Here is a 56,284-nt window from a genome sequence, read left to right on the forward strand (position 1 = left end):
ACAGAATTTATATACCCCGTTTGTTTGTTCGCTGCTGTTTGCTGCTCTTTATGTGAGTTCCTCCTCCGTCCTGATGGAGTGGTGCAATCAGGGCTGCAACTCATGATTCTTTTGTATTATTGATTAAGCTGTCAGAAAATAGAGAATAAATGCATGTTTTGAAATTTGAAAGTTTGCCCATCTTTTGTCAAGTGTCAACAGGAAGAATATCACTCTGCTGCATTTTAGCGTGCGTCTCAGTTGACATCTGAAGACGTATAAGTTTGGATCGAGCAGTGCACGAATCTATATAATCCTTCAGTCTATCCGCTTCAAAAGATGTTACATGAGCTTCAAGTGATTATGAGAAAATGGAGTCGCCTGATGTCGAGGCTGAGGAATGAAGATGGAGTCAACGCCTCCGGTGATCGGTGGGAATCAGTTATTTCCTGTGGCAGCTTTGTCATGCAAGACAGAAGATCTTAACCACTTGCAAGACAACGTGACTGATTCACAGAATGTCTACATCTCAATATATCACCCGTTTTTTTTTGTTTTTTTTTACAAGGGGCTGCGAGGAGAGCAACAACAGCGGATTAAAATTTACGACAGTTGAGTGAATGAGACACGAGGGTCTCCGCCGTTCCTCACAGTCTGACATTTTTCATTTTCAACAAAAAAACAACACCTGGCCTTCAAATATTTTCTAGTATTTTCCACCGAAGAATGCAAACAATTGACCAGTGATGAGCTGACTATACAGTCCAATACATTACTTTACACAATTTATACAATTTCAGTGGGAAATACTGAACTGAAACTTAATAAAACTCATACTTGATACTTGATAGAAGTTCTCTGTGGATTCATCAGTCTCTTTCACACAAAAGTCCTTTCTAAGTGCTGTGATCCACTGTTAATGAACAGATACTGAACAGCGCTGAAGGTAAAGGGTGTGAATATTTCTGCCACCAGTGGTCGGCTGAAAACACACTGAATTGGACTTGAAGCTTGAGTATTATTCAGGTTCTCTATTTCAAAAAATGTCCTCTACAGTAAAACAGAAGGCGGTGTAATGGATAGGCTGTGGCTGCAGTAAAAGCTCTGCCCCAGAGATATTCTTTGTCTTTTTCGATTTCTTGGCACTTCCCGCTTTTTCTTTTTCCCCACTTCAGTTCATGAAATATGTATTAAGTTTGTAACAACAAGCGAACATTATACTTGAGATAAGCACATTGAAAATGGCCGAGTTAGGAAGCTAGAATAAGAGGACTGAATGTACTGTACCGGATGTCTGCATGCATTTAGCGCAGTTTAACAACCCTTGAGGAAATTGAAAAGTCACCACAGCGGCTCAAATTGTAAGTGGAACTGCACTGTGAAGACATTTTACCCCATATCACACAACAAAGGCAACAAATGTCACTGGAAAACCAAAATGCATCACAGCTGTATCAATGTGAAAGCTCATATCCGTAGATGTGCGTCTGTTCTATGCTCACTGAAAGCAACTTGCAGCACCAATGTCCGAAACTGTCAATAACAACATCTCTATTACTTTTAAAGCCAAAAGTCAAACCTCACCAGTCCATTTCCTGTCTGAGCTGTATTTAATTTAACAACCTAGAGCTTAAAGTGAAGCCTCCTGCTGTGAAGATGAAAACACACGGGCCCTCAGGCGACACTAATCCACTGCTTGTATCAGGGTCCACTTTCATTTTGCTGATCCATTCATTCCAGGATGACATGTAGATATATTCCTACCTATGAGGACAGAATTGCGTCATGTTCGGGTTTGGTTAGAACTGAATTACATCTAAGAGCCCGTCTTTATGGTCTGACTTGCAGATTGGAGGCATGCTTTTTTTTTTTTTTTTCCTCTATATCTTGATGTATTGCTCTCCTGATGGTGTGGTCACTTTGGGTCTTCCGGATTGTAACTTGGATACAAACTGATCCAGTTACTCTAACACTGGCCTCTTAGAAACTTTAGATCTAGTCATGATTTGATGCAAAGATCCCCCAACACTTTTCATTTACATTCTGAATCCTCGAAAATGTAAAATGATTACTTCCGGGTTTAACTGAGTGTTAAAATCTCAAACACGGGACTCAGAAGCAGCTGCAATTTCAAGGGTAGATTCATTGACTTATTGTCCAAAAACTGTTTCAGTGGGTGAGGGGAACGGAAGAGAGAGAAATCGAGGCTGGGGAAGGCACGAGAGTTTTGGGTGGAAAAAAAAAAGGCAGGCAAGGAGACTGAGAATGAATCCAAGGCTCAAAAAAACAACAGTTAGAAAGCAGAGCACACAGATTAGTCATCACAAGAGCAATTAACAATCTGGCGAGGACAGAGTGAAGAACCAGAGTAGATATACTGCAGAGGTGATTGCTGGATGGTTTGCAGGTGAGCTGCATGAAGCAGGTGTGTAGATTACTGAGGGAGCAGGGAGAGGGTGAGGCCACGGCCACCACACACACACACACACACACACACACACACACACACACACACACACACACACACACACACACACACACACACACGATAGTGTCAGAGGGGGAATAACACTGACAGCTTTAAAGATTGTCAATGTGGTCTCACACATTTGTAAATCTGATATCTTAATGACATTGTCGGCCCTCAGCAACAGCAGATGTACTGCATGTGCTGCTGTAACTGCACTGGGTCAATAAAACATGCAGCGTGATCCGACCACAGCTTGAAACTACAGTAGGGTGGAAAACATTTGCATGATGAACGTCTGGAAGCCTGTCTGGGAGTGTAGAGACGCAGTGAAAAATTGATGCTGGCATGCATATTGTATCTGCAGGAGACTACAGTAACCCTTAAAAGGAAAACACTCCATAAGGCTCACCTTAACTCAACAGAAGTCAGCACTGCACATAAATATGGTTTGACTAAAATCATCTCTTCTTGTAAACACTATGATATTGTGCCTCTTGCTGGAGTCATTTCCAGTGTGTGTGTGTCTTCATGAGTGTGTGTGAGCATCAGCGTGTGTGTGCTGTGTTTACCCCACACCCCCGACAGGAAATTAACTGACTGCTGATCAGTGGACATCCAGGAGAGAAAGAGATGACTGTCTTATTAAAAATGTGTCAGATGCTGCAGGCGGCTGGATTCAGGAACAAGTCGGAGTGATATGAAGCGACAGCAAGGTTCGCGTCTCTGCCATCATCACCTTTTTCGGTCTCATTAGGCACATTGTTTTTTTCCTTTTCTGTATGTAGAGGTGTTTGTGTCTAAAAGACGATGTGAATTACCAAGCAGAGCAGAAACGACATCGGCTGCTGAGGGAGAGGAAGGGAGCTCTGCAGCTCCACTTCACTGCTCCTCTCGAGTCGGAGGCGAAAGTTGGATTCTGTTGTCAAATGGAAAAATTACTTTCTCTTAAAGTTTTAATCAGCAGCCTCTGAAATTCTCGACACTTCTTTGCGCTCTCTTTGTATTTTTTTTTTTTGTTGTTGTTGCCCACAGCACTGTGGCACAAATTCTTCCACACAGCAGATGCAACCTCTATTACTTTTTGTGTTCAGTGAAAGCAACTACAGCTCTACCAAATCTATAATAACTATCTCACTCAACACAAACAATTCTCCTGCGTTTTTTTTTTTTTTTATCTAACTCTATTACACAGAGTTGATTCCCGTCTACAGTACATGCTGTAAATTAGTCCCCCTGTGAGACAATCCCGGATGGTTCCCAAGGAAAAGCTCAGGGAAGCTTCTCTGTGCTGCTCTTTAATGGGCGAGGGGGAGGAAAGTCAACCAGATGTACAAAAGTGACCGGATAGTCGTCATCTTTCGAAGTTCCCCTCTAGACACGTATGAAGGTGTTGGACCTCGACGCTGGCTGAAGAAGAGTTTCTCCTTCACCAACCTTCACCTGCGGTCATTAGGTCCAGGTAGTGACTGAGAGAACGAGACCATCTAGAGCCAGAAATTAGTTTTCCTCTCGCGGATCCTTGGAACGAGATGCTGGGACTCTCACCACTCCCCCTTCACGTCATAAGACGTCAGTGGAGGTGCTCTGGGAGCCTGATGCTTCGCTGCTGAGGCATTCCAGGCATGTTCAATGGGAAGAAGGCTGAAGGGTAGACTCCAACACAAGATGGAGGGATTAAGTAGCCCATCTTGACTGGGAACGCCTCAGGAGCCCCTCAGGAGGAGCTGGAGGACGTGACTGGAGTGAAGGACGTTAGGATCAGCCTGCTCAGCATGCCGAGACTGCGACCTGGACAAGAGGCAGAGAAAAAGATGCAGTGGTGACAGAATCAAGTAGATAAGCTTTGTAGGTTGATTGCATGTCCAAATGCACCATTGATGAACATGATCGTTTTTATTTCACTTATCAGTACAGAAGAAATGTTAACTCTTAATCTCTCAACATTGATTTATCAACATTTTATCACTTTCCCAGAAGCTGCAGACTCTGAAATATGACTTTTTTATCATTATTGTAGAGCATGCTACTTGCTTCTCTCTCAGCTTTCTGCGCAGTTTTTGAAGATGACGCTTTTATTTTTTTCATCGCAGAGGAAGGCATGGGAAATACCTCTAAAAGATTTAAGCGCACGGCGATTAAATCACTGGAATATTCATGTTGCGTGTCTGCACTTTTCCTCTCTCCCCGTCCCAAACCCCAGAGCTGCCCTCGGCCTGAACCTTTGATCAAGGGCCGCTGATAGTTGGATAAAACTCGCTGCAGTTAACCTTGAAAACTGTGGACAGAGAGGAGAGACAGAAGAAGTTGGGGAACTTCAAATCAAATCTTCAAAAGTCAAATGACTTTCTTTAAATGTTAGTTACGAGAGTTACCGAATGTGACTAATGACTCTGCACAAAGTTACTCTTGGCGTTCTCTTCTATAATTTCCTGCTTTTCACAGCAGACGGCTCTCTGCAGGACATTATTTGTTTCGTTGCGGTGCCTCAAACAAGAGCAACAGTGATAACCTCAGTCAACAGTTTTCTGTAGTGCTCTGATTAATTAATAACCAAGCCAGAGGATGAGGAATCTGACTCAAGAAATAAATGCCCAGAGACGATCAAGTGAGTCGACTCCACATTACATGTCCACAGAACGCGAAGCGCATCTCCTACGTGATCAACTTGAATCAAGCACGAACAAGATGTTTGATACGATTAATGCCAACTTCATCCGCTTGGTTATCAGTAACCTCAAAGCCCTGCCAATCAGTTCCCTGCTCTGGAAACGGCAAGACGTTTCAGTGGGTGAGGAAGACGGTTATGTAACAGCTGGATACGGTCCCCGCAAAGGTGAACGTAGGCTGCTCCCGCTTCCCACACTCCTCATCCACCTGATTACTCGGCCATCGGGATGACTCAAGGCTGGTTGTATGGCGACTTGGCACGCTGTCACGCCCACGCCGCTGTCAGATGAAGGCTTTGTCCTCTGTTATCGAACTGTAAACTTCTGAGGGAATTCAGAGAAACCGAGAAGAAAAAAAACAAAAAAAAAAACAGTCGTCAACCTCATTTGAGTCAGATCGCCTACAACAGCGTTTGGCATTTTGAAGCCAGACCTCGGCCGCTTTGAAGGCCGAGATGAGGCTGATGCAATCTGTGAAACTCAAGCGCTCTCCCCGCTCTGCTCCCTTCACACGTACAATCAAGACATCTTGTTACATTCACCTTAATCAGATGTTTTAAGGAGTGAGGCCTCCACCGCCAACGGGGGCTGGTTTGCTTCCAAAAAAATAACACGATGGCAGACTTATCCCTTCAGGCTCAGGGCTTTAGGAAGTAATGGCACCTTAACCCCCCTCACATTGATCAGCCAGATTAATCAGGCGAAGGATCAGCAGGAGATCAGCCCTAGAAATGGCCTTTTCTTGACTACGTCGTTGAAGATCAGGAGGTATCTGGTTTCACGACATCTTGAGGTAATATATGGAGAGCAGGAATCTGATGAGACTCAAGCAGGATGTTCACACATGAGGTAATGTTTTAAAGTTTTAATTCTAGTCTCGCTCCTATCCCTGAAGTAGCAACTTTACACTGAGTAAACTTGTGGATTTCTATGGGTTTGGAAATTATTGGAGACATTGTGGAAAATGTAAGTGCACAGCTCATGTTATATAACCAAGGTCAATTATTTCTTTGACATTTGAATGCAGAATTAATACATATTTTTACTTTAAAGGCACTTTCTAAAGATTTTCAGTTGATTGAAATTTGTCAGTAATTATTACGTGAACTCTTTCTCGTGTTGCTGCAATCTCCAAATTTCTGGAAACATTGTTGAGGACATGACCTCACCGTCCTCACCTCCTCTATGCCACTTTGCCCGCTGGGTATCTTCAAACGCCGGCCATTTACAGGTTTTAAACCCTATAAACGTATGATTGTTATAACCGTTCTCCGTTCATAACTCTCCCTCTTTGTTATCTATGATGTTGCTTATTTGCATTTCATCTGCAACTCATTAGGAGTCAAACTTTGTTCTGAATATCCCATGTGGGCCGGTGCAGCACAGAATGACCGCTCACCAAATGAATGATTCATTTTATCCGTCCGTCCACGTGACTTTATGATCACAACTTGGTTTGTTTGTCGAAAGTCTGAACAGTAAAGAGTCTGAACCACAGTTGAAGATGTCTGATTGGATGTGTGCATTTGTGTGCTTGTGTGAAGTTCCATTATTTTACACTGACAACAACCATTTAGCATCATTCCGAAGGCTGACAAACCTTCAGGATCGTTACGGCAAAAAGAAAGGAAGGGAAAAGAAACAGATGCATCCGGCGATCATGCATTACAACACAAGAGAAATTGCAGCGACATATTGAGAAGCCCGTGGTGCACGGATGCCACAGCGCGTCTATTTTACAACCATATAAAGACACACTCTGCGTTTCAAAGAGCTCGCAGAGGCAACGTCTGTAAAAGGTTAGGCACGCTCACATAAAAAGACGCAAAATCACAGACTGATTTGTCTCGCAAAGACAAATATGGCAATTACAAACGTAGAAAATGCACCGTGGAAAATGAGCAGATCCGCTGTCATAATTTGAAAAAAATAATGTTCCAAAAACAACACAGCCAGTACAAAGCTCTGTTGGATAGACTGCCGGAGCCTCAGTGAATCGGAATCAGTTCTCTTATTGTTTGAACTTGCGAGCATCGGAAAATGTCCCGCGGGTGTTGGAAAGCTCAGTCAGAAAATCTCAGAAGTATTCAGCGTTTTGCATTTTCTCCTCTCGCGTCTGCTCTTTTCCACCCACCTGTTGCCACTGACGCATCAAATTTAGATGAAAATCAGGAGGTACTAGTAATAAAGGAGTGAATTACTCGCAAAACTGGAGCCGTGAAGATGTCTGCACCAGTGTGCTGCGTTGTTCTGATCGTGTTAATATTATGTCGTCTTGCTTGACTTGCGAGGTTATAAAACCCGCCCAGCCGCCTCACGCTGCAGGTGTGGTTGCCACCTTCGCTCGTAATTTCTCTCACAGTCACACGTCTCAAGCAAGGCTGGTGTGAAAAATACCTGAGGGCTCAGACATGACGAGCGATTGAGCCTACCGCGTGACACGCTTGTAACCAAGTCTCATTAAAGGTGCAATATGAAAAAATCAGCCACCTGTTAAATTCACACTCCAAACAATTTAGGAGCAGCATGTCACCAGATAATTGGGGTGTTGTTCCTCTTTCTTGTTTTATTTCTTTCAACAAACAGCTCACTTGTCAAAGATTTTGACACTGCCTATAACGTTACACAGTTAGTTTCCTTTATGAGCTTTGGCTAAGAAGCAAGCGTTGATATTTAGTTGTCAGTTTCTCGCTGTGAATGGGTGGTTAGAATACGCCCCTGGAGCAACGCTGCTTCTTCATCTCGCTGGGCCGAGAGAAGACTTGGCACCAGCTTCTCGAGTGGAGTTTGGTTTAATAGCCCCTCTACTCGACAGCCCGCCAGGAGCAGTTTTAACCTTAAAACTTCATACAGATTGAGCTGACCTGCCTTCTGATAATGAATATTGTAAACACCGTAAAGTTGCGTCGGAAACTGAATCATCAAGTCAAGTCGAACCAAATCGTGGATTTGGAGAATCCTGACACCCCTCTTGGTTCTCCATACACACTGAAAACAAAGCCTGTCACTCAAATGTAGAAACACGTCTAATCTCAACCTCCCGCTGTATTCCAATGTCATTCCCTGCCGCCTGTTTCCAGTCGCGTCTCCTCTTTCATGGTGCGGAAACAGATTTCTCTCCCTTTCGTGCGCCGAGAGCGCGATTTGCATTTTAAGACGTGCTCATTTCATGATATTTCACGAGGCTGCAGACTGTCAGGAGCCTGGCACAGAGGAAGACTCTCAGCCGTGGAGGCTAATTGGGTGGACGGCCAGTCATAGACTTTCTGCTGGTGGAGTTTAAGAAAGTTGGAGCTGCTTGCCACGCTTTTCTGCAATTTTCTTGGCTTTTTCATGTGCACCAAAGTTATAGAAGTGATCTTCACACGTCGTTAGAGCGGCATACCTCTATGACGAAAAAGATTTTTAAATAGATGTTTTCCACTTTGTATTTTTAGATATCTTAAGTTCTGACTCTTTACATGTTAAAAACTGTGTATACAGAAAAAGAATCGATGGATGTGGGTAAAATTCAACGTCCAGGACACTTTTTCCTTCGGCACTGTTGGTACAGACAGCTGAATTACTTTGCCCCGGCGACCATTATTTGAATTGTCAGATGCGATACGACTACATCATTGCTGCAGTTGTGTTCCTCGCAAGACAAGCCACTGCTCGGGATGGTCAGTGTAAAGTGATCCACAGTGGGTGTCCATGCATCATACAGACTGTATGCTCCTGTATCTTATTTGTCAACAATGGTTATAAGGTAATCTGTTAAACGTGTGGTATTGCTATCGCAGTCTCTCTGCTACAGGCACATTTTGAGCTCTTAACCTTTCCTCTTATCTGCTTTAGTGGTGTTTCAAAACACACTTCCCTCTCAGTAACCGAAGCAGTGGCAGGTCGAGAAGTTATGTCTCCACCATGACTGCGGAGAAGAATTTTAATGCTGTACTTTTCAGGATCTCTGTTTTTTTTAATGCCTCTTGGCACCCAAGGTTCAGATACAAACCACCTAAACCAGAGTCCAGACTCCTGATGCAACTGCAGTCGTGGCATCACTTCGGGGGGGAGCTGACTGCTGAAGGCAGGCTGGCACAAAATCACGGTCAATCAAGATGGCTCGGAGAAAGAAAATGTAGTGTTAATTTTCATAACTCTTGCAGTCCAGTGTGTTTATAATCATGTAATAATCACCCAACATCTACACTGTGATTTGCCACATCATCAGCTCATTTATTCTCTCATTTTGACGAGTTCCCTGCACCCCAAGACACAGGAGCGTATCTGCAACTTGTGAGGAACAGTCCTCGCCCGATCATTGCGCTGCCACCGCTTGTGATCAGCGTGTAAGCAGATCTGGCGAATAGCTTCCGTCAAACAGCTCCCTAGAGTTTGATTGCCGCCCATTAAACTGTCTGAGGCTTGTGACCAGGGAAGCTAATGCGAGTGACGTTATTCAAGGTCACCCACATGTTGATAGTTAGTTCCTCGTGCTTACAAATGTATTTACGCTGCTCTTTGCGCTCGGCGCTCCAGGCTCACCAGCTGCAACGAAAAAAAAAAAAAACCTGCCTTTTCTCATCCGACCTGATGAGTTCTTGTTGCCTCAGTTTCGATAAAAGCAATTCAGCTCACACGCTGTTTTCCTAACATGCTCTCAAGCCTTGATTTTTACTCTGCCTTGTAAAATCGCTGTGTTTAATCTCACGCCCGGCCTCGTCTTGCTCCAGGGTATGCCGTGTGTCGTTCAAAACTATCAGCGCCTTTTTTTCCTTGTTAACAGCTACTGCAGTTTCAGTACTCGAGTCATCACACGTCGATGTGGATGACATTCAAAGCCCTGCCAGGCGGTTGCAATTACTTTTTTATAACTGCTGCATTATTGATGGTGATTTATTGTATTTTGCAGGAGAGCGCTTTTTGCCCCCCCCCCCCCCCCGGAAAAAACACACAATCCCGCTCACCGTTGCCGCCGCTTTTCAAAAATCAAGTCACATACGGAGGAATGAGAGATGGACAGACGAGAGAGAGAGACAGAGAGAGAGAGAGAGAGCGGCGCTAATGAGAATGTCAGAGGCAACAAAGCAATTTGAGATGTTCGCATTGCGGGACCACAATCAGCTGTCATGATTAATGGTCTGAATTTGTTGGGTTTTTTTTTTTCTTCTCACCTCATCACACTTCCCCCTTAACCGCTTTCTCATCTCGTCTGCGGCTCAAATAAATAAGAGCACCGCGGCGTATTAGCTTGTCCAGCCGGAGAAGAGGACAAGGAGAAAGTCAACAACTCTGCAAAACACCAGGAGAGAGACACGGTAACTCAGATTCTCTGTATGATACTGAATAAAACATTGTCTATTCAGTTTTTTTTCCCCACAATCTGCACCACCTGCATGCTCTCCTTCACCCGCCCCGCTCCTCCCTTTGCCTTCAAATAACACAAATGTACACAAAATGCCTGCGGTGTGCGCACCACAGTCAGAACCTCTGAAACTTCTCTCAAACTGCATGGTCAAAACGCTCTTACATATGCAGCCTTTTCCTATTACAGTAGCGGCTCAAATACAGCATAACGATTAAAAGATGAGGGGGCAGTCTGTGGCGGCATGTTGGTCAGGAATTTTACCGTTGATCAAAGAGGTCGCACCGACAATCGAGAGGCTGACAAGCACAAAATAATGGCATGCTTCACGCCGGATCGGCGATTTATCCCGCATTCCCTCCCTAAGGATGACAAATGCTGCTCCAGCGTATTTGTGATTGTTTAAAAGTCCCAGAATGCAAGAAAAGCTCTGAAGGTGGGACCCCACGAACATCCAGATTTTGGCTGCATAATCCTCAATAATTCTGAGCTTTCCTCTCTTCCTCACCCCTGCCTCTTCAGGCCAGGGGGTGAGAGCAAAGTCAACACCGGCAAAGGTGGGAACGTTGCATCACTCACCTCCTTCTCTTCCATCACTACACCTTGCAGCTGTCTCTTTGTCAGACAGAATAAAAGACCATTGTTGTTGTTTTGTTTTTTTTTTCGCCATGAAGGTTTTTTTTTTCCCCTCTTTGAAACTGACAATGGATCACACGTTAAAACGGTAGCCCGTCTCCCTCAAAGCGCTGCCGAGGAACACAGCCGAGGGAGGGGAGCTGAACCCTCGAACTGAGTGTTCATTACATTTCAGGATTTATTCAGGAGTGAGTGATAGAGACGTCAGGGGGAATTTGCATGCGTAAGTCGGCGCAAGGTTGAACTCGTCAGCGCTGTGTGGGAACAAACAAAATATGACATCTCACTCTGCTTCTCTTTACGAGCGCTGTGCGCAAGGTTTGTAGCCATCAGTCATCGCCTCTGCTCTCCATGCACAGTAAGTGATTTTTTCAGGGGGCATATATATATATATATATATATATATATATATATATATATATATATATATATATATATATATATATAGAGAGAGAGAGAGAGAGAGAGAGAGAGAGATGGATGGTGAAAGAAAAACCATAAAAGACAGCGTGATTACCTGACCCTGTCGTCATATTCTTGTTTCCTTACTCCCCGGACCCACCAGAGGCGAACAATGGATCCATTCAAGGCCCTCCCTGAATTCCTCACCTCGCAAGCTGCTGATTAAAGTCTCCTCTCCGAACACAATATCACCCAAGATTTATCTCTCACTTCCTCTTCTTCTTCTTCTTCTTCTTCTTCTTCTTCTTCTTCTTCTTCTTCTTCTTCTTCTTCTTCTTCTTCTTCTTCTTCCTCTTCATGTTTCACCAGAGTATTTCATGTCTTTTGGGGAGGGCTTTTGAAACTGACCTGGAGAGAAAAAAAAAGGAACAGATGAACATCAGTCGCTCCCGGGGTGGAAGTGAGAAGAGGAAACGACCTGAGGTTCGGTTTGGAGTTAAAGCATAAGGAGGTGATTTCGATACTGTGCCTCCAGAGTTCACCCTGACTCACCGCGAAGTTTCAGGAGGTGATTCATTCATGACAAGACTTCTGTGTCTGCTGCTGCTGCTGCTGCTGCTGGTTATTCGTGGGAAGTTTTTTCAAAGTTGAGTTGTTGGCTTGCATCACTGAAACTCCCGCAGGTCGGGTCTGGCTCTCAGCGCATGTAGACGCTGCCTAGTCAGCATTTTCCTCCTTGCATAGCGATGAACGCTTGAGAGGCAAATGTAAATAGAGGAAATATTAAATATAGTATCCATACAGCCCCAGCACCCATGAGGTTTCCATCCACATTCCCTCCCTGTGCTCCCGTCCCTCTGAGGACAGCATACCCTTAGTTATTGTTGATCTCGGCCAGGTTTTCTATTCTCGTACAGTACTCATGCAGTTAACAGGGATAACTGCCGGATTTACAGGCAGGAAGGCTCATTAACTTTTGAAACAACAGGTCCTCGATATCAGACAGCGGTGGACAACAGCAGGCTACTCTAATGACCTGGATACTGCAGCGCCACAGATACCACTTCTCCACTGATCAAAACTCCCACTTAAACCTGCTAAGATCAGGCTTATTGGTGCAATGGGAATGTGTAAACTCTGCATTTACACCCGATTTTGATTTGACCCTGCAGTAGACGTGGGTTTTTATCACCTCGGCTCAGCCTGGCTTTGAACACAATGTTAGCATTGCTACCCTAGAATGTAAACTATAATCTAGATATGCTAATGTTTGCAGATTGCATTAGTGCCGAAACACAACGTCCATTCCGTAGATCGTCGTTGTGTTAGAAAGGCAATAAGAAAGACATGTTTCAACCTCTAAGATATCTCTCTCTATATAAGCATGTCAGGAAATCCAAAGCTCAACAATCGATGATTGCACAGTGGCTGTTCAGTTACTTGCATGCTGCACCTGACTTACCCGGTGACTCAGTGGGCTGACGTGCTCTTATATTTCGCTCCTGCTCGTCTTTTTCAAGGCTGCACAAGCTGTCACGCTTTCTTTTTCTGACCTCAGGCGCCGTCGGCCTACAGGGAGCTTCAGGCTGGCACACTGTTCCTGCCTTTGTGCTTGTTAGAGTCGGGTGTGATAGTCTCGGAGGAAAACCATACAGTAAAGGCAGGCAGCACAGAAGGAAGAAGCCGCTGATATATGACATAATGCATGAGGGAGATGCGCAAAACAGGTAAATCTGAATAAGTGAGACGTGGAAAAAAGACAGAACTTAATTGTGCGTTTGGGTGCACAAGCAGCCCGCTGTGTCTGAGTTTGAGAGAGACATGGAGTTTTTGAGCATACAAATGCGTTTTCCCATTTCGCAATAAATATGCATTCTCGTGGGCGCGCACATTTAAGCATGTATTTTCCGGCATCTCACATTCTCACCTTTCCCAGGGGGGGGGTTCCCAAGATTTTAAAGCTCCACGTTTCATGTCATTAGACTCTGGCAGATTCGACCTACACGCCGACTGACACTCAACAGGAACTCGATACAGAGAACAGAGTGGATTTGAGACACGGGAATGGAAAAGACACTGAGAATTTTAAGTATCAGAGTGATAGCAGGTCACATGTTGACACACATCCTGATTATCTGCTGCTCTCTCTACCCTGGAAACCTGCACTATCTCTTTATTTCTGTCTGTCTGTCACCTTCAATCTGTGTTTGAATAACCACCCAAACTCCATGTCGCTTTACTGTAATTGGGTCCGACGCAGGCCGGGACAGCTTAGGAAGTCACGCAGATGGTTTCTCCCCGACCTAATGATGCATTTCTGATTCCTCATAATTGGTTTTTGGAGATGTACCACTTGGGGAGAGAGGGGGGCTTAACCCGAGTCAGCCATACACCCCTGAACCCTGCTCCTCCCCAGATGGAGTCACTGAAAAGGTTTTTCAGCTTGTAAAGGTCCCCTTTGTTCCTAAAGGCTATGTGCCCCAATCAGAAAGACTTAATAGCAGTAGGACACTCTGATCAGGACTCAGTGGTGGAATGAAACCAATGTTGTTTCAAATAGTTAAAGATGTAATATGTAACTTTTCTGAATTAGAAAAAAAACAAATAGCTCTAGATACTTGTTGTATACTTTGTTGGGTTGTGTACTCACAAACCCAGAGAAATCCTTCACCACATTTAACACGAGGTAACGTCTCTACCACACATACAATGGTGGGCGTGCAGTGTTGGGAAAAAAAAAAAAAAAAACTCCTGTGAATTGTCCTGTCTACACTTAATTTTTGTCCAGCTTATACAAACAAAATATAATGTGTTACTTGTTAAGCTTTACAGGAGTTGGTTGGTGGATACTCCTACTGTTATTCTCTTACCAGAATGTTTTACGTGAGAGAGAAGTAACCCAGCATCTACCTGCTAATGCAACACTGAACCTTTGAGTGTGATAACTAATTCCACCTACGAGGGCAATGAGTTCCCTGGTTTTCTCTCTCCTGCCCTTTTGCCTCTCTCCCTCGCTCTCTTTCTTTCTTGGTAGGCTGAGAGAAAACTCCTGAGAAATGAGGGAAGTGGCGGGGCAGGGGGGGCAGGGGCCAGAGGTTTCTGTAAAAGAAGTGATTTATTCCCAGGCATTTCCAGGGGAACATCATGAATAAATTCCGAGTTAGGTAAGCATTCACACATGGATCTCTGATTATTTCATCTTGTCCCCGCGGAGAAAGTGAGGGGGGGGTGTTGCTGTTCGCAGTGTGTGCATGTTTTATTCCTGAGGCCTCTGAGAGAGATATTCAGTTTGTACTTTACAGTATGTATGACATAAAATTACACTATTACAATTGTATGTTGGTCATGAAGGTTTTGTTTTGATTATTTTGATAAGCTTGATGCGAGGAAGTTGGCAGCGCAGTGCAATGATGGTCCAAAACTGTTCAACGGTTTGATCAGAGGGGCGAGATTCAATTTAATCGATCATTAGATAGTCAAAATGGAAGGAACTCAAAAGTGCAAACTTACAAAGTACAAGGAATCACCCAGAGTTATGACTTCAGATGCTCAGCTCTGTCTCAGTGAAATAGCAAGTGGCTCAATTACCATCTGGTTAGGTATAGGCACAAAAACAACTTGGACAGGGTTAGGAAAATATCATGTTTGGGGTTGAGACCTGCTTCTTTTCAGAAAAACCTCTGCTGAATGTCCCAATGTGGTCACTCTGGTTGGTTTATGAGTTAATGTCTATAGTCAGCTTATCTGAATGTGTGAAATGCAGACTGTTATCCCAGCTTATCAGATGAATTAAAAGTATTGTCCTGTTTCATTAACTGCAGTTTAAAACTTCAGCTCATGAAAAGACAAATGGTGATGATGAGATTAGAAGAGGACAAACACAGATTTTCATTCAAATTGTATTTTCTAAAGGAGATCCAAGATAAAAAAATAAAAAAATAAATAAATAACAGGGTCAACAGATGTCGGCAGTAGGTGGAACACATGGCCAACAACCTTTACAGACTGTTAAGTGGGCAGATGATACATTCACACTGAGCAGAACTTTACTTCACTAAGTTCAACTCAAAATGAATTAAAGCTGTTTTCATCCATTTATTTATTTATTTATTCATTTTGCCAACCAAAAGAGCACAAACAGTAAAAAAAGGGTTACGTGGGGTCATGGAAATAACATAAAACTGTTTTTCTCTGCAACTTTTGAGAGCACACAAGCTCGACTAATGAGGTTGATTCGACAGAGGAGCTCTGATGTTCCTGAGGAAGTCTTTCTGCCGCGGCTGTCAGCGGGAGCGAGATATATATAAGAAATGATCTCTTCTTCTCCTCTGTGAGGATAATGCAGCTTTATTCTCAGCTTTGAGATTCACTGGCAGCACAGTTGCCCTGAACCTCCTTTAACCCTTCTAAGGTTCATTGTACGGTGGCCCTAAGAGTTCAGAACACAATGACGTTTGCTTTACTGTAGTTTTAACATTCTGACCGCGTTATTCTGATACTATTGCAGATATTTGTGATAAACTCTTCATTTGTATGTTTTATCTTTTTGCATGTGTTCAGTTTAACTTGCAGTGTGTTCGGCTCTCAGGTTGTATCGAGGATATGCTCCAGTTAGTTTGAGCAAAAATTAAAAGGAAAAAAATACATCTGCACTGGCCGGCAAAAGAAATCTGAATGTATGAAAGTTTCATTGTATCGTCTGATAAACCTGGAGCCGCATAGATAAAGGGTCCAGAGAACACCTTTGTTCTCAGAAAATCCACTGAACATTTTTTGTTGATGATAAAAGTGAAAATTCCGTGTTTCCACCAGAGAGAAGGCAAACTGTTTCATTGATGTGGGGAGGTAATTGGCTTCCTGAATAAATAACCTACGCGGCATAACATATAAGCTCTAAAATCAATGATTTGTTTCCCAAAATATCCGTCATAGCTGCGCTCACTGCTTCCCATGAATATGGTGCACATTGGTTTAAAGAGGGCTGGTCTGCAGTGCAGCGTCCCCGAGGCTGTTTAGGGTTCGGTGTTTTGCTTCAGAGCATTTTTGCACTGATGGTGTTCACTGCAGATGAAATACCACCCACAGAGTAGACCTGGCTGCCAGCGACAGAATTTGTCGGTTTTCAGTACTTTTGGAAAATAGTGTTGAATACAAAGTAAGAGACGATCATTAAAAACAGAGGTTTTGAGAAGGAGCATCTTTAACAGAGAACTGGGTGCGCAAAGGCCATTGTGTGGTCAATAAATCATTTTACTGTTTGTTGACCTAAAGTTTAATAACTTTTAAATGTACCATTTATTAATGATGGTTATAACAAAGTGTTGCCAAAAAAATCATTTATTATCCATGAATTAAAGCCATTTGTTCCAACCTGTAAACTTGTATTGAATGGTTCCTTGTCTGTTCCTTGTTTGGTTGGTTTGTCAGCAGGAAACTGTTGCTGTGGCAGAGGTATGCACTCTTCTGAGTACCATCAGAGTTTGAAAATGCATCAAAACCAACTATTTCATGGCTGGACAGCAGCAGCATGATGTGTAAACATGCATTCTAGGTGTGAGCGGACAGAATCGTTCATTAAAGGACAGCCTGCGATGTTCTTTGTGTTAAAAACAAGGACAAAGTTTCAGTCCGGAGTGGACCCACCTTAGGTCCATGTAAATGCCCACGCTGTCCTGGCTTTAACAGCAAATGATCAAAAGAGGAGTTTTACCATGGGGGTTTGCTTCAAAGGGAGATTACACCCTATGTGGAATGATACAAGGCTACACAACTTTTCTCTCAAAGTTTAATCATTAAAAAGAAGTAAAAGTGAATAAGAATGCTATAACAGTTAAAGAAAAGCAGCAGAAAAAATGAGGGCACAGGCTACAAAAGAGAACTGAACTAAGGGGGATGGTTGTAGGTCTTGAAGGCAGTTGCGAGACAAGCCCTGTGCTTATTGGAGAATTGATTAATGGCGCTACGGCGAGAACATGGATAAAGCAGGTCCCTTGCGACTGCACTGGCGATAGAGACACTTCTTGTTTGCTCATACAGCCATCAGTGATTGTCAAAGAGAGGCTTAAATATGACTGGGGACGACTCCACGCGCCGTGTTACAGGAGAGAAAATCAATACCAAATGCACGACCCGCCGAGTTTCATCACTGCTTATCATGATCAATTTACGGTTCCCGGGAGCGCTCCCCTGCTCTGCCTTATCTGTTCTTATGGATATCACATTCCCACTTGTTATAAATGGGGAAAAACTACGCTTGGAAAACACACACTTAAACCTCGTTGTTCGAGGCTTGCATATGTGGGAGTGCAGCATCTCGCTCCAAGTACAAGGATACACTGCTGCTCTCAAACGCACCGGTTTGAAAGCCTCATTAGAGATGTTCATCACTGTGTGGGTTTTCTGTATGCAAACGTCTCCCTCTCTCTCTCTATCTATCTCTATCTCTATCTCTCTCTCTCTGCCTCTGTATGTGTCATCTAAGATTCCCTGACAAGCTCTGCCCGGTGCACAGAAATAAAACTCAGTTTGTCCGCAGCTTGAAAATCAGTTAAATGCTCCTCATTATACTGCGAAAAGCCCTGAAAAAGCTCTCGCTGCTTTATTTGGTTTGTTAATGAAATGGGGTATCTGTATCTTTTCCTCCGGTGTCTCGGCATCTGCTCTAATGAAAACCCTGTACAGGTTTTGAATGCAGATGCGTTTTTGTTTTGGGGGTTATTCTTAACCCCGCACGGTGAAACTGCACTTCTTCAGTTATTTCACATATTTCTGCGGGAGAAGTGAAGTCGTGACGTCATGTTCGGTGCCAGCTTCTGTAACTACCCGCTGTAACCCTGACCCCACCCTGACCCTGAGGACTGGAGCTCGATGTGGGGCAACTTCAGTGACTCTTGATTAAAGGGTTGACTGCTGGAGATGAAGAGAGAGTAGAAGAGAGTGCTTTTAAAGTAGACAGCTTACAGATGATTGACCAGAGGACAACGTGGCAGGCTGTGATTGGATGAGGAGCAGAACGGGGCTGGAGGAGGTTAGGGTCGCGACACCAGCCCAGTCCCCACGGACGCCGGATCTCTTGGCCATCGCCGTAAACAGGCACGTGCGTGCCGATTGATAATCTGCAGCCAGGAGCCTTCACACAAGTAATGCAGATTACACGCTTCAAATGGTGCTCAGATTTCCAGCAACCCGAGCGTCATTTAACCCCAGCTTTCAAAAGTATCTAACTCTTGATAATCAAGCCAGCCGGACGCAGATATGCACCACTCAAGCAGAAAACAGATGGCAGGAAGTTACAAGGAAGATCATTATATTTTCTGTGGCCTATGATGACCTCAGTGAGGGGGAAGCGTGTATAAAGAGGAGGCGGAAGAGATTGTCTGCTCTCCAGCATGCACGCCCAGGGGGATCCTCGCGTAGTTGACAGATTTCTTTAGAGCACTTCCATTTCTTTGCTCACAGCGTTTTATTCCCACATGTATGTGCACGTATGTGGAGTAGCCGCGAAGTGAGGAGCACATGAACGCATATCTGTGCTTGTTGTTTGTCTCATTAAGTGCTCGGGACTGTTAACGCGGGCCCACACACACACGAACACGTATCAGCTTTATTTCTGACCGTCCTCACCTCGGTGGTTTCTCTGTGAGGACATGACGCTCCGTGTCCGTCTCATTACAGGTAATTTCACACCAGCAAAACAGACGCTTCAAAAGCTGCGACAACAGAAAACTAATTTCTGATTTTACAGTTCACATGGCAGGGCTCAGATTGATTCATTAGAGATGAAATTTGCTCTGGACGAGCTCCATCAGTTGGGGTGGTTCGCTCGCGTGTGTGTGTGCTCAGAGATAGATGCATCTGAAGCATTAATGGCTTACGTGCTGTGCTGCTGAGAGGTCTGCTGTGCACCTGGATAGCCGCGCGCTGGAGTGCTAGACTGAAAAAGGCGTCAGGAAAGCCTTCCAGGTGCCTCGGGCAGAAGCATTAACTCCATTTGTTTCCCATAGCTCCGAAGTCAATGCCTTCTCATCCGAAAACCGATCATTTAAGGTGCTGTGTTACTGCACATAGAGGGACATTTATTTGAGGGAGCCGATTGAATGTGCAAGTTCTATTACATATCATATCAAATATCTCGCCTCTGTGATCACAGCTATATGCCGAACCCTGTAAATACCCGAGCAAGAGTCGATACACAGCAAAATGTTTATAGTTCCAAAGGGCGCCGCATTGAAAATATCTCCTGTCTGTCAGCTTTAATAATCCTGCACAGTAACTGCTCTTCACCCTCCTGTGCAAAGACAAGGCGCATAATCTGTGGAGCTACAGAGCAACTTCTAAGTGCAAAAAATAAAATCGAAGATGAGGAAAGAATGCAGAAACTTTTCCGAGTGTTCCTCCCTTTCCTTGCTCGCAGTGACGGTGCCGAGCTGACAAGGACCTGACCTCATTAATTTACCTCTCATTAATGATCCCGTCTCGTCTCTCCTCTCTTCCTCGGTCCTCTCGAAGCTTTCAATAAAAATAAAAAAATAAAAAAAATAAAAAACGAGGCGCGTTGCTAAGAGTTTCGTCGTCTTTGGCTGAACCTTCTGGGTCACTTGTCGGCCATTTGTGTCTTTTTCCTTCCAAGCTTCTTTGGCACACATATAGACGTTATACTGCTTTTGCATTCCCTTCCTTCTAAATACAAAAGGTTAAAGCTGCCCACGAGGCTGATATATGATATAGCTGATGAGCAGCATGCCATCAGGCTTACATTTGCTACCTGTAGCTCAGGAGGCAGAGCGGGTCGTCTAGCAAATCGCTGGTTCTGAACCCCAAACTGCTCCCGACGTGCTGGCCAGCACCTTGCATGGCAGCCACCATCATCGGTGAATGTATGTTTGAATAACTGTAAATCGCTTTGGATAAAAGTGTCTACTAAATGTATTTGTTAATGTTACCTGGCACCGAACACAAACTAAAGAGAATGTCATTAGTTTGGCAGGTCATAAATCCAAGTAATGGGCCAAATTTGACCTGATGGTTAAAGCTCTTTATCTTTTAATACGTTTCTCAAAGCCAACCTTTTAGACCTAAAATAAATGTGGTTCCATTGCAGGGTGATATCAGAGGCTTGAAAACTTTAACTGCTCAAAGAGGGATCAGCTCCTCTGCGTACAGACCGAAAAATGTAGCAAGTTTTCCTTCAGGAGTGAATAAGAATAATAAAAATGTCATCCAAGCTGTGCGCCCTGACATGCTCCTCTTTGCTAATCTGATTTTAAAGCTATCTTTGGTTCAATAATGACTCAACAGCACAAGCTTAAGACAGAGTCAGTAGAAATTAGACCTTGCTGAAACATCAAATAAAAGCTTTAAAAAAAACTAATCAGCTCATGCTGGCGTGTGGGAAAGCCTTTTTTGTCGTCCTCATTACTCACACGCTGTGTGCTCTGAATGCACACTGTGGTAAAACATCCACTGCTTCCAGTGACTGTGGGATAATCCTCCAGGTGTGTCACTCCCCCGGCACCGGCCTATTAGATGTCAGCACAGCTCCTTTGATAAGAAGCGAGTTTTTTTTTTTTTTTTTAGCTGTGTCTAGCTCTGTAGCGTATTTTCTTGGTCCAACTTGTGATACCAAACAGAACAAATTGGAATTTAATTGACTTCTCTGTCAGGATAGTGCTCTCCAATTTGTGTGAACTTTTGGAATTGGTACCGTTGGCTGTGTTTTGGGCACTAATTAGGGTTCATAATATGACTTCAGGTGCATTTGACATACAGGCAGTTGCCAGCTTGGGGCACACTGTTTTCCATTATTTGGTAACACAGTGCATCAGTAAAATAAACGGATTAAAAAAAAGGTTCAGGGGTCACTTTTCAACTTCACGTTTCAAACGAAGAGTAACATCAGTTATAATCAGTGTTAATGTTAGCAAGTAGGCTAAGTAGCTTGCATTTGCGGAGTGGATTAGAGGCCCATCAAACCGAGACACGCCACTAGCAACGTGTCACTAGCAAAACCATTGTCTTCCTATTGTCTGGCCTGCCTGGTGTCACTTCTCTCTTGCCAGCCCAACTGCAAGAATGAATGCTGGCAAAGTGCAATTCTGCAAAACAGCAGATAAGTCACAGCTTAACGTTTTCTTTGTGTCGCAACTTTATATGCGTTTCGGTTCAGCTGCAAATTTTCCTCCTGTCACAAAGCTGTGCTTAAACTCTGGCTAGGTATGGCCACAAAAAAAGCATTTGGTTACGCTGAAATGCAGGCAAACACCGAAACGTGACTCGAGCCAGCCAGGTCACTTGCTTTGCAGCCGTGACCAGGCTGCTCTTGCAACATGCATCACAGTTTTCAAACTGTTCTTAGGAATTGAATTCATTTCAACTTTCCAGTGCAAGGTGGGGTGGCACTGCTTTTTCCATTTATTATATTGAATACAAAGTACATGGAACTCAAATTTCAGCTTGATCTTAAGTCTTATCCATGCACAGGACTCCATGTCATGGCTCTCGCACACAGACGAGCGCTCCCTTCCTGAAACTGAACACCAAACACTGCTCAATCAAGGAGGCGAAAGAGGAGCAGGAGGAGGATCGCTATAATTGCTGGAGCCCATAATAGGCTGGGCCTGCAGGAGCCATCTCACACAATCATGGTCTTTTCAGTCCGTCTCACATGGTGTGATGAGAGAGTGATGTACTGCAGGCAGCATCATCCAAAAATCTCATTTTTAGAGCCGTCACAGTGATTTCTCCATCTGTTTACCAGAGACACGACATCCCTCTTTAACCAGGTAGACAGGCCTCAGATTGGCCTGAGGCCTGATGCTTGGTGAGCTTTGCTTTTAAGAGAGGCATGTGTGTTCATAAAATATATTTCTGGGATAGACAGGAAAAGAGACAAACATAGAAAGCATGGGATGTCTTGCCAGCTTTTGGGAACACAAGAGATTCTCCATACACCATATGCTTTAATCAGAGAGATAACCAACGTGTTGCCTCGATTGGATTCACTCAGAATTAGAAACGCCATACGACACGAACACAATGCCCCCACACAGGCGCGACTAATCACCTTAAGATATCGCAAGATGCTGGGAGGAAGTGCCGAGGCAGATGCGTGGAGATGTTTTTGAAGGATGTTGCTTCAGCATTCATCGCAGACTCCATGTTCAGCAACAGAGGCTACATGCTGGTGGCTCTGAAACTGTCATGTTCTTGTATATTCAAAATAAAAAATCCACACCACTCGTTTTATCAACAACCGAAGGATGTAAATAACATCCTTTTCCCACTGCTGATGCTCGATAACGTTCCTCAGAGGCTTTTACAGAGCTTTTTTTTCCGCCAGTCATCTCCTGCCACCTCCCTTTGACCGACTAAATGGCAAAAGCTCTTATCTAGGTTGGGGTTTCAAAAATTTGACAATAACGCAAGTAAAAAAAAAAAAAAAGAGGGTTTCAATCTGTCCTACTTCAAGTGAAGGAGGTAACAGAAAACTGAGCAAAAGCGCAGTGAGGGCATTCACTCCCAGGGGACTCAGATGTTTCTCTACAGAAGTTCTGCTGAATTACTGATTATTCCAAGCTGCCAGTGACAAATCAGACTTCAACAATGGTTATGATTAAATCATAAAAAGTTAAGAGTGAGAGTTAGTTGGATTTAGATGTATTTTCAAATATTTCATTGTATTTTTAGCTAAACACAGCTTGCAGTTTGTTAGGATTGTGCTCTATAATTATTATTTTACTCATATTACATTTAATTCCCTCTGAATCTTCGAAGACTAAATACTATTAATACATTATTCCTGTTGGACTGTTTAGACCAGGTCTAAGGACTGGGGTTCACCTATCATATTTAAAGTATTCAAAAAGATCACACTTTTAAGAAGGAAAGGAAGGCATGTAAAAACTGCATCATTATCTTTATTACAACTCTTTGGCCATTTAACACCGAGATAATTGTCCATTTTTTCGCTAGAGTGCCAAAGTCAAGGACAACACTGCTCTCTGCTGATAGAAAGGCTGAACTGCAATTAACTTGACACCAAGCTGTCATTGTTCTTGCATCTTTTCTGTCTTGTATACCATCACAAAAAAACTGCATTTGTCTCATTACTATTATAAGAGGCACATATTGTCATGTTATATTGAACTAATTCCTGTTATGTTGATCTTCAGATGCTGAAAAATATAACTGGATCAGGAAATATTCAAAGCATTACTTTTGTCAGCCAAATTACTCAGTTGGTCCTTTTGAAAATTTCCATATAGCACAGGGCCCCCACTCCATGGATAATAAAATAAATTGTCTCGTGCCTGAAACTTTATTCATGCTTTTGCTCCTTCCACACTTCGTTTCAGTGAGGCACCTGAGGGGAAATGTTCAGGTGTACATTACAAATCATGCTTGCGAGTAGAGCAGGAATACAATAGTTAAGTAGTTTTTGCAAATTCACATTTGTCCCATAATGTCTTTAGTCTAGTTTTCATAACTCAGATAAATTCATGTTACAACTTAATATAACTTTACTGTCTGAGGTTACATTTGAATTGCAGATTAAGTGTCCCTATACCTTAGTCTGATTCATAGAACATGCCTATATTCATCTCAACTACCAGTATAAATACCACTGTACTTCATCTCAACCCAAGTGCTATTTTCAGACACGAGAAAGAAAAGTCAAACACTTTCTATAAACATTTATTTATCTTTATTAGCCAGTTAACCAGCTCAGACGAGGACTCCATATTGTTTCAGAACGTCTGTGTACTTTGAAATCTTGGCCTCAACGTTCTTTTCTGCCACCTTGGTCAGCTTGTTCACTGTCTTTTTCTTGGCGTAGCGGAGCTTGGCCTTCTCCTTTCTCTTCTCCTCCAGGGTGGCTGTGATGGCCTGGTACTTCCAGCCGACCTCGTGAGCCAGACGCCCAAGAAGAGCGAACTTAAAGGGGAGAAAAAAAAAAAAACCAAGGTCAGTATGTTTCATGGGGCAGCAATGATTAACTGAATCTTATGCCCAACATTTTTATACCACTGACAAAAACAGAATCTTCAATTTACTACACCAGATATGTCTTAAACTTGAGAATGTTTTCAGACTAAAAAACACTTTAAATGTGTTATGTCATAATAGTATTAAAAACACTTCAACTTTGAGCACAACTTGTCTGACTCAACTCAGCAATCAGATCCGAAAAGTTTGTCTCATCAATGGATGATCAGTTTCGGGATAAAGAGTTCATCACTGTTAAGTAAGAACAGTTGTGGCAGGTACACTAAAGATATTTTGATTTGAGTTTCTCAATGTCTGTTAAATTTAAAGCCAGGTAAGCTAATTTTGGTCAGCTCTATTGAATATCAGGGGCTCACCTTGCGAGTGGGCTTCAGACGCACAATCTTAAGAGCAGCTGGAACAACCATGCGCTTCCTCTGTGGAATAAAAACCAAAATCAGATACAGATGCAAACAACACATCTTAACAATGATAGGACAGCATGTCTCAGATATTTCTTTGTTTTCAAGGTTTTATCTCAAACAAGGTAGTAAGGGTAATTGATGACATCACAGACAGAGCTGAAACCACATGAAGGGGCCAAACAATGAATACATGACCCTCGGTCGTCAAGTGACGTTCATCACCTTGTCATAGGGTGGAGGGATACCGTCAAACACCTTCAGCCTCTCCAGAGCAGCCTGTCCCCTCTTGGTTTTGTGGGGCAGCATGCCTGTTCAGAAACAAGAAATTGTAAAGTTATATATATTTTAAGTAGCAACTATTGTAGCTGTATCAAATGCTTCTTTGTCTAAGCACGAACGTTCATCCCCACTAAACTCAGCAATCAGATCCGAAAAGTTTGTCTCATCAATGGATGATCAGTTTCGGGATAAAGAGTTCATCACCGTTAAGCAAGGGAAAACGTGTGCCAGGTCAAATTAACACAATCACACTAATTTGTCATTTCCGCAGATGTGTCATACTATTGAGACAGTCATTCCTATGCTGGATCAATATTAGGGTCATATGATTAGGGCTATCAAGTAAACAAATAAGGCAGCTGAACATTTAAGAGCACTTTCCTAGCATGTTCTACAAGATGCCTACATTTAAAGAGCACATTTACTCTTTTGAACTGATCAGTAGGTATCAGTTTTAGTGATGTCAGTTTCTTATTTATACTCTATATAGATTGCTATCACTGTATCCATTCTTTGTGATATTCTGTGTAAGAATCATTCCTCAGCAGTGAAAGAAATGTTCATGTTATGTTGAAGGAGGTTTCCATGTGCCACATTCTCACCCCTGACAGTCCTCCAGAAGATCCTGCTGGGAGCTCTGAAGTGGTAGGGTCCACGAGAAGGGTTGGTGTTCATCCTCTTACGCAGGAAAGCCAGGTACTTCACTGATCATAATGGACACGAATTACAAATACTTTAAGCCACTAAGCAGTGCCAACAATTACTTTTATATGCAATGCTGTTGTCTCAGATGGTAGTGCATGTAAGCTCTTCTCATGGTCAATGAAACTCGAACTTTATAGTGATTAAACATCACTGACAAACATATCAATAAATCATTAACATTTTAAACAGACATAACCTTACTTACGCTTGTTGCGGTAGAAGTTGCCGGAGATGTTGATGCCTTCGCATCTTACCACCACCACTTTGTGTCCTAAACAGGAAAAAAAAGGCAGCTTTTAACATTTAGGCACTGCAAGAAGCCTTTCAGGTAAATGATCGTTTCAGTCTTGTCTCAGATGGTAGTGCATGTGAGTTTTATCATGGTCGTTAAACTCAAATTAAATGATAATGCTCATCACTGACAGACCAGCTATACAGCAACTTCTCAGTAATCTGTTAATGTAGTGTTCAGAAGGGTTGAACCAACAATATTAAAACCTTAAATCTTTGTCCAAAACTTACCCAGCAGAACCTGTTTAGCTACAAGGGCAGCGAGCCGGCCCAGTAGATGGCCCCTGCCATCAAGCAGCAGAACCTGCAGGATTAAAAGAAAATCAAATGCGTTACTAAATGAAAAAGTGTGTGTGTTAGCCTAACGACCTGCATATCATTTTAAGCAATTCAGACAGATGTTTCACAGGGTAGTCAATACCGGATGACTGCTAGTCACGTTTCATTGATAACTACAATTGCTCATTAACGACAAGAACTGCATGTTTAAGACAACTGACTCCAGACAAGCGTGCACTAGGGAACACTGGTTGTTTCCTCCATGAACTGATAACTGGCACATGGACGCTGGTAATATGCCACATAAGACTTGTTAGCTTAGCATCGACATCAAAGCACGCTAACGCGAACTAAATGCGTTTTTTTTTTTGTTTAAGTGGATATAGTAAAATTATTCAAACACGTAAAATAAATTAGATGCATCTACATAACTGTGGTACGTTTCCAGTGAGTTATCCAGCCTTACACATGATGACACACGTTAGTTAGCATGCTAACAGCGTTGATTCGTAAGGGAAGCTGCCATGATGAAGGCATGTCCAGTCAGCGACAGCTAACGGCTTCAAACATGCTTTAAAATAAAGTTTTAAAAAGACACCAGACTAACAACGACTACACCAACGTGTCACACAGTTCTCTCCCGAAGTTTCACTGCACAAAACAAGATTCAAACTCCACTTATCGACATAAAAAAGACAATATGACGCCGCAGCAGTTTCCCACCTTATTGAACCGGTCCGCCATGATGTGCGAAAAGAAAGACGCACGGGGCTGCTCGTGGTAAAAGGCAGGGGCAGGCGGAAGTGACGACACTTATAGGGCTCACTCGTGGGAAGTGTGTGCAAATGCTCCATCGCCACAGTCTGTATGGAGGGAGAAGTTTTGTTTACTTGTGATCAATGTCATGCTATTTTTATATTCATGTAACCTAAAGCTACCTTGATCTAAATTTGCGTGTTGTCGACTTTTCGTCTCCATAAATGATATTGTCACATTTAAAACTGATTACTTAATCCCCAAAATAATTGAACTAAAAATCTAAGTTAGGTTGCTCCATAACATCCATAAATAAGACTGTATTTATATTGTTTCATGTATACAGAGATAATGTACATTGGAATTGGGATTCTCTCTATTTTGTTTTGCTTGTATAACCAATGCTTGGTCCTCTCTTCAAGATTGGATTACCAACTGAAAATGAGCAACTGACCCCATATTCATTGCTGGCTTGTGGATTTTGTTTAGACGAAATGATGCAGGCCTGGAAGAGCACAATCTAATGTTCAGAAAATGCATTTAAACCCAGGGCTTTGTGTAAGAATTTACAGGCCTCATAATCCTAAATATTGTACATTGTCAGTGGTTATATTTCTTTACAATACCTCATGTGACTTTTATTCAATAAAAATGACCTTCTTTTTACATTTTCATGTTAAAGACATCAGTTACTCAGCACTAATGGATAGAACTACCAGCTCCACTTATATTATACTTTTATTTACACATCACACAAGAAGGTACGTTGATATTTTCATATGAAGCTTAAAAAGATATTTTAAATTTTCTACTTTGGCTTTTTGCCTGCAACACACAGCACACTAACAAAATAAAAGGGAAAGGGCTTAAAGCAAAAACTTGTGTCACAGCATGCCATTGGAAATAATGATCATTTCATGACCAGTTTTAATAACTTTCAAGCATTTACAGAACATTCACCCATACATTCAACACTGGCACATTGACACAGTGCATGCAGAAATCTGACTAGAGTAGTAGTGTCTTGCTGGATCGGTGAGAAAACTGGAACTTTGTTTTTCAGGATGGTTTCACTCAGTCATCGTGCTTCAGCTTCCTGATCTTTCCCTTGTGGCGGTCGATCTCACGCTGCAGACGTTCAATTTCTTTCTTGTGGTGGTCGATTTCCTCCTGGTGGTGCTGCTTCAGTGCAGCCAGCTGCTCCTGCTCCTTACGCCTTGTATGCGGATGTGTGACAACACAGGAGTTAAAAGGATAAACAATGAGAAAAGAGAGGGAGGGGACAAAGAATTGTAAGAGTCACAGCCACGAAATGAGAAATAAGGGCAGTGGTCATAATAAAAATGGTGACTTATAAGTTTAGAGTCCATGATTAATAAAGAACCACTAGAGCTAAAATAAAGAAATACATACTTGAAGTACATCTCCTCCTCAGCAGCCTGCTTCTTCCCCATGGCTCCACCTGCTTCTCTGATGGACCCTCCACCGCCACCACCTTTACCTGCACCTTTACCCAGCTCACCCAGCTGAAACAGGGCGAGGGAGCGATCAAAAGGAAAATATTAAGCAGAGATTTTTAGAGGCTAATAAGAGCCTTTTTTCAGAGTGTTTCTATCTGTAGACATTTCCTTAAGGGAAACAGCTTTGTTATCAAGGCTTGTCTGTGGTATATCAAGGTATTCAGTTGAGACCCTGTGAAAATGAAGGTCATGATTTAGTTGAGCAAAGAGCTGTTTTGTTTGCCAAGTGACAATAGAGGTAATCGGAACAGACCAGAAACTGTTTGTGTGACAACAATACAAACAATCAAAGGTTAGACAGTCAAACAATTCACACACCGCTGTTTTTTCCTGAAAAGATGGTTTAACAGGCAGTTATGGATATTCAACCAAGACAAAGTTCTTCTTTTTTTTTTTTTTATTTCTGCTACTTTATCATTTTATCATAATTATGTCCCACTGATTGATGTCATTAATCTGCATTAGAACATAGATCCTTCTTACCTATAATCATGCCACCAACAGAATCTTAATGCAGCTTACATGTTATTTATTAGGCCAATTCATTTAAAATGATTCACATACACACGCCCACGCATGCACTCACACACACAGCAGAATAACGCCAAGTCAACGCGGTTATGTAATAAGTGTTGTGTTCCAGGGACATATTTTACCTGGTCGGATGACATTCTCAGCTGTGAGGTGACAAAGCTCCTGATGTTAGGCCTCAAAAACCTCGCCATGTTTGATTCCCACACGTGAAAACAACTCTGACAGAGACAGGCGGACTTGCCCTTGTCCTCAAAACTACGCCACAGGACGGCGCCATTATTGCCCAGACAGGGGGTGACGACACGAGCATCATCATGCTGGTCTACTGAGAAACCGAGGCGAACAGCAATTCAAATACTGATTTATTGTTGTAGCGCGCTACAAAATTTGGTTTTAAATACGTAACAGCTGATTAAATATGGTGTAAGGAGGAAAAAAAACCATCACGTTTTTCGTGATGGTATGGTCTCAAAAGAAAGGACAGCGTGACAGTGCACGTAATTTACGCACCTGTGACCGCATGTTGATGAGTGGTTGATGTCAGACAGGTCATTTTTATTTATTTATTTATTTATTTATTTATTTATTTATTTATTTATACCAAGGAGATTTTACCATATAATACCATAGTCACAGATACACGTTTTCTTTTCTTAGATGAATTCCTAGACTCTATTACAGCTTAATAATTATCTGTTAATAAAAAAAACTGTAACTGTAACACTTAAATGTTCCTTTAATTTGTGTATTTTAACCATAAACTGCCTTATTATGTCAGTGTTTTGTCATGGATAGTTTAGTTAGTTTGTTGCTATTGTTTTCCTACTTGTTTTGTGTTTTTCAAAAAAGGTACAACATGTAAGAATCAGCCACCTGTAAAATTAATAACAAATAGGGGGCAGCATATCATCGCAGTGACTGTGGCAGCTGCCCTTGACTAGTTAGCTGTTAAATGTTGGATAGTAATTCAAGTTACATGTGCATGTAGAACATTCATTCAACAAAACCGACTATTCCATATTGCACAATTAAACTAAGAATCATCCATCACTAAAAAGTAATATGCTGTCATGCTTAGGAACAAAAACCAAACCTTTTTTACAAATATTTTTAAATAATAAAACAACCAACTACCATAAGGAATGCTTTGAAGGATTTTATTCAATACTGCAAAGAAATTATACAGTCCCCTCGCTGAACAAACCAAGCACTGGCTTATGTGGTGAAAGGAACCTCGCAGACTTCCTCCCCCAAGTCTCCTATAAATATTTTGCTTGCCAGGCAACTCTGGGCTCACTCCAGCCCAAAACCAAGAGAAGAAACTAAGAAACACAGTATCAACTTGAAATTTCAAACCACATTCAACATTTTTTTTCACTATTCACATCATACGCAATTACTCTACTCGTCAAAGTTACATATGTACAGGTATGGTTGGAACCTTGTCGGCAAGCAAGTGCTTTAGAAAAAGTAAAACAGGTCCCCCCAAAAGCAAGTAAAAAGGAAAATCACATAAATTCAAATGAAATTTTCTGGACTGCTCTGCTCATAATGAGTCCATTATCGGAACACAAAACAGAGATAATTAGAGGCCCGCACATGTTTTTTTTTTGTTTTTTTTCACTGTGACAAAGCATTTACATAGTTCCTCTTGCAAAACTGACAATTTGAGTTGATGACTAGATCAGTGTTTTTACTCTTGAGCTTGGCTGGAGGTTTTTCTAAAGAAGCAACAATTGCACTTGAAGGACAAATCAAATTCTGGCCTGTGTATCTGGCAAAAGTGCTGTCATGAGTACATATGAAGTTGTATGAAAAAGACCGTTTGCCCACATGTCACTTTTTGGTTGTTTTTGAAATCCACAATAAATGAAAATCAGTTTACTGTAGGATTAATCCCTTTCAGTGTCAAAAAAATACTTAAACAGCTGGATGTCGTGTGTATTATATCATGAACAGGGCTCCACACTAACTTTTTGAGCTAGTTGGGTGTACCATCACATCGTTTAGGTGCACCCAATAAAATGTTTAATGTAGTTTCTCAACAAATTATGTAAATGATTGTTAATGGATATGGAGCTGCAGATAAATGATTTACTTCATTTAAATCACAGCACATGTGAAAACAAACTTCAGTAACAAAAATATTTTTGTAATGTTCTTTTTTTAAACCAACTTGATGATTATCAGGCACACCAGCGCAACTAATTAAAAAGTTAAGTTTCATTTGACAGATTTAGGGTTGCATGAGTGGCCAAAAAATGTTGCACCCTAGAGCCCTGAGAGAAAGCTCTGCAATAAAATTTAAGTTTTTGAAAGGATGCACTGTTCGATAAAAGAAAAGTAATGAGGATAAAGCTGTATTTCAAAAACTAAACCTTCAGGTCAGTCTGCTGAGTGTGACCAGTGCTCTGACAATAGCTTTTGCTCAACACACATTGCCCAGACATGTTGCTCTCTGCAAGTGTATATCAGGTGTCTCTCGGGAAAGAGCGGCGTTTTCAATTCAGGCATTTTCTAGGCTGGCTTGTGCTGATATGTTTTGGTTTTGTTGAAAACAAAGTTTCAAAAGGGAACAAAATAGAAAGTTTGGCAAGAAGAGAAAAGACTAAAACAAGATAAAACAAGAAGGGGGGGGGTGAATAGGTAGAAAAAGACCAGGGTGCATCACAGGGCCAGGAGTGGTCTGCGAAGGCCCTTTGGAGGAGGCAGCGGTCGCCGCCCCTCCGTCCAGCCCCGTCAGTCCTGCTTGACGCTTCCCAGTGCTCTGAGGCGCTCCAGGAGGGGAGGGTGGGAGTAGTGCCACATGGAGAACAACCAGTCAGCCACAGGGAACCCAAGGTTGTCCTTGTTGAGCTTAATGAGGGCAGAGTAGAGCTCGGAGGCTTTGCCCATGCCGCGTGCGAAGGCATCTGCCTGGAACTCAAACCTGCGACTCAGGACTGTCAGACAGAATGACAGAAGCTGCAGAGACAAAATATACAGAAAAAAAAACGTCAGATCAAGCGCTCATAAACCGGCTGCAATGATATTATCGCTACCATACTCACCTCATTGTACGGGGAGAAGATGAACTGGAAGATAATCATCAAGCCTATTAATGTGGGCTGGCTGTCATTGAAGCCAAAAGCCACAAACAGCTCCTTACGTCCAATCAGAACAGCAAACAGGGAGAAACACAAGAAGGAATTCATCTGTAGAAAAAAAAGACAGTCAGCTTATGTTATGTGCATTTCAACTTACATCTGAATAAAAACAATTAAAAAAAAATCAGGAGAACAATTAATCACCTGACTGATGATGATATTCTTGACTGTATGGCCGAGCTTCCAGTGGCCAAGCTCATGACCGAGGACTGCAAGGATCTCTGGGTTGTTGCATCCTTGCTTCTTGTTCTGTAAAGGTTTTTTGTAAGAGATCAACACTGTTGGATTACACAGATAGTTAACACAAGAACATGTAACCATTTTTCTGGCTGAACCTGATCACGGCCGACAGAGTAGTGACAGCGTCTGAACTTAACAGCCAGTCTGTTTTTTGACATCCAAACCTGACCGGAGCTCATCCAGCTGAATTATATTATTCACCGAGGCATGGACTACAAAACCCAGCACTTAAGAGGACAAATGGCCCCAACACAGAAAATAGGTGGGTAGGTAGGAAGACTTAGCAAATGTTTTTTCTTTTACAGAGTAACCCTAAATTAAAACAAATGCTGTCCACTCATTTCATCCATTTTAGATAATGACAAAGAGATTTTTACAACAGCTAGCTCTCGGGCTATAGCCAGCTCAACTCACCCGTCAGCTCAGGCAGTGGTTGCAAATCAAACAGAGGTTTAACAGTAGAACTTTGGCACACCTCAGTGACATGTATGCCATTTTTCTACTCTGTTAATAAACTGTGTTCAGATTTAGAAACAGTGGCCCTACAGTGAAAACTTGGCATTGAAAAGATCTTATCCCTCATCAAGACATCATGTGACACTTCTTTGACGTTGAAGACTTGCTTGTTGTTAATTACTGAAAGTGTTTGTTTCTTTCTCAAAGTCTGAAACTTTTTATTGTTTCAGTAAAATGAGAACTTTTCTTAACATTTGTGGCTATTTCACCTTGGGCTTGGCTTTTGATTCGCTGGATGACGTATCATCGGTTTCTGGCTGCTCGGGTTGTGGCTCTCCAGACTTGTTGAGAGGCGAGTAGTCTTCCAGCAGAGTGTCGAACAGCACAATGCGTTTGTTCTTGAAGAACCCATAGAAGTATGCATTGCTGTGTGACGAACGCTTGGAACCTGGAAATATGGAAAACATAGAAATCAATTAAAGAGTATCATAAAAGGATGTGTAATATTCATAATAATGTCAAGATGTCAAACAAGGACAAGCAACTTAAATTAGTATATGTGAGCACTGATTTACCTTCAACTACATAAACCTTAGTGAGGGGGAAGCTTATACTCTTGGCCATAGTCTCAATATCTGTCTTCAGCTCTCCTTCAGGCAGAGGAGTGAACTTGTCAAACAGCGGAGCGATGTAGTCCGCGTAGATTGTCACCAGCACCTGAGAACCAGGAGAACAGGAGAGGCAGCATGATGAACTGTCAGTGACAAAAAAAAAGCCAAAGTGTAATTAAAGAGTGACCTCTGTAATACTTTTGAGTCACCGAACAAACTACATGTTTGCTTATTACATAATGACGCCTTTTTCTAGAGGTTCACTTATTGTTTAACAACATGAATGCAGCAGCACTAACCAGAGAAACAGCCAGGGTGAAAAGCCACGCATAGATGAAAAAGTAGTCCCCGCCAATCTTGATGATGTACAGGAGCAGTGAGGTGACGGGCAGCAGGATACACTGGGTCACCAAAAACTTCTTAACAGCATCCTTAAGGAAGAACCCTAGCGTCTGACAGGAAGACAAGACATTAGTGGACACAATAGTGGATGACAGAAAAAGAGAAGGATCTGCAGGGTGTGCGTGTGTGTGTGTGTGTGATTAAGCTGGTGATCTCTCAAGTATCAAATAAAAACTCAAGACTTCTGGTGTGGCTGTAAAAAGTTGGTAGCTTTTTAGGTTGCCGTGGTCAGTTACAGTAGGTAGTTAATCTTTTGCTGTCCCAGCCCATCATGTTTATGATAATCACACTACTTCTTCTGTAGCTTTGGAGCCAGTAAAGAGGCTGATAGTAGGACATATCCTTCAATTCACGTTGTTACATCCATGTTGGTTGCAATTCACTGTAACCGTCATGATGGTCCTCTCCCTGAGGAAGGACACCACATAAACTAAAAGAGCCAGATTTCAGGCCCACAGAGGCTGAGTACTGATCAGTCAGTGTACCTGCTGGTTAAAGCCGTGCTTCTCCTCAATCACAAATGTGTTGTACAAACTCCAGGGAAGTCCAGTGAAGGCACTGAACAGAGTGGCCAGGGTCAGAAACACGAGCGACTGGGTGATCTCGTACTCTGCACCAAATCCAAAGCGAGTTGTCACAGAACCAGCGACGGCCCACAGAAATGGGATTCCACCCAGGAGCAGGATCAACTTAAAGAAGCATAACATAAGCCCTTTACTTTAGACAAGTTAAACATGTAGTATAAACCTAAATATAAATAAATCTGCTGGTTGTCTTACCGTCCCTTCGGTCTCAGAATAGAGTCCAGACCAAAAGCTGAAGTTGCTCTTATCCAGCTGATAAAGACGTGACTTCTCAAATGTTTCTGAATCCATGATCTTCCCTAGTTCCTGTGGCACATGTGTAGTTGATCTGTATATCCTCCTCTGTGGAGAGGAAAGAGTTCAGCACCAATGTTAGCTAGATCTCAGTTATACCAGTAGCCCTCTTTCAAATTTAAGTTATGTTGCATATTTAGTTTTCAATTCAAACAGCATGTGGAGAAAAAAAAAAATTAAATCACGACAAAGATCTGATTATATGCATCTTTCTTTATGCTCAAAAAGCTCACAATGTTATTATTATTAACACGGTGACCAGCACATACAGTCACATTTTGAGCTACTTAGATTCTTCAATGAGTTTATTTGATTTGAGTGTATTAACCAAGTAGCATCAGTGGAAATACACCCAACTTAACCATAAAAATAACCATAAAAGATGCATTCTGACTTTATAAAACTGTATCTAGTTCTGCTTTGCCGGTCACATGATCAACTAAAACTTGATGCCTCACTAACTCTGACTTGTTATTCAGCCTGTATTATGTGGTGTCTCAATGTCCTGTTTCAATGAGGAACACATCAAACCGCTCTGGGAAGCCATGACAGTGTGACTTCGTCACACTTCCTATAAGAAGATGCAAATTGTAGGATTCTGAGAAAATAAGGCCTAAGCTATCATTCATTTAATTTTTCAATTTACTGAATGAGAAACATCTGGCTGTCCACTGCATCCAAACACTGAAAGTTACCATAAACTCTGGGGGGAAATAATCAAACACATTCATCCAGAACTTTGTAAAGAGTTATTGTTATTGCTTTCATGTTTTAATAAAGTGAAAGAGCTTTGCGATACATTACTGAACATTTCTAGCAACTGTGTACATGTATCTCGATTTATACATGGTGTAGATTCATGAGTAAACACAGTAAAAATACTGTCAACCTTGTCGCTTAAAAATTACATTTCCATATGTTGTGTTATGTTATGTTAAATTAACTTATTAATTATGGACCATATTTGCAAGATATCACACGTTTTAAATTAATTTACATTAGCTCTTGTAACTTGTTAATTTAATCTGGGGTCTCTTTCCCCCACCTCTAATACAGAAACTTTGGTGTGACACTGACAAATTATTGACTTACCTGTCTGTAAGAAAGGTATGCCTCCCATAAATACACCGTCCACGAAAACCCCAAAACAGCATAAAATATCTGCTTTTCCACCGGGAGGTCAAATATCGATTCAACCATCTTTGCTCTGTTTTTGGTCTATGTTGATGGAGCCCTGATGACGAGCTAGCAGGCTGATGCTAGCTGATGTTAGCGTTCGCTAGCCTGACTGGTAGTTTTAGGCTAGCAGCTATTTAGCTTGAGCTCTGCAGACACACAAAAACAAACAGGCAACAGTTTAAAGTTGAATAAAGAGGAACCGTCCACACGTTAAATAGATCGATACGGACTAAAATTGTTATCTAGGAAATCTTTGCATCCAGTTTCCATTCCTGTGTCTAGGCTGTTACAGCTAATATCATTCCATTCATGCTAGATGCGAGCGAGTCTGAGGTGTAGCAACAAATTCCGTCCCTACAGAAACAACGTTATAATGTTGCTTCCGCAGCTCATTTATGAGGAAGTTACTGAAATCAGACACAATGGAATAATAATGTATGTTGTTTTAGTTGCAGACATGTCTGACTTTTATACCTGTTCGTCCTAAGCGTACCGTTTGAAGACTGGATACTTCGCTACATTATTGCGAATGTACGGAAGATACAAAGCCGAAATTAAGAGAAAAACAGTCATAATTATGAGATATAAGGCAAAAATCATGATAAAAGGTCAGAATTATATAATTATGTCATAATTATGACATCAAACGTCATTATTTTTGTATTTAGACAAAATAACACGAGTTTTAATTACAAGATAAACACAAACAGATAAACTAATTTTTACTGTCTACCTGTCAAAGTAATTAAGTGCCCTTGTGTGAAACAGCATATCCATTCCAATATCAATACATTAGTAATAGATCTCATGTCTGCAAATTGGCAGTTAATGATACGAACCACTGCAGATGATGTGAAGTAGTACAGCAATTAGTCATGGTCAGACTGACATGTTTGGCAAAAAAATAGCTACTGGGTCCTGACTGATTCAACACTTTGTGTATTCATTTATTTAACAGAATATCCACCATGTACTCATGATTCATTTACAATAATTGCAATTATGAATGTCCCTGAAGAACATTTCTGTGTCAGCTGATATTGTTTTTATTATTTTTTGTTGAGCATTTTCGCAATCATAATTACAATTGATTACATTTCCACAAAGTAATTGCTACACGGCTTCTGGAGTCTAGGCCCTGAAGCAGTTTGGCAGCTTTGCCTGGTTAGTAATCCAGCCCATTAACAAAATTAAAGCCCCAGAGCAGAACTATTCAATTGGCAGTCTCTGAGTCAAAAGTAGCTATTTAAAAACCCCCTTCCAGCCCTTTCATTAGTTAAGTATGTTGCTTAGCATAAAATAATCTTACTCCATTAAAATATTAATAAAAACTTAATTTACTAATCTGACAAGTCTGGCATCATGTTGTTCCTGTACCATCATATGTTTCTGTTTCACTCTTGAAAACCAACAAAGCAGAGAAACATTGTCACTTTTGGTCCTAAATAAAAATGTTACCTGTACATCCATAATAATAACCACTTGAAATTGTCACAAGGAAACATTTCCTCCCCCCCAATAGTACCTCATAACAGGTGATTTTAAGATTATGCATTGGTGTATGTTTCAATTTAGCAAATGGCTAGTAAAGATGCCAGTTCACTCTGACTATTCCACACGACCAAAAAGAGGTTACTTGTTTGCAAAGAGGGGAGCTTTTAATTTGTTTCCACATTTATTTTTATTAGAAAGTGTTACATACATGTCAGTCAACACCTTTCCACTGCATCCCAACACTGATTTTTAATATAAACCGAGGTGAAAAATAACCAAACATTCCTCAAGAACTCTGTAGTAGGGAAATGTTTTTCAGTCACATTTTCACACAACTGAAAAGGCCTTGCAATACGCTACTGACCATTTCTAACAATCTGAAAATCTGTACATTTATCTTTGAGAACTACATTATATACACTTCAAGAGTTAACATAACAGGTGTTACATGATTGCTTTTGTAATAGATGTCTAAGAAAAACAATCCACTTGGGTCTCAAGTGCACCGTTTGAGCTTGATTTCATCTTAACGCTAAATCCTTTAACGCTTGAGTTTGGCAAATTAAAATACAAACAAAGAAATGTAATACTATAATTTGGGGAGAAAGAAAAATACTGGTACACAGCTCATGAAAATACAAAGTAATTTGACATAGCTATGTTAAAAAGGTGTTCAGTTAAACTAACTTCCAAGAAGCAGTTTGCTGTTCTTGGTGTCTGATGGGAAGAGGTCCGGCGGGGCGGGGGTGGACACGGGTCTACCCAGAACCACCACAGGTCTGAGGTACTGAAGCTGCTTAATGGCCAGGTCCCCGCACCCAGCCAGGGCTTTGTCCAAGATGGACTTCAAGTTTTGGACTGATGTGAAATCTCCAGTCATCGCGTGGGGCTTCAGCATTGGGGAATGAGTGCGTCTGCTGCGGGTGTGAGTGATTCCCAGCTGGTTGTTTTCCTTAACAGAACAACTGCGCCTGAAAGAGTCTCGCCGTTTCACCGGCGCTGTGTTTTTTTCTTTCGGGGTTGTCTCTTGTATGAACCTCAGGAATGAGGACTCAAAGCCGATAGGCTTATAGGCAGCAATGTCAAAAGGCCGTGGAGAAGGGCTACGAGACTTACTATCTTTCAAGTTTGACGGCTGTTCGGACAGTTCATTTTTCCGTTTTAGTGGCTGGCGAACGGGAGGAGAGGGAGCTGACCCGTTCACCATTTTACCACCATCCCTGGTGCCTGAAACATCTTGGAAGCCCTCCTCAGTAGAAAAGCGCAGTGAGCATGGTGGTGAGAGGTCAACAGTGACAGGACGAAGAAGAGGTTTGATTTTATCCCAGCTTAATCTTTCCTCCTGTTTCTGAGTGTTAGGTGTTGGTGCTGCAGCAGACTCCTCAGTCTGCCCGCCGGTGCTCGGTTCACCATAAAGCACCTCGTCTGCACCAACAAGGACGCCGTTTCTTTCAACAGGTGGTGGTGGCTGCTCCACTTCCTCCTCTGGGAATCCCAGTGAATCATGTTTATCCTCCTCCTGTGCCTCTGTCTTTATTGAGTGTAAGCTCATGGGTGCAGGCTGCCCCTCTGTGTTTTCTGGCTCTGCCTGATACTCCATTTTGTGAACCCCATTAGGGACACATGCTTCTGCAACTTCCACTACTGTTGGTGTGGCCGACTTCCTCTGAATCAGTTCTTCGAGCTGCTCAGCAGTAAAAACAAGCATATCGTCATTCTTAACAAGATCATCTCGACGCATGTGGTGTACCTTCAGATAGTGCCGGTGCAGGCTTCCCATGTAAGTGACGACAGAATCACAGTCCTGAACCATGCATGGGTAGGCCACACGCAAACAGCGGTCCTGGCACATCTGCAGTGCTTCTTCATGTGATCGGAAGACAAAGCGGCTGAAACAATTCCTCCTGGGTTTACTTTCTCTTGGCAATGTCTTCTCCTCAACAGCCTCCTTAATTATTTCCTCTGGCTGGGTGGCCACTTCAGGCTCTGACTCGACGGGGCTCGGACTCGATATTTCAGCCTGTGAGGTGGTTGATGCAGGCTCTTCTTTCTGAGGACTCTGCGGTGCAACAATGAGCTTCTTTTGGCATCCAGTAATTGACTTTTTGTGAGTGCTCTGTAGACGAACCACCAATGAATCGTAGTACTCACAGTGACTATAAAGTGTATGTTTTTTAAGTGCATCATCATGGCTGAACACTCTGGTACAGCCCTCATACTTGCACCCTATCAGCTCTGGTGGTTGTGAGTGGAAATCACGAGTGTGACGTACTAGGCTGCTCTTAAGGTGGTAGGAAGCGCTACAGTTGGCAAAGTGACATTTGTATTGGGGCTGAGGTTCATCAGAGTTTGGAAGAGGCCTTTTTTTGGCTGGCTCTTTCCTGACTTCTGGACTGTGAGATGCATCAAAGTCTTTTTCCAACAAGAGCTGAGAGCGATTGTAATGATGTACCAACTGTAGGTGACGCACAAGACCTCCCTGTGTGGAAAATGCTGCATCACAGTTTTTTGCTACACAATGAAAGGGTTTACTGAATTTATCTAATATGTAGCAGAGATTAGATTTGGCTACCAGGCGCCTTGTAGTTCTGACCTGCTGTGTGGCCGCATCCTCGCCTTCTCCCTTCTGCTCACCGTCTTCCTCTCTACTCTCTGGTTCATCCTCTCCATCCTCTTCAGATGGAGAATGATTGTCAAAGTTTTGTGCATTTTCAGCATCCTCTGTTGAGTGTGTTTTCTCGAGTTGGCTTTGCAACTCAGGGATTTCTGTCTTCCTCACTTTGAGATCATGGTTCGTTGAGTGCTGAGATGTATGATTTGAAGGGTCTATGCTGCCCTCGTATCGTATAGATGCATAGCTTATTTTATCCACCAAAGTCTCACTCATGTTATGTACTTGGATATAGTGGGCCCTCAACACATGTTTTTCTCTGTGACTCTTGGAACAAAGGTGGCAGACGTAAGGCTTAAAAGATGTTGTTTTCAAAGAAGTTAACCTTTTGGCCTGTTCAACAGTATGCCCATGTTTGGTGTTATAGTGTCGCAGTAAGCTGTAACTCTGAGCAGTCCGAAAGCCACACCCTTTCATCCCACATGTGTATGGCTTTGCCGTGGCTAATGATTCACCATTGCCTTCGTCATCGGCTGTTGATGCTGCTTCTTCAGTTTTAACCATTTCTTCAGGCAGATGTGGAGTTCTCTTATGAAGCATTACGACAGGGGGCTTGGCCATGATTGCCTCATGAAGAGATACTTGTGATGCATTGGGCTCTGAGGGGGGCTGTGGGGCCTCACTTGACACACTGTGAGGTGATGAAGAATTCAGGTCCAGTTTACTGAGCCCAATCAGAATTTCTCTGAGAGCATCATTTTTTGTTTGAAGACTTGACGAGTCTGTGTCACTGTTTTTGGGTTGAGTGGATGCTTTTCTTTCTTTGCCAGACTTCGTGGGTTGAGAGGGAGTTGAGAGCTCACCGTTTCCCTTGTCCTCATTGTCTGGCTCAGGTTCAGGCTTTATCCCTTTGGACTTTGAGCCTCGCTCTTTGTCATGCTTATGCTCTTTGTTCTCCAGTTTAAGGTGTTCTGGGTGCGCACATTTCAGATGGCGCTGGACATCTCTGGCTCTGGAGAAAGTCATGCCACACTTCTCAAAACCACAGGTGAACTTACTTCCATCAAAACACACAGCCACCAAGGTCATAGTTGCTTTGGGCTCCTTGGTATCGGATATTTCTAAAGAGGAGGCACAACTTACTGAGGCAGAGTTTACAACATCTTCATTTACAATCTCTTCATTATCAACTGACTTATTCTGGTGGGTTGTCACTTCAGGAACAGCCTTAAGAAGTTTCCGTTTTGCCTTCCTCTGTGCCTCAAAGTCTTCCTCTGAGAAGGTGATGTTGTGTGTGGATAAATGCTTTATGAATTCCTTTTTGGATAAGTAGTATTTTCTACATTCAGCGCTAGAGCAAGTAAATGCTGCATCTCTGAAATGCTGTGCTTCATGGTGATAGATTTGTCCCAAGTCAGAGTAAGTGATGTAGCAGCCTTTAAGCTCACACTGGTAGTTGAGCTGATAGCCATGGGTCTGTTTGTGTGAGACAAGTTCATTGGAGGTACTAAACTGAGCGCCACAACCTATAACTGCACATGCGTAAGGCCGATCACCATAATGAACTCTTCGATGTTTTCGATGATGGTAAGCAGAGACAAAATGGCGTCTACAAAAAACACACTTCTCTCGCTTGTCTCTCATCTGATGAAAATATTTCACATTTTCATCACCTTTGTGCTCAGACTTTAAATGGACATACAAGTACTTGGAATGTTTAAATATCCGAGTACACCCGGTTCCTGGACACTGATACTCGTCCCGGTTCTGCAGCTTGAAGTGTTGTTCAATGTACTCAAATGTTACATGCTCGTCATCGTCCACATGCTTCTCTTTCACGGTTTTGGCTTGTTGAACAATGTGGTCCAGCACGTCTGGATCATGTGTGGATTTGTAATACAGCATTAAGGAAGGGTCAATGGTGATCTCTCCTGGTTCAATATCATCATCCTCCTCCATATGTTTCTGCATGTCCTCTGTCTTTACATTGTTTTTCTCAAGATATGTTTCACTCTGAATGTGTTGTTTTATGTGAGGGACAAGATCCTTTCTGCTCTTAAACTTTTCCAAGCACATAGGGCAGGGGTGGCATTTGTCTTCTGCATGTCTTTTGGAGTGGTGAACTATCTGGGTGTCAGTGACTGATCTCTTACAAATCTGACAGCACAGCTTGTGTTTCTTTGTCTCTGACTCTCCTTGGCTTTCTGGTAAGTTAGAAGACTGCTTTTCATCCTGCTGCTCATGACCATCAAGACTCCCATTTATCCGTTGATGCTCAGATTCTACTTTCACTGGGATTCCCTTTGGTTCAGGTTGTTTACCCTTCTCTTGTTTGTCTACCGCCTCCTCCTCCTCTCCTTCTGACTCTGGCATCAACCCTAGAAGGGAGGTGCAGTGATACTTAAGAGTTTTCCAGTCCCAGAACTCTGGGTCAAAAGGCCAATAGGCTTTCAGTGCTAGTAGCAACTCGCAGCGCAGTGAGTTGGGAATAACCTCGTTTTCCTGGTCGTACTTTTGGTCTGGGCGTAAGTATAGCTCTTCAAGGCACCCAAAGACTTCCTGGCTGGGGCCAAGCAGGAACTCTGTGAGCTGACAGGCACGCAACACTTCAAGGTCATCTGGAAGAAGGCAGGACACTGTCTTACAGACAGAGACCCTTGTTTCTGAGTCATCCTGCTTTGGAAGTTGAAGAGCTTTTACACAAAGTTCTACTGAAGCAGGCACCCCAATTTCCTCCGCCTGAAAAAAAGAGACATATAATTAGCATAAATCAATTACACAAAAAACACATTTTCTACCGAACACACATTTCATATTCATCATATGCTGAAATGCTCTTTGTAAAATGCCATTGCTTTTCAAAATGCTAAATTAATCAGTATATTAAAACAGGACTAACTTTCCCATCTTGGGACTCAGAGAAGTGAATTCATCCCATTCAAGAGCAACTGTAAACTTGATTTTGGACAGAGAAAAAGTAGCTGTACATTAGTACACTATAAGTTCCAAGTTACCATACATATCAGGGAAGGACCAATTATCGGCCCTGCCTGAATTTGGGCTTATATTCAGAATTTTTCTGACCATCAGCATGTGATTTGTCCCAACAATATGATTGGCAACACATCACATTAAATAGCCTATAAACACTGAATAAAGTGAATCTGGATGGGAAGCAAAAAGTGAATTCTGAAAACAGAAAATGGTAATACTCTAGTAAAGTAGCTCTCCGAGGAAACAACTAACAACCACGCTACTGGATTGTTTTTGTTTGATGTGTAGTCACAAAGTCTGATTAATCACTCAAATGATTATGGACTGGACTCTGATATTTCTGGTTTGTCAGAATTTTGCAGTTTGAACATTTTCACGACTATAAACAGTAAGTTTATTTTATTTTACATAAGTAGTCATGAGACTGCTGTGATATAAAGCTGAACTTCACTGGAGAACAGATGGACCATACTGCCTGCATTTTCCAACCATCTGGTGCTCCACATCATTCTTTTTTTCCTCTTTGTGTTCATAGCAGAACCACAGAAAACTGCCTCTCTCTGCTATAGCATTTCTTTTTTACTTGTTAGCAGACTACTTTGCTTGATTTTCATAGCTCTTCAGATGGCATGGAAATGCTAACAGGAAACATCTGCTAAGAAAGCTTTAAGTTCCTGAGTTTAGTTCCTAAGGCTCCTTTGTACCTGGAACTAACTGTCGGAATACCCATATAATCAATGCAACAATTCCAGTATAACAAAAATGGACTGTATGGTTGTTGGGCTCACCTCTGTCTGAATGACACGGACTAGGGAAAGTAAATGGTAGACTGTTTTGGCAATGGCACCTAGCTGAAGGCATCTTTCCAGAAGAGACATCAACGAGGGGTCGATCCTCCTCTGAAGCTTACTCCACAACAGAGTCAACTCCCTTTGGAATACAGAAAGGCAAAACAAATTAAGTATTTGTATAACTCTGACCATAATAATAAGATAAACTGAGTTTATTTGATTAGAGATTTTTTAAACATCCAGACTGATTGTTCAATTTACACTTGACTGTAGTCATAAATACATTATGTACAATACATTCAGTTCACTTAACCTCTTGACCCCAAAAAGGAACTACTCACCAGGAGCAGTAAAGGCTCTGCTGCTGAAGCTGCTGTGTCAGGAAAGTTGTGCACAAGATAAAGGCTGTGTTCTCCTCCCCCTCAGTCTCTAGGTTACATGTGATCTCCAGCACATCCTTACAGTCAAGTCTGGAGATCTGTTGAGGGAGTAAGTGCAATGTTGAAAGTTAAGAGAACAGCATGACAGTCTCTCAGACCCAATGAGCCATTATGTGAACATTTCAGTTAGGATGCACCAGTATGACATGGCTGATCAGTCCTGATACTGACCTTATTATTTAGATAAGGTATAGATCATGATGGGACCAACCCTTACTATATACAGTTACCTTCACTCATGTGGGGCTGCTGACCTAGTTGTTAGTGCCACAGAAATCCCTCATCAACCTTACATTAACATGACTCTAATTGGTTCCGCACAGTGAGCTATACAGATATAAAATTTGGGACGAAGAGAGAACCAATGTTTCTTCAGTAGCGAGAGGGAGTTGGATCGAACAGTCACTCTACCCTGTTTCAAGATGCTACAAATGTAAATTAGGGATTAAACATAATTTCATCAACAAAGACCCCATGACCAGTGATCCAGCATTTCACGAAACATACCATGCAACTCTGATGTCCCCAGTTTGATTAGAGACAGAAATATTTAACACATGTCACACTCAGTCAATTCTCTTATGAGGGCAAAACTACCAAAAAGAATCTTAAATACAAATGGACCTGATGAGTTCTGATATAAACTGTGGGAACATATAATAACAGGATAAAGTGAAATTATACAGTACAGGTTATTCAGGATTCTCTTAAATGTTAAGAAGAACAGAAGAATCAAGGTCCTGTATTTTTAGCACTAATGACTCCCAAAATGATTAATACACCTTACAAGTGCTCCAGAGAGAACATGGGAGGAGCAGAAGATCTTGTGGGAATTGTGTGCTTGCTTAGCAGAGCTCAGCAAATCAAGTCAACACACACACACTAAGTTTAAAATAAATACATAACCATAACATAAATGATATATTTGAGATCAGATAAATCTTTATAATGTAACATACTAGCGCAAAACATGCATCATATTAAGTATTTAACTGCTTGTATATGAAGGCAAGAGGCTTTAAATGTTCAATTTGAACTTGCCGCACCCTTTACACGCTCACATTTTCTGCATTCATCGCTGACCTCCTGAACTCTGGTTATCCCCTCCCCCCTGCCATGGCAGAGGACAGCAAGAAAGGAAATGAACCATTAAGATAACAGGAGCCTCCATCAGGGGCAGGGTCGGCTGTACAATAAGCACACAAAAGGTGTGAGTAATCTAGCTATATATTTTGACTGGTATATATAAAATGGGAGCACATTACAAACATCATATGCCTTATCTAATCTGTTAAACATACTACAAAGGAACCTTTAACTGGTTGTGTAGACTCTCACCTTTGATACTGATGACTCTAAGACCTGCATTAGCAAACGAGACCATAAGTGAAAAGATTGGCTATTTCTATGTGGGTATTAAGGTATTCCTAAATGCCTGTCACCAGGTCATAAAATTACGAGCATTTTATTATTTTTATGGCAGAGTGAGGAAGCTTCTCTGTAGTCAAGTGTTAAATTACTAAAGCAAAATTTACTTTGTTTTACACCAGAATCAACAAAAAAATTGTTGTTCCTTATAACAGCTTTTTTAAAACATTTTTTCTTAGCATGGTAAAAATGTTATTTGCAAAATGTCCATGTTTTAAAATACTGAGAGATTACAAAATGACATTAACCTACAAAGGGGTTTGTGACCTTCAATAGCTCTGAAAGCATGATCACATCAAAGTCAACATACAAGATTTTCACTTTTTTCAAAAGGATGGGGAATGGAGACAGTTGTCACAACAGAGGCAGGGTGCAACAATGAGGAAGCATGTCTGAGAGACATGTCTAATGAGGATTTAAGAACGCACACATCATTGCCTGAGTCACTTTTTTTCCTTATCATAAATAGAGAGTGATGGTAAACCATGGAGCATTGCAGATACCTTCACCTCTTTGTTGCACTTTTTCATACATTTGAAAAACGTGGAAAAAATGAATTCACAGTCAGTTTTACTGAATCCCTGAAGATTGAATATTTTCTGAGTCTTCAAACTGAACGCAAGGAAGCTTAATTTGCATGTGAATTTGAGGCTCTATTTTTGGAGACGGTGCAGATAAACCTTATAAATAGACACCATTTTCATATTTATAAAAAAAAGTTTGACTTGCAAATATGTCCATATTTTTATTCATCAGTTCAATAATATCCATCTTATTATGCACAGAGGGAGAGAATTACTGTCATTCAGCTTGCTGTGACCCTTCTTAACACCCTGCCACAACCATATGTCTCTTAATATTGAACAGCATGTTGAGCAGACGTTTTGACCATTTATCCTCTTAGCTAGCTTTTACAAATATTTAGCCAACTATTGAAATGTTTAGTCATGACATCCTTTTACCAATCCAAGCACTCTGCATTTTACTTAAACAATATTAATAAATACATGAAGTAATTTGATGACTTTTACACATCATTGTTGATGTGCAGTCCTTAACAGCAGCAACATAAATGTGTGAGTGCCAAAGCTGTTATGCAACAAGCATTGAAGACCATCTTGCAAGCAAATGAAATTCTAGTGCAGGTATTCCTCTCACCATTATCAAACACAAAGTGTGGTATTACCTCCATTATGGCTTCTTCATTGGGAAGCAGGTGACAAAGCAGGGAGACATAAGTTTGTCGAAAGGTAGCTTGGTTGGAGATGGAGCTGCATTCAGTGCAAGCTTTGGCCAGCACCACCGCTTTGGCCACTTCCCCCATCTTCTCCAGGTGCTTCACCCGCATCTCCATGAAGCCCTCGCCTTCCAAGGTGATGTACTCGTCAACTAACGACAGAATTCAAAGACAATATGATAAGCAAACTACCATGAAGAGGACTATGCAAATATAACCACTAAAATATCAAGTCTGCGTCACCATGTCCTAATGAAATGACTTGGATTATGTTAGTTAACTAGATTCCAACCTTCTTCTGTGTTGGTGGGCTGGCCTGTGAGGAGGGAGGTAAGAACATGGTTGCTCCACGCTCCTCCCTCTCCTGTGATCTGGAGTAAAGCTTGGAGGTCTGTGCTGCCATACTGTAACAATGTATCATGGGCAAGCTGCAATAAATGCAAAGGATGTTAAATCTAAATGCAATAAACATTTGTTCAGCACTTTATTAGAAATCACATCAGATAACCAGGACTTTCTTCTCGTTTCTTCCTTCCTCCCACACTCCTGTCACACAGGGTGTGCAGTGATTTAATCAAAACATTTTCTTATTTGAAATTACATCATACATACAACTATGTAATTCTACTGACGACTGCAGTCAAATATAACACACTGTTTTATTTCTTACAGTGATTCAGCAGAGCACGATCTGACAGCGAAGAAAAATATAATACTTTTAAAAATCTATATTCGACTGTGTATTAGACTGTTTCAGTGATGTAATGAGTTCCCCTGACTCTTCGTGCACCAGTTTTATTCATCTTGAATCAATGGTCATAGCAGAATGTACTGCAAACCCTTTAGTGCAAATCTGGAAGGACAAGACTTGAAGTCTGCTGTATATCTACACTTGCTGTCCCATGATATTGAAATTCTCTTTACCTATAAGCAAATTGCAAAATGGGATTCAAATTATTTGAAGAATACGTTGCTAATTTTAGAACCTTAAATCCTTTGAGGAAAAAGACTATTTCAAGCATATGTTATAGCATTGTGTCATATCGGGGGAAACACATGACAACCAATGATGAGTTAGTCGTTATAAACACTGGTGGTTTAGACTCAACAAGAGCAGATAAAGACAAAAAAAAACACCGTCAACACCAGCTTGGGGCATTTGGTTTCCAATAAGAAGATATTTTGGTAACACCCAACTGAGGCACAAATAATCAAGTTTCTAAATTCTTTCCAACACAACAAAAATACATTTTTGTTTAAGTCATCAGGATAGGATTTAAATCTGCAACCCATCAGCAAAGAATGTAGATAAACTCAATGCTCTCTACCTGAACAGAGTGGTGAAATTGAACCCAGGCTTCATATGGGATTTCATTCTCAGGCACTGACAGCAGCAATTCAAAACAGCTCCTACAAAAAAGAAAGAAACACGATTGTAATGATTTCTGTGAGTTATAATAATTCTGGACAGCTCTATTCTTGACAATAAGAAAAAGAAGAACTACAAAACAGAAGCAGTGCAAATACAAAGTCTGCAGACATTAATCTCAACTACACACATTTTTCTCCCCAGTCTGCGACACTGCTTATACTTCAGCCAGTATTACCAAGTACTACAAAGCTCTAGCTCAGTATTAATGTTAAAGAGAAGTGAGCTTTACATATTCATACATTAAACATGTCAAAAATACAGTGGATAGTGGTGACATGTTTTTCTCATCTGCTCCGAATCTATTTAAAGATCCTTTTTATTCAGCTGAAACGACTGAAGCAAGTTCTGTCCCTCATATGAGAACAACTGCAAATGGAAGGAGTGCCAGTGGAGCCGTGGTGTGTGGCAAGACATTATGAATCCCTAATTGACCTAATTTAAGCTGTATCAGTTAATGTTCAGTCATTTGCAGCATGAAAGCTTTAAGTGTAATAGCAAAAAGTATCGTTTGCATTTAACCACAATATTGTTACTTTGCATTACTTTGCACTTTTTAATTTCACGTATTGGCCTATAACCTTATGGTTTATGACACATTTTAGCGCTGTGAATTATGACCTGGCCTGAGCAGGAACTGATTGACTTACTTTTATACAGTGACCTTGCTGATTGTGTGGTATTGTTTGTTCAAACTGTGCTCCCCAGATGCATGACGGGTGTTGTGGGTACATCCAAGGCCGTCTGATTAGCTGGATATTGTTTGGGGAAAATCTCCCTTTTTCAAGGTATCTCTGAGTGTGTTAATAACTGTAACTTTGTCTCTGCCAGGGTTTGCTTGGTGGATGAGGCTGTCCTTTCAGCTGAAATTGGTTAACTCTATTTGTTGTTTGCTCTTACCGCTTTATTAAATCACACAAAGACAACCTTGTGTGAATCATCTATCATTTGATCACTTCTGAATAAGAATTTCCACCACGGTAATTACAACAAGAATCACATCTAATCCAAAGTAACAACCACTCAGTGTCAGTCAGCGTGTGCTCATATCATTTATGTAGTTCGTTGATATCAGAGTTAGGGGAGTTTGAATTCTTACCGTTACTTAAAATGCTAATTTGACAGAATTTATTACATGACCAGTAACACATCCATATCTTATATAACAAGTGTTCAGCCAAGAAACAAAAAGGACAACACAAATGAGTTTATGAAACAAGTAGGTAGGTTTTACATGCTGCATGTCTACTTACCCCTGAGTGAAGCCATAGTTTCACTATTCACATCTACTTATAAGAGTATATTTACTTTTGTTCCTATTTTAGCAATAATGTAACGATAACTTGACAATCACATTTATAGAATAAATGTTACTCAGAGTTATTAATGCAGGATGTTTGCTGAAGGTACAATCAATTAATATGCAGCTCATATGGAAAACTGAGAATCCTGTGTGCATGCAAGTCCATTACCATAACACTGTCGGTTATTGTTAGAGCTAAAATAAGCAATTAAGCACAGTGCTGATTTCAGCGGTTATCTTGCAGCCCTTGTGTGGACTTTAAGACCAAGAAATTAATAGAAAGACAATTATACAGTATCTTTTAATGTGAAATGCAAATTGACACCTTTATGGGAACATTCTCACTAAGTCAGACTACAATGTAAAATTTGAGAAGATTCAAGGCTGGAAAAAAAAAATCACAATCAAGTAATTGAGCTGTCAAACACACTCCCAGGAAACTGAATGCAAGTTGCTGTCTGTTGAGCCTCCCAAACCGGGTAAAAGCTAGAAAAAAAAGCTAGAAATATTAAGGATGAGTAAGTACTTCATTTTTGTCCCTTAAATGTATGGAGAAACTCAATCTGGTTGATAGTATAGGAGAAATCTGACATTTTCGGAACAGCCACTCTGTTTTGGACATTTGAAAATCTGGTACAAACACCCAGCTGTGCATTCATCTGGTTATGTATATGCAGGGTGAATACTTGTATATAAATGAAGATTTGTCATCTATAGTACAAACGCAAATTGAGACTACATTGAGCAGACTAGAAATTGCAGGCTTGTGTTTCCAGGTTTTTGAGGACCTCATAAAAAATTGAAGAAGCTGATCTTTTCACCTCATATACATTAAAAAGGTGCTCTACAACAAAGACTGATAATGTGTACACCAAACTCAGTACTTACAATGCTAGTCTCTTCAAAACAAGGGCCACTCTGTCGGACTCTGCAGTGAGGTGAGATCGAGCTGCAGCGAAACAGTTTATGGACAGACAGTATACCTCGAGAAGAGGCAGACCATGCTCCATGGAGTTCCTGCTCCCAGCATAGTGCATCAGCGCCTATAAACACACAGACACAGATATTACAAGATGTAAACAATAAAGTAAAGAGTTATGGAAAAACGCTGTTGATAATTGATCCGAAGAGGGGATGAGTTGAGAGACAGTTGTGTGAATGAACGGGGGGTTTCCACCTGGGAAGACACCGGTCTGATCCCAACTGACACTGTGAGGTGTGAGATGCTCCTGATTGGGTCAGAGGGGATTTGATTACACAGCGTATGACAACCCTGAACCTTCAATAGTGAAACACCTGACCCAAGGAGGGACACATGTAATGTGATATTTTTGGGTTTTTTTTTTTTAAACCTTTCCATAATTTCTCTTTTAATATTTTACTGCCAAGAGGACGTTTGGTCAAAACATGTTCTTGTAACAAAAGCAAGCTAAATTCCCTTCCTTCATACAAGACGTTTTTAATGTATAAATGGAATTTCTCTAAATTACACCTTGAAAATCAAACAAATGTTACAGATGCAGAAACCCGGTCTCTTTCTCATTCTTTGCTTTTTGGAGAGAGCAGGGTGTTTTTTGTGGTGAATATTGTCTTTGCTCTCAACTGTCCCTAGGCACAGAGGAGTCATCATGAGTGCGCCTAAACCAGCGTGTCACCCGTGTGCAGCGGCACACATTAAATCGTCATCACTATCAACATCCCAGGAGTTTCATTTACCAGACAGCAGGAAACTTGCTGGTTGGCACTCAGGTCTACAGAGGCACCAAACTAATTCCCCTCAGTCTAAATATACAGTCCCATCTCATAGGGAGCCAAGAATAAGGTCTCAGCCCTGGAGACCTATATCAGCGTGCTAATTACATGCAGACTACCTCCAATTCATGAAGAAAAAATAAATGCAACTAACTTTAAGACTGAGTATTGTGAGCCTAAAAGATATTAAAATGTACCCAAAGCAGATATGAAAGGTGAGAGTGTTCGTTTCGGACAAAAGTTTTCAGAAGCGTATCCTTCAACTGCAGCTGCCATCCAAAATGCAGGAGTGCTGTCAGAGTGAGCTGGCTAATGAATTACTCTTCTCTACATTCAAGTTTGGCAGGTAACCAACTTTCACTTGAGGCTCCTCTCTAATTGAATGACATGTACTTTGGCTGGAGCACTAAAAAGAAAAGTGTCAACCGGTTAGGGTTTTTTTTTTTGTTTCCAATCAGGGACGCAAATGGGAATATAATATAGTTCCTAAATTTGGTCCCTGATAAAGAGTGTGAGGGCAATCCAAAGAAGAGTGCACCTGCGTTGTTGATGAGAGAATAATTACAACATGGTGGGGTCCACAGCACTGGCAGCCCATTTGAACGCACACACAACAAAAGTGCTTGGCTGTACAGGATTTGGCTCTTTGACAAAAAGCTGAAGGGTGCAAAAATGCGACAGGTAAACAGTGGCCCAACTCCTTCAAATGGCCAAAAAATGCCATTTCAGAGTGGTTTGACGCCCCAACTATGTAGGACATTTGGATAAACACACCGCGACGCCGCCCCGCCCCGCACACATGCATTAACGCATGATGTGCACATTCTGGTCCATGTCATGTGCATCCAAGCATCTGTTAGGTTTCCTGTTGTGTCGTTATGATTTGAAATAAGAAGCAGCTGTCTTGTAGGAGTAACATCTATGGAAGTGAGGAAGGCTTACTGTGGCAACTTGAACCAGCAAACTGCAATCTTGCCACTGTGCATTATAATTAGCCCTCCCCAAAAAAATGTTCTGGTGTGGAATAACAAGCGTACGTGATGTGTGCATCTTATTGTTTATGCATCACATAAGCGTATGCGAGCATAAACACACCGCTGTGCCACTGCTTCCTAGTTGTACACCAATCGTACACTTAGCCAGGCAGCTAGCTAGCGGGCCAGCAGCCGTCGCAGATTAAACTACTAGCTTGCGGGGCTGCGAGAAAAACAACCCTGGACGAGCTAACGCTGGTTAGCCAGATGATAGCTTCGAATGTTGCATGTACACATTACCTGACAGAAGTTGTCGCAGTACTCCGTGGAGGATGCAATGGATATTTCTTGTTGCCTGAGCACGTCTTCAAAGGCTCTAAGTGTGGCCAGCAGGGTTTCCATTGCAACCAGAGTGTCCTCGGCCGTGTCCAGGGCCCGGTCGCTCCATTCGTGCTCTGGTTCAACATTATTCTCCGCCATCTTCGCTCTCCGCCACGGCGCGTATGCAGTGCAGTCTGACGCCGCCTTCATGTACATTCGGAATATTTAAAGATGTCACTTAAACTTCGCCCGAGAATGTGAAAGGGGCGTCTTGTAACCATGGGATGTTACGTTTGTTGGTGTTATTATTCGTTGTAGTTTGTATTTAATCTTGTAGCCGTGTTAATAAATCATTTTGTTTTTATTCAACGTAGCCCTTTGTCCTTAAATTAGCCTTAACGTCAATTTATTAGCCTTTAATTAACTGTCTCTTTTTTCGTTGCCTATCCCTTCTTTCTGTTCCACTGTTTCACCAGGAGTTGCATATTTATATACATAAGTACACTACAGTTACCGCTCTTATTGTTGTTATTTCCATACAGTCTCTTGTTATTGTTATTATTATGATCAAAACCAAAGCAATCGAAAGTTACGAAGCGCGAGGGAAGGTAACATGTCAAGGTGTTTGAGCATACTTCACCTGAGAAGAGGACTATGAAAATAACATTACAGTGAACTAGTGCGGTTCGCTTTTAATAAAACTGTTAAATTCTGAAGTTGCGTTGAGCTTTAAATATGTTTTCACTTTTTAGAAATGTTTGTTTCATCAAAGAAACATAAAAACTTTATACTTATGTAAATGTTTTGTAGTTTGTGGTTCATTTTTTTACAGTTAAATTTTGTATACAGGTGACATTTTCATCACTGTAATATGAAAAGAGTCTCTTTTCTTTTTCTCTTACCCCTTTTTGCTAAATAAGGGTGTTTGGCGCCCTCTACTGGTGAGGATGTACACTGTTGACTTTCGTTAACCCGGAAGTAAAAGTTATCTCTCTTGGCTACACGTGTGAAAGGTAAGCAGCAGCTCAAAATGACACGATAAGTGTTTGTTTTAGAAGTAAATCTGTTATGTGACCGATTGTCTTGAGCTGACAGTCTCAATTAGGCACACATTTTACCCCACAAGTCGTGGTTTGGTGCCGTTAAATTGCAAATTCGGTTTAAAAACGTCTACGCAGACTCGATTCTCTGTTTACTACACACTCCACAGTTAGATAAGATCGTATCCAGCAGATTTTAAAGGTGCATATTCCCAAATTGTGGTTTAATGACTCACCCGACGGTTAACACTTGAGATTTTACCTGATATTTATCATATAGACAACTTTATCCGTGTTCCTGTCTCCGTGCTGTGTGGTGACAGGGTTTGTTTTCATCCTGTCCTGTAGCATCCACCATGGGAAAGTCCAAACAAACGGGAAACCACAAGAGCGATAAGAAGAAGAACATCGCCAAGACATGGAAGACAAAGCGCAGGACCAAAGACCTGGACCAGATCCACGCTGACATGAAGCCCGGGACCGCAGCCAAGCTCCTGCACCAAGAGGTGGACTACGATGTGACGGGATGTGCGCAACACTACTGCTTACACTGCGCGTGAGTTCACCTGTCTGTCTGATGGACCCAACTGAGAATAAGGCTACCTGCTGGTTACTTAAAGATCCAACGATTGCACTAATAAAGATATAATAGTGTGTGACTGGCTGTGTGTTGTTGTGTCTTGATCTTGAATTTAAATGTTGACACCTTGCCTGTTGATTGTCTTGCAGGAGATATTTTGTGGATATGAGATCCCTGAAAGAACACTTCAAAACTAAAGTGCACAAAAGAAGGTAAGTCGGCATTTCCCACCCACGTATCCTGTGTTACATACTAGGCAAGGGACAATATGAACATCTCATTTTGGGATTTCCCATCCAAAATGATTTCGATTCCCAACATTATCTGATGTCAGGTTGAAGCAATTCAAAATAAATCAGGAGGCCAATAAAGGACAGCACCATCAGCGAGCTAGACAGCTTTTACAAGCCCCTCATGTGAGGATAATCCCAATTATCTATTTTCGATGAGCCCGATAATGAAAATTCACCACAGTCACATTTTTTTTTCTTTTTTTTTAGTCACAACCCGCGATAAAATCTTTTATCATCCCATCTCTATTACAGACCTAAGTAGCTTGTCTGGAAGTTCAAACTTAAAAGACCTATCTGTCCCCTGTAGATGTACTGCAGTCAAACTTCCTTGCTCATTTCATAGCTGACCTCTTCTCTCTCTTTCTCTCTCTCTCTGTCCAGGTTGAAACAGCTTAGAGAGGAGCCCTACACCCAAGAAGAGGCAGAGAGAGCAGCAGGTATGGGCTCCTACATCCCTCCAAAAACAGTGGAAGTGAAGACGCAGCCTGTGGAGGAGGACATGGCCTGAGAGCTGCACACGAAGCCTTTGGACAATTTCTTCAATAACAGAAGCGTTAACAACAATGGATGATGCTTCTGTTATCCCTTGCCGTCACAGATGTTCAGTGCATTGTTAAATGTGTTTAATGTGACACACTTCGAGCCTCGACGTTAGGTGTCTGGCTGTCACCAGATTCAGGAAGCCTTACCCTGTACCGGGTAATGTAATGCAAAATGTACCTATGTAAATATTGAGTATATGTAGGACCGTGTGGAATGCAAATAAACTATAACATACCACGGATTCAGCCAGATTGGATCAATATAGGACCACATAGTGTTGCATCGGCAGCAGCATTTCCCGATCTGAGGGTTGGGCATCCACAGAGAGTACAAAGACAAATCTGGGGACCACATGTTTAAAGCAGAGTTCACACAAAGTCTTGAAAGTAAGTTTGAGAGGTGCTTCCATTTCAAGGGTCGTAATATGCTTGACTTTCGAATAGAATCCTTCAAAACTGCTTGACTTTCAGCATCATCTGATGTTTCTACACAATCACTCATGAAAAGCAAAAACCTTTTAATCTTTTAGATAATGTCTGCCCCATTGCATCAGAGTTGTCAATTGACAACACAGTGAGGATTGCTGTTGATATATTGGAGTTTGTTTAAATATTGCATTTATAGGCATTTATTTGCAATGACGAAGGCACTGAGAGTCAATATTTTTGGTTTGGGTAACTTGAAAGTGCTTGAATCTTAGCTGTGTCGTTCCTGTACTGTTAAAAGAAGGAAATATGTTGAGGTTTATATCCAGGCCGATGTTTTGCATCTAAAAAAAACTTAAATGATTGAACAATTTAAGAAGCTAGAAACCTTCTTTGAATGGACTGTCCACAAGATCGTTGATTTTCTGGGGTCTAAAGCCAGGA

At 41.7% G+C, this 56,284-nt stretch overlaps 5 protein-coding genes and 4 non-coding genes across 11 annotated transcripts; 1 reads left to right on the top strand and 8 right to left on the bottom strand.

Annotated features, from left to right (window-relative positions):
• Positions 1–24,177: 24,177 nt before the first annotated feature.
• rpl13a (ribosomal protein L13a) lies at positions 24,178–27,275 on the bottom strand. Its single transcript, XM_037072122.1, has 7 exons — positions 27,187–27,275; positions 26,416–26,488; positions 26,099–26,164; positions 25,791–25,892; positions 25,132–25,217; positions 24,862–24,921; positions 24,178–24,433 (listed from the first exon to the last, which is right to left on the bottom strand). The coding sequence occupies exons 1-7, from the start codon at positions 27,205–27,207 to the stop codon at positions 24,224–24,226; spliced, it is 618 nt and encodes a 205-aa protein (XP_036928017.1). The 5' UTR covers positions 27,208–27,275; the 3' UTR covers positions 24,178–24,223.
• Positions 24,667–24,742, bottom strand: LOC119005290. The gene has a single exon (XR_005070466.1). It is a non-coding gene; the product is annotated as a small nucleolar RNA SNORD50 (small nucleolar RNA).
• On the bottom strand, positions 25,322–25,397 carry LOC119005238. The gene has a single exon (XR_005070417.1). It is a non-coding gene; the product is annotated as a small nucleolar RNA SNORD50 (small nucleolar RNA).
• LOC119005288 lies at positions 25,969–26,051 on the bottom strand. Its single transcript, XR_005070464.1, has one exon. It is a non-coding gene; the product is annotated as a small nucleolar RNA Z195/SNORD33/SNORD32 family (small nucleolar RNA).
• On the bottom strand, positions 26,240–26,319 carry LOC119005287. Its single transcript, XR_005070463.1, has one exon. It is a non-coding gene; the product is annotated as a small nucleolar RNA Z195/SNORD33/SNORD32 family (small nucleolar RNA).
• Positions 27,276–27,939: 664 nt separating the features above from the next.
• Positions 27,940–29,567, bottom strand: atp5if1b (ATP synthase inhibitory factor subunit 1b). The gene is made up of 3 exons (XM_037072123.1): positions 29,396–29,567; positions 28,633–28,745; positions 27,940–28,435 (listed from the first exon to the last, which is right to left on the bottom strand). Exons 1-3 carry the CDS (start codon positions 29,462–29,464, stop codon positions 28,294–28,296), a joined length of 324 nt encoding a protein of 107 aa, XP_036928018.1. The 5' UTR covers positions 29,465–29,567; the 3' UTR covers positions 27,940–28,293.
• Positions 29,568–30,414: 847 nt separating this feature from the next.
• On the bottom strand, positions 30,415–36,542 carry zmpste24 (zinc metallopeptidase, STE24 homolog). The gene is made up of 9 exons (XM_037071492.1): positions 36,099–36,542; positions 34,908–35,054; positions 34,614–34,817; positions 34,026–34,178; positions 33,691–33,832; positions 33,385–33,563; positions 32,564–32,668; positions 32,324–32,467; positions 30,415–32,237 (listed from the first exon to the last, which is right to left on the bottom strand). Exons 1-9 carry the CDS (start codon positions 36,204–36,206, stop codon positions 32,013–32,015), a joined length of 1,407 nt encoding a protein of 468 aa, XP_036927387.1. The 5' UTR covers positions 36,207–36,542; the 3' UTR covers positions 30,415–32,012.
• Positions 36,543–37,374: 832 nt separating this feature from the next.
• rlf (RLF zinc finger) lies at positions 37,375–54,372 on the bottom strand. Of its 2 annotated transcripts, XM_037071484.1 has the most exons (9): positions 54,262–54,372; positions 52,939–53,163; positions 50,801–50,955; positions 48,509–48,590; positions 47,473–47,608; positions 47,130–47,332; positions 44,417–44,553; positions 44,073–44,214; positions 37,375–43,029 (listed from the first exon to the last, which is right to left on the bottom strand). In XM_037071484.1, exons 2-9 carry the CDS (start codon positions 53,116–53,118, stop codon positions 38,362–38,364), a joined length of 5,703 nt encoding a protein of 1,900 aa, XP_036927379.1. In that variant the 5' UTR covers positions 53,119–53,163; positions 54,262–54,372; the 3' UTR covers positions 37,375–38,361. The 2 variants fall into 2 exon arrangements, with proteins under 2 accessions (XP_036927379.1, XP_036927378.1); XM_037071483.1 differs by lacking the exon at positions 54,262–54,372 and having other exon boundaries at positions 37,825–43,029; positions 52,939–53,675.
• On the top strand, positions 53,836–55,660 carry znf593 (zinc finger protein 593). 2 transcript variants are annotated; one of them, XM_037071493.1, is made up of 4 exons: positions 53,836–53,972; positions 54,348–54,555; positions 54,729–54,791; positions 55,254–55,656. In XM_037071493.1, the coding sequence occupies exons 2-4, from the start codon at positions 54,356–54,358 to the stop codon at positions 55,378–55,380; spliced, it is 390 nt and encodes a 129-aa protein (XP_036927388.1). In that variant the 5' UTR covers positions 53,836–53,972; positions 54,348–54,355; the 3' UTR covers positions 55,381–55,656. The 2 variants fall into 2 exon arrangements, with proteins under 2 accessions (XP_036927388.1, XP_036927389.1); XM_037071494.1 differs by lacking the exon at positions 53,836–53,972 and adding an exon at positions 53,983–54,201 and having other exon boundaries at positions 55,254–55,660.
• Positions 55,661–56,284: the final 624 nt, after the last annotated feature.

The sequence above is a fragment of the Acanthopagrus latus genome, chromosome 16 (assembly GCF_904848185.1).
Source record: "Acanthopagrus latus isolate v.2019 chromosome 16, fAcaLat1.1, whole genome shotgun sequence".
NCBI lineage: Eukaryota > Metazoa > Chordata > Actinopteri > Spariformes > Sparidae > Acanthopagrus > Acanthopagrus latus.

Coding starts and splice junctions, on each gene's coding strand:
- zmpste24 (XM_037071492.1), bottom strand. CDS start 36,206: ATGGTTGAATCGATATTTGACCTCCCGGTGGAAAAGCAGATATTTTAT. Junction 34,818..34,907: donor ATTCTGAGACCGAAGGGACG/GTAAGACAACCA, acceptor TGCTTCTTTAAG/TTGATCCTGCTCCTGGGTGG. Junction 32,669..33,384: donor AATCAAAAGCCAAGCCCAAG/GTGAAATAGCCA, acceptor AAACCTTTACAG/AACAAGAAGCAAGGATGCAA.
- znf593 (XM_037071493.1), top strand. CDS start 54,356: ATGGGAAAGTCCAAACAAACGGGAAACCACAAGAGCGATAAGAAGAAG. Junction 54,556..54,728: donor CACTACTGCTTACACTGCGC/GTGAGTTCACCT, acceptor ATTGTCTTGCAG/GAGATATTTTGTGGATATGA. Junction 54,792..55,253: donor ACTAAAGTGCACAAAAGAAG/GTAAGTCGGCAT, acceptor CTCTCTGTCCAG/GTTGAAACAGCTTAGAGAGG.
- rlf (XM_037071483.1), bottom strand. CDS start 53,175: ATGTACATGAAGGCGGCGTCAGACTGCACTGCATACGCGCCGTGGCGG. Junction 48,591..50,800: donor GTTTTGAAGAGACTAGCATT/GTAAGTACTGAG, acceptor TCTTTTTTGTAG/GAGCTGTTTTGAATTGCTGC. Junction 47,333..47,472: donor GCCCACCAACACAGAAGAAG/GTTGGAATCTAG, acceptor TTCTGTCGTTAG/TTGACGAGTACATCACCTTG.
- atp5if1b (XM_037072123.1), bottom strand. CDS start 29,464: ATGGCGAGGTTTTTGAGGCCTAACATCAGGAGCTTTGTCACCTCACAG. Junction 28,746..29,395: donor TGAGAATGTCATCCGACCAG/GTAAAATATGTC, acceptor GCCCTGTTTCAG/CTGGGTGAGCTGGGTAAAGG. Junction 28,436..28,632: donor GAGGAGGAGATGTACTTCAA/GTATGTATTTCT, acceptor TCCGCATACAAG/GCGTAAGGAGCAGGAGCAGC.
- rpl13a (XM_037072122.1), bottom strand. CDS start 27,207: ATGGCGGACCGGTTCAATAAG. Junction 26,489..27,186: donor TGGCGGACCGGTTCAATAAG/GTGGGAAACTGC, acceptor TTAATCCTGCAG/GTTCTGCTGCTTGATGGCAG. Junction 26,165..26,415: donor AGCTAAACAGGTTCTGCTGG/GTAAGTTTTGGA, acceptor TTTCCTGTTTAG/GACACAAAGTGGTGGTGGTA.